Source organism: Triticum urartu, chromosome 2 (assembly GCF_003073215.2).
Source record: "Triticum urartu cultivar G1812 chromosome 2, Tu2.1, whole genome shotgun sequence".
In the NCBI taxonomy this organism is placed as follows: Eukaryota; Viridiplantae; Streptophyta; class Magnoliopsida; order Poales; family Poaceae; genus Triticum; species Triticum urartu.
Window position 1 is genome coordinate 634,618,275 of NC_053023.1, and position 72,089 is coordinate 634,690,363.

Below are 72,089 nucleotides of genomic sequence, written 5' to 3' on the forward strand. Positions count from 1 at the left end.
AAAAGTCTTCACGCTTCATATTCCTTGCATGAATATCAAGTCTTCACAGTCACACCAATTTCTTCACTTTCAAAGTCTTCAGAAAGCCAAAGTCTTAAGTTGAAGACATTCAATTTTAGGGTCGACTTTCTCTGTAAATATCAAACTCCTCATAGACTTATAGACCTGTGTACACTCACAAACACATTAGTCCCTTAACCTATAAGTCTTCAATACACCAAAATCACTAAGGGGCACTAGATGCACTTACAGGTATACCTTCTATCACACATCCAAAGGCAAGATCTTTGTTGCTAAGAATGGATCCTTTCTAGAGAAGGAGTTTCTCTCGAAAGAAGTGAGTGGGAGGAAAGTAGAACTTGATGATGTAGTTGTCAAATTGGAAAATGGTTCATCACGGAAATTAGTTCCAGTGATGCCTAGACCAATTAGTGAGGAAGTTAATGATGATGATCATGAAACTTCAGATCAAGTTACTACCGAACCTCGTAGGTCAACCAGAGTACGGTCGGCACCAGAGTGGTACGGTAATCCTGTTCTGGAAATGATTTTACTAGACCATGACGAATCTATGAACTACGAAGAAGCGATGATGAGCTCAGATTCCGTGAAATGGCTTGAGGCCATGAAATCTAAGACGGGATCCATGTATGAGAACAAAGTGTGGATTTTGGTTGACTTGCCCGATGATCGGCAAGCCATTGAGAATAAATGGATCTTCAAGAAGAAGACTGACGCTGATGGTAATGTTACTATCTACAAAGCTTGACTTGTTGCGGAAGTTTTTTGACAAGTTCAAGGAGTTGACTACAATGAGACCTTCTCACCTGTAGCGATGCTTAAGTCTGTCCAAATCATGTTAGCAATTGCCGCATTTTATGATTATGAAATTTGGCAAATGGATGTCAAAACCGCATTCCTTAATGGATTTCTTAAATAAGAGTTGTTATGATGCAACCAGAAGGTTTTTCGATCCTAAAGGTGCTAACAAAGTGTGCAAGCTCCAGCGATCCATTTATAGACTGGTGCAAGCCTCTCGGAGTTGGAATATATGCTTTGATAGTGTGATCAAAGCATATGGTTTTATACAGACTTTTGGAGAAGCCTGTATTTACAAGAAAGTGAGTGGGAGCACTACAACCTTTTTGATAAGTATATGTGAATGACATATTGTTGATCAGAAATGATGTAGAATTTTCTGGAAAGCATAAAGGAGTTTTTCAAAGAAATACCTCGGTGAAGCTACTTACATATTGAGCATCAAGATCTATAGAGATAGATCAACACGCCCGATAATACTTTTCAATGAGTACATACCTTGACAAGATTGTGAAGTAGTTCAAAATGAAACAGTCAAAGAAGGAGTTCTTGCCTGTGTTGCAAGGTGTGAAGTTGAGTAAGACTCAAAACCCGACCACGGCAGAAAACAGAAAGAGAATGAAAGTCATTCCCTATGCCTCAGTCATGGGTTCTATAAAGTATGCTATGCTGTGTACCAGACCTATTGTGTACCTCACCATGAGTTTGGCAAGAGGGTACAATAGTGATCCAGAAGTGGATCACTGATCAGCGGTCAAAATTATCCTTAGTGGAATAAGGATATGTTTCTCGGTTATGGAGGTGACAAAGATTTCATCATAAAGGGTTACGTCGATGCAAGCTTTGGCACTGATCCGGATGACTCTGAGTCTCAATCTGGATACATATTGAAAGTGGGAGCAAGTAGCTAGAGTAGCTCCGTACAGAGTATTGTAGACATAGAAATTTGCAAAATACATATGGATCTGAATGTGGCAGACACGTTGAGTAAACCTCTCTCACAAGAAAAACATGATCACACCTTAGTACTCTTTGAAGTGTTAATCACATGGCGACGTGAACTAGATTATTGACTCTAGTAAACCCTTTGGGTGTTGGTCACGTGGCGATGTGAACTATGGGTGTTATTCACATGGCGATGTGAACTATTGGTGTTAATCACATGGCGATGTGAACTAGATTATTGACTCTAGTGCAAGTGGGAGACTGAAGGAAATATGCCCTAGAGGCAATAATAAAGTTGTTATTTTATATTGGGCCAATTCCAGTTCTGCCCCTAACTCGAACCCACTACTCAGTTTTGCCCCTAATTTTCAGGTATGCTAAGTTTTGCCCCTCCGCCGTTAGTGTCACTTATAGAAATGCCCTTTTGCGCCGTTACCGTCCGGTCAAAGTACTTTGACCATCCAGAAAAAAATAGCAAAAAAAATCAAGAAAATATGAAATTTGGTGGGATCGAAGATAGTCATGTCCGCAAGGCGCGTGCACAATTTTGTGTTGGTTGGACACTCTGGGAGCTCGTGGCAAAGGAAAAAAATAATAATTTATGCCTATGAACAGTAAATTTGAAAAAAATAGCAAAAAAGTTCAAAAAAATTGAATTTATTTGGCGTCAAAGAGGCTTGAGTGCACAAGGTGCTTGCAAGTTTTGGTGATCAAATGACGTACGAGGCGCTCTAGAGAAAAAAACAAAATACTGCATTTTTCAAAGTTTTTTTGAGCTAAAATTTGTTTTTTTCTCCACGAGCTCCTACGATGTCCAAACACAACAAAAACGTGCACACATCTTGCGAACCTGAATATCTTCAGTCCCACGAACTTTCATATTTTTTTGACTTTTTTTCTATTTTTTTGAATTTACTGCTCGCATGCGTACAAAATTTATGTTTTCCTTTGACACAAGCTCCCGGAGTGTCCGAACGGCATGAAAATGTGCACGCGCCTTGCGGACATGACTATCTTCGATCCCACCAAATTTCATATTTTTTTGATTTTTTTTGCTATTTTTTCAGGACGGTCAAAGACCTTTGACCGGACGGTAACGGCAGAGAAGGGCATTTCTATAAGTGAAACTAACGGCGGAGGGGAAAAACTGAGCATACCTAAAAATTAGGGGCAAAACTGAGTAGTGGGTTCGAGTTAAGGGCATAGATGTAAATGTCTGTTTTATATTTCCTTATTCATGATAAATGTTTATTATTCATGCTAGAATTGTATTGACCGGAAACCTTAATACATGTGTGAATATATAGACAAAACACTGAGTCCCTAGTGAGACTCTACTTGACTAGGTCGTTGATCAAAGAAGGTTCATGTTTCCAAACCATGGACATGAATTGTCATTTGATAATGGGATCACATCATTAGGAGAATGATGTGATGGACAAGACCCATCTGTTAGCTTAGCATGTTGATCGTTCAGTTATATTGCTATTGCTTTCATGTATGTCAAATACATATTCCTTTGACTATGAGATCATGCAACTCCTGGATACCGGAGGAATGCCTTATGTGCTATCAAACGTCACAATGTAACTGGGTGATTATAAAGATGCTCTACAGGTATCTTCGAAGGTGTCTTGTTGGGTTGGCGTGAATCGAGATTAGGATTTGTCACTCCAAGTATCGGAGAGGTATCTCTGGGCCCTCTCGGTAATGCACATCATAATAAGCCTTGCAAGCAATGTGACTAATGAGTTAGTTACGGGATGATGTATTACGTAACGAGTAAAGAGACTTGCCGGTAACGATATTGAACTAGGTATGAAGATACCGACGATCGAATCTCGGGCAAGTAACATACCGATAAACAAAGGGAATTACGTATGTTGTCATAATGTTCGACCGATAAAGATCTTCCTAGAATATATAGGAGCCAATATGGGCATCCAGGTTCCGCTATTGGTTATTGATCAGAGAGGTGTCTCGATCATGTCTACATAGTTCTTGAACCCGTAGGGTCTGCACGCTTAACGTTCGTTGACGATATAGTACTATATGAGTTATGTATGTTGGTGACCGAATGTTGTTCGGAGTCCCGGATGAGATCACGGACATGGCAAGGAGCTGCCGAATGGTCCGAATGTAAAGATTGATATATAGGATGATATGGTTCGGCCAAGGGGTGAAACCCACGGGGCTTTAGGTCGGTGCAAAAGGAGTTTTGCGGAGGCCAGGGGGCCAAACGCTGGAGACCCTGGCGTCTGGCCGTGGACCAGACGCTGAGGCCCATGGCATCTGGGACAAATGCCAAGGACCGTGGCGTCTGGTCCTGGAAGTCCGAGATGGACTCTTCCTTGCGGGAAAAACCGACTTTAAGGAGGCTTTTACTCCAAGTTTCGACCCCAGGGCTCAACATATAAATAGAGGGGCAGGGCTATTACCTGGAACACATCAAGTATCACCGAGCCGTGTGCCGGCAACCCCATCCCCTCTAGTTTATCCTCCGTCATAGTTTCTGTAGTGCTTGGCGAAGCCCTGCGGAGATTGTTCTTCACCAACACCGTGTAACACCCACGATGCGACTATATCTCCCACGTGTCGGAGCACGACTTAGAGGCATAACCGCATAGTAGGCATGTCGCAAGAGAGGTAATCTTTACACATCCCATGTACTAAATAAAATAGAGATAAAGAGTTGGCTTACAATCGCCACTTCACACAATACATAAATATAACATTACATCATCCAGAATACAATCAAGGTCCGACTACGGAACCAAAATAAAGACAAACCCAAATGCGATAGATCCCTGATCGCCCCAACTGGGCTCCACTACTGATCGTCTGGAAAGGAAACATAGTAACGTCCTGAATCCTCGTCGAACTCCCACTTGAGTTCGGTCGCATCCCCTGTACTGGCATCATCGGCACCTGCATCTGGTTTTGGAAGTAATCTGTGAGTCACGGGGACTCAGCAATCTCACACCCTCGCGATCAAGACTATTTTAGCTTATGGGTAGGAAAAGGTAGTGAGGTGGAGCTGCAGCAAGCACTAGCATATATGGTGGCTACCATACGCAAATGAGAGCGAGAAGAGAAGCAAAGCACGGTCGAGAAGCTACAAAGATCAAGAAATGATCCTGAAACTACTTACGTTCAAGCATAACACGAGACCGTGTTCTCTTCCTGGACTCCGCCGAAAAGAGACCATCATGGCTACACACGTTGTTGATTCATTTTAATTAAGTTAAGTGTCAGGTTTTCTACAACCGAATATTAACAAATTCCCATCTGCCCATAACCACGGGCACGGCTTTCGAAAGTTCAAAACCCTGCATGGGTGTCCCAACTTAGCCCATCACAAGCTCTCACGGTCAACGAAGGATATTCCTTCTCCCAGGACGACCCGATCAGACTTGGAATCCCGGTTACAAGACATTTCGACAATGGTAAAACAAGACCAGCAAAGCCACCCGAATGTGCCGACAAATCCCGATAGGAGCTGCACATATCTTGTTCTCAGGGCACACCGGATGGGCAAGACGTCGGGTTGGCATAGACCCTGGTTGCCCAGGGGGCGCCGAACATCGCCCAGTTTGGACCAACACTTAGAGAAGCACTGGCCCGGGGGGGTTAAAATAAAGATGACCCTTGAGTCCGCGAAACCCAAGGGAAAAAGGCTTAGGTGGCAAATGGTAAAACCAAGGTTGGGCCTTGCTGGAGGAGTTTTATTCAAGGCAAACTGTCAAGGGGTTCCCATTATAACCCAACCACGTAAGGAACGAAAATCAAGGAACATAACACCGGTATGACGGAAACTAGGGCGGCAAGAGTGGAACAAAACACCAGGCATAAGGCCGAGCCTTCCACCCTTTACCAAGTATATAGGTGCATTAAAGTAAACAAGATATAATAATGATATCCCAACAATAATCATGTTCTAACAAGGAACAAACTCCATCTTCACCTGCAACTAGCAACGCTATAAGAGGGGCTAAGCAAAGCGGTAACATAGCCAAACAACGGTTTGCTAGGACAAGGTGGGTTAGAGGTTTGACATGGCAATATGGGAGGCATGATAAAGCATGTGGTAGGTATCGCGGCATAGCAAAAGAGCGAGCAACTAGCAAGCAAAGATAGAAGTGATTTCGAGGGTATGGTCATCTTGCCTGCAAAGTTCTCCGAGTTGACGTAAGCTTGATCCTCGTAAGCGTACTCAATGGGTTCCTCGATCACGAACTCGTCTTTCGGCTCTACCCAAGGCAAGAACACAAACAAAGGAAACCACAATCAATCACGGCGCAATGCGCAAGCAACATGATGCAAAACATGACATGATATGCGGGATGTGCTATGCAATGCATATGCATGCTCCGGAAGGAAAAGATTGATCAAGGCATCAACTTGGAAAACCAAGTGCGCCGCTGGAAAGATGAGTTGATTTCGGTCGAAAACGATATAAAGATCACCGGAATCGGATGCACGGTTTGCAAATGGCAAGCAAAACAATGACACTATTCTGCGATTAACAGCACGATGCCATCTAAAATGCAACAAGAAACTAAGCTACTGCACTCTAACATAGCAACAAAGCACATGGCAGTGATCTACTCAAGATGCTTGACAAAAGATGAACACTGAGCTATGGCTAAATCACACAATAACTGGTTCAAACAAGCATGGCAAAAGTGCAAAATATATCAGCTTCACAGTCTTAGTGAAAATACTAACATGTCAGGAATTAACATCAGGAAGCAATGTTTAGAGCAAGATATCAGCATGCTACAGGAACAGAACATAGCAAAAAAAGGCATGGCATGAATCCACTCAAAGCATATAACAAAAGTCCCTTACTGACCATAAGCCAAAAAGGATCAGAAGATATGATGGCACCCATGTAAACATAGCAAGTTTCGTTAACAGCAGACTTAGCAGAAAACTAGACATGGCAAAAACAGAATTACGAAGGCATCTTTGCGAGCTTGATGCACTCATCACAAGGCATTGCATGACAAGCTAAGCATACTACCAGCAAGAAGACATGTTCATGAAGCTAACCATGGCAAGAAAAATCTCATATCATGCATGAATCAACTACAACAACCTTGGCAAGATTGATTAACACGTAAACAATCTGCCAGGAACATTTTATAGCAAAAGTAGAGCAAGATTGAGTCATGCTAGGGCACTCAATAAATGCAAACAGGGACATGGATGGATATAGCACAACCATATGTCCAAATCATCCTTACTGAACATACTCAAAAGAAGCATGGATCTCTCTGTAGAAACATGAATACATGGCATAAAAATACCAACAGGGAAATGACTTGGTGAAATTCGATGTCCCTAAAATCAGCAATATCACGAGAGCTACTTTGCATGCATGTGCTAGTCACCACATTGATCACAAAAATACATGGCATACACCCCTGTAAAGATGGCATGGCATAGCCCAAAACACATGTAGAGCTTAATGCCCATATGCAGCACACAATAATCATGGCAAAAATGACAAATGCTCAAGATCTGTTAAGAAACAGGAACTAACATTTTATAGCACTCCTGCAACAACAATTTGGGCATCAAGATGGACTCAAACAAGCATGGTGCAATGGAAAAAAAATGAAGAGCACATCCATATGAACAATTTGATATATGGCACGCACAAAACACAGCTACAGATGCGGGGTTATGGCATGATGAATAGTGCTTGAAAATGCAAAAATAAAAGGACTTAGGAAAATTTTGGGTCAACCCTAATCTCCAGATCCAGATCTGGCGGCGTGGTTTACGAGGTTCGCCGGAGAAGGGGCTTCGCCGGAGAGGAGATGTGGAGGCGGCCGGAGCTTGACGGAGGGCACGGGGCTCGCCGGCGTTGGGGCGAGGTCAGAGAAGGGCGCGGCCGGCGACGGGCTCCGGCATGGGCGGCGCGAGGCCGCGCGAGGCACCGGCGAGGTGGCGCAGCGAAGGGGCGGCGCGAGGCCGGGCGGCGGGCGCGCTTGCCGGCGGCGGGGTGCCCGCGGGCGGCGGCGGCGGCGGAACGGGCCGCGGGGGCCGGATCTGGGCCCCACGGGCCGGCGGCGAAGTGGGGCTGCGCGGGACACGTGGCAAGGCGCGATTGGGAATGGTGGCGGTGGCGGACGCGTCCGACGTCGCCCGGACGTGTCCGGCGGCGCGGAGGGGAAAAAAGGCTACGCTTTGATCCACGAATTTCGGAGGGGGGGCCTATTTATAGATTCTGGGAGCTAGGAGAGTCCAAATGAGGTGCGGTTTTCGGCCACGCGATCGTGATCGAACGGCCGAGAGGAAGGAGGGGGTTTGGATGGGTTTTGGTCCACTTTGAAGGGGTGTTGGGCTGCAACACACACTAGGCCTTTATGGTTCCCCGGTTAACCGTTGGAGTATCAAACGGACTCCAAATGACATGAAACTTGACAGGCGGTCTACCGGTGGTGTACCAAGGCCGCTTGGCAAATCTCGGTCCATTCCGAGAACGTTTAACACCCGCTCACGAAAAGAGACAAAAGGAGGCGCCGGAGGACGTAGGGGCGCCGGATTGCAAAACGGACAACGGGGAAAAAGCTCGGATACCTGAGATGAACACGTATGCGAATGCGATGCACATGATGACATGATATGAAATGCATGACATGGAAAAAATGCAAAACGAAGACAAAACCCAACCACGAGGGAATATCATATCGTAGAGCCGAAAATGGCAAGAGTTGGAGTACAAATATGGTAGGTTACATCCGGGGCGTTACACACCGTCACCACACCGTCGTGCTGCCGGAACTCATCTACCACTTTCCCCGTCTTGCTGGATCAAGAAGGCGAGGACGTCGTCGAGCTGAACATTTGCTGAACGCGTAGGTGCCGTACGTTCGGTACTTGATCGGGACGGATCGTGAAGGTGTACGACTACATCAACCACGTTGATAAACACTTCCGCTTTGCGATCTTCAAGGGTATGAAGATGTTCTCCCCCTCTCGTTGCTATGCATCTCCTAGATAGATCTTGTGTGATCGTAGGAAAATTTGAATTACTACGTTCCCCAACAACATGGTGTGGTTTCCAGGTGTTGTGGCAACGCCTCCTTCATTTGCTAAAACGATGACGAGTGTTGTGTCCCAAGAAGGATTTAGTACTCCTAAACAAGTGCCTCGAAAACCATCGAGAAGGTTATGGTTAGGGGGTGTCTCCAGACCTTAGGGCGATGGTCGAGTGTGTCGGTGGACCGAACTGCTGTGGAGATACTTGGGATTCAAGATGAGTTGTGATAGGTCATGGCACCAGAGTGGCCAGCGGATAAGACATTCAGGGAGGTATTCTTGTGCTCGAATGTGGGTCAAAACAAGCAACATATAGGCAGAGAGTTATAGGTGCAAGGAAGGGATCTTTGGTGGCAATAGAAGGATGCCCCCTCACTTAACATGGACGAGGGGGGGGCTTGGTGGCCATAGAAGGATTCCCCCCTTGCTTGTGCCACTTCTCACATGAAGTATGGTGTGTGGATGTGAGCGGGTCGTTATATTTTTATATGTTTCGAAAATAGGTCTCTTTTTCCACTACCTAGCTTTTTTTGTACATCCTTTACAACATTTGGGTTAGTGTAACACATCGGCCTCCACTCATTCTCCGGGACCAAGTGATTATAAAGCACGAAATGCACAAGTCATGGGTACAGCCTCGTCGGCACGACGATCCCTATTTCACGCATAGGTTACTGGATAGCGACCTACCACGTACTCTCTCGCATGCCCCATCCGCTTTATGGGTCGGCCCTTTCCATTTTTTTATCAATTTGTTTCTTTGTTTTATATTCTGTTTTTCTTTTTTCTTTTTTCCTTTATGTTTTTCTCTTTTTTTAATCTGCAAACTTTTTAAAATTTCTGAACTTTCAAAATCCACAAATATTTTAATTCATGATTTTTTTATGAAAATCACACATTGTCTAAAAGTTGTGAACATTTTTTAAAATACGTGAAGATTTTTAAAATTCATAACCATTTTTTGAATTTTCAAACATTTTTAGAATTATGAATCTTTTCAAAATTACGAACATTTTTTAAATTTGTGGACATTTATTAAATTCATAATTTTTTTGGAAATTGCCAATATTTTTTGAATTCAGAAATATTTTCCTAATTCATGAACATTTTATGAAATCCCGAAAAAAAATCATATTTGTGAACAGATTTGTTAAACATTTTCTTTTCAAATTTGAGATTCATGAACAGTACTCAGAGTAAAAAAAACAAAAAAAAAATAGGTGTGCAGCCCGCAAAAGTGGCCCAAAATGCATGTTGGCGACTCAATGGGTTGCGCGATTGGTAGGTACTCAGTTTGATCAAGTTTGTGATGTGAAAATATATGCAATGATGAATCCAATGATATATATTTACTGGTGTATATCTTAATATATTTAGACAAACCTAATACGCGGAGTAAATAAAAACAGTGGGAGTATTTGCCAAGCTACGCGGCAAATGGGAGCTCTCAGTCGCAAGTGACCTCCTATTTGACGTTAGTTGCGTCAATCAGATGTGAAACACACATGGCGCATGCTTATGGGCCAGTCCACTCTCGTTATACTTTACTAAGGCTCAAACGAGTGGTTTTCTGCAGATGCACTATACTTCTCAAAACAAAAATGCTGATGCACTATAGTGACGCGCACCCTATCGACCCCCACCTCCCCCCTCCCAAACGATAAAAAACACCTTATCGACCCCCCTCCCCTCACGTATTCTTTTTCTTTTATTTGTGAACACGTGTTTCTGCCAGATTTTCTAAATATTTTATTTGTGAACACGTGTTCTTTTTAAGTCAATATTATTGGAATGCCATATTTTTTTTTCAAAAGTTTGGATTTTTTGTTTTGAGAAAATAATTGAAACACGAACAGTTAAAAAAAATATGAATGATATTTCAAATTCGTATTTGTTTATAAAATTTGAACAAAAAATAAAATTCTGAACTTTTCTAAGAAGTGAACAACTTTTGAAATTTGAAAACTGAAATAAAAATGCAAACATTTGTTGAGATACATGAACAAAATTTAAAATTTAAAACATTGTTTGAAAACACGAACACAATTTACAAAATGTGAAAAAATGCTGAAAATGTGAACATGGGTTGTAAAATGAGAATTTTTTGTGGATATCCAAACATTATTCTAAAATGGAAAAAAAGGCAAACAAGTGAAGAAAAGAAAAAAAACCAAATAAAACAGTGGAGAAATTGGGAGAGAAAAAAATGTAACGGGTTTAGAAACCTTATAGAATGTTCCCGAACCGGATCCTAGTACTGCGTTCTGTTTAACAAATGGGCCGCCCGGTCAGTCGGTCGCGTGTGCGTTCGTGCACCTATTTCACGCAAAGGGCGTGGAATAGGATTCACCAGTCGGCATGGCCCGAACGAAATGTCTTACCTTCTTCACAGTCACAGCCGGCCATGGAAGGCGCGGGCCGTCGAGAGGAGAGGACGAGAGATGGCACATCCGTAGTCGTCCATGTACGCAGGCACGTGACGGCGCATACATGGGACATGACTATGCGGGGCGCCTCCGCAGCATGGGCCTCAGTTTACAAGACGAACAACTCGCATGGCTAGGCATCAAATCAAACAAAACACAGCAACAAACCTTGGACGGCCCCCATTTCTATGGCGCGGCGGTGGTAGTAACATGGCTTAAGCAGTAAAAACCGGGCCCATCAGCAGTGCCAGAAGCAGGGCTGAGATCTGAATCCCAGCGCAGGCCCCATGGGACGCGCACACGCTCCATTCATCGTACGCACTGCACAACGCCCATGGCCCACCCGCACAGGGAGAGAAGCCCGTGGCCCATGGGCAGAGGAACTGGAAACCGGCCGGGCGCCCAGATCCGATTCCGAGAGGGCGCGCGCAGGCCCGCACCACAAGCGCCCGGCAGATGCAACGTTTCGGCCATGATCCCAACCCCGCCGTACCGCGGCCTGTCTCCCGCTGCCGCTACAGCGCCGAGACCATCTCCGCCCGCGAGCCCTTTCCCCGCAGACCATATCCCTCGCAGAATCTACCACAACCCTATTCTTTTTCCCGTAAAGCTTCCGCTAAAACAGCGGGAATCTAGAGGGAGGGATAAACAAATGGTGAATCTAGAAGGCCGCGGTCTCCACTTTTGATGCCACGATGCACAGCAAAGCGGAGCAGCACACACACTGCACCTGGCTTAGCTAGCTACGACGACGATGAAGAGGATAGTAATAACCAATGCGGTGCACCCAGCTCCAGCTCCACATGCACGGGGGACGGGCTTGCTTCTCCATTATGCTCCTGCTAAACCGGAATTAGCGGGCTGGCCGTAATCATATGCCACCTGCGGGCCAGTGAGGTCACGGAGTGCGTCGTCGAGGCCGCTCCCCGCGTTGAGCCTCCTCGAGTACAATACTAACGCAGATCGCGATCCGGCGAGAGACGAGTTGTTAAAGACATCCTACTACGCAATTATGCATGAGGGCTAATTAAACACAATCATTAGGCCGTGGTCGCAAGGGACAGGCTTGCACGGGAAGCACCAGCATCAGCAGGGATGATGAGTGCTGCTGCTGCTGCTGCTACTCGACCTTGTCTGCAACTGTTGCTGCTGCCACGCTGGTCATTTCTGAATCTGACTGATATTCTCGTCGTCACCCCTTTCAGAAAGCTCGTCACCCTGTCGCTGCCGAGTTTCTTCACCGCAGTGGGCAAACAGGGCTACTGCTGGTGTTCGTTCTTGGTTAGTCAATGGTGCCGGGTTTAAGCTAGGTAAAGCTAGCCAGCCAGCCTCTGTTGACCAGCAGCACGTCTTGGTCAGTTCCAACTTCCAAGTGAGTCCCAAACCTTCTAATAATGGACCGAATTGGTGTGCAACAGCAGAGACGATTGCTTAAACCAGCGCCTAATTGGACTCCAAATGCCTCTAGAAGCACTGCACGACCATTATTATATACAGTTTAATCTAACAGGGACGTGAAGCGTCGTTGAAACTATCGAATCTCCGTGGTCAAGATGCTCTCTCTGTTCTAGCTAGCTTGCCCAATACGTATGATATTCCTTCTTCTGGTCTGAATCTCCACAGCCTGTGCTGCGCTAAGCTGCTAACCAGCAACCACCCTGGATGGTGGTTGACGCGCAGCGATGCATTGCACGTCCGCCACCATTATCTGCGCATTATTCGGTCAACTTCACAATTCCTAATCACGTGAAGCCATGAGACGCCTGCTGCTCACATGAAAACAGGACACATACCGTCTGCCTCGGGTCGCAAAGCGGCGATGCTATGTGAAGCAGAAGCTGGGGGGTCTCGTGTGTTGGCTGTTGGGTCCATGAAAACATCAATTTACGAATCATTTTTGCAATTTTGCTGCCTAAAGTGAGCTGTCTGCAGTTGATGGATCGTGGGGTTCCAACCAAACCAACCAAGCCAACCAACAAGCCTCCGGGGCCGACAGACGGCAAGATCCCATCTCGCGCACGCACACGGACGGACGGACGGACGGAGGGAAGCCGGGAACCAAAGGACGAGCAGGATCAAGATGGCATCATTTTATCCTGTGCGTGCCGGGGCGTACGAGTGGTGCGGTGCGGTGGATCTCGCGGCGTACCAGCATGTCTCCCATCGCTGCTACAGCACAGGACACTTCCATATGGCGCGCCCACCGAGGATTCCGTCTCCGTGCGTAGGCCGCAGCAGCAGCAAGCATCTGTCTAGTCTGGTCTAATCTAATCCAATCTGACGAGAGCACGAGCCGCAAAGTTCAGATCCACAGCGAGCTCGTTGCGTTGCAGAACCGAGCAACAAGTACAGCTTGATAAGCGTCTTTCTATACGACGCAAGCACTCAACGCTCTGTGCTGTGAGTTCGTTCAACGGTTGTGACACCCGTGGCGCACCTCGAGCCTGTCACGCACGCACACGGGCGGTGCCGTGCCGTGCAGTGCCGATTAGCTTGTGCCAGTTAGCTTGCCACCGGGGACGAAAGGTGAGGCGAGTGAGGTCACGGCGTGCGTACGTAGCAGCAGACGCGCACCGTGGACGGCGACCAGTGGCGCTATAAAATGAAAAACTGCCGCCGATCCATCCGAGAAAAACAATGGCACGTAGGCGCTCCCTCCGTGGTACGTACTGCTGTATTAACCAAGTTGGTGCCGACCTGCAAAATGAGCTGGTTGAGTGCAGCGCAGATCAGCGCCCCAATCGTGGCGCGCAGCGCAATGATCCGGGCGTGGCCTGCCAGAATGTTCAGATTCGGACAGGGCAGAGAGTACCACCACGGCTCTGCAATCTGCAACTGCAACCGCAACCGCAAACGCAAGCCCGCGCTGCACGGCTCAACCAATAATTCAGGCCCTAGCAGCAGCAGTAAATTCCTTTCTACTGTTCCGCGGCGCCACCAGCGTCGCAATCCAAAGCCTGTGTGCGGCAGGCAGGTGAACCAAACAAAGAAAAAGACATTCAGAGGAGAGGAGGAGTGTCGCGGACGGGAGCAAACTTATTTGACTGTTTCAACGGGACTGCCACCACTAGTCAGTTCCAAGCAAAGGAAAGCAAAGCCTCTGTTGACTGCCGTAGTTCTACTTCTATATCCGTGTGTATGCCCCGATACCAATGATGGCGAGAACCAGTGTACAGTAACGCAGCCGCGTGCTTAAAATAGCCCAGACCCATCTGACAGGAGGTGCGCTTGTAATTGTCAGCAGTGCTGCCATGGCGGTCAAACCCTTCATGCTTTGTCGAGATTAACTATTTGTTAATTAGAGGTATAGTTGTGATGTGTTGCTCGTACGTGCGGCCGGGAGCGGAATGCACTGCCCGCACTGACGAGTCACGCCAGTTCACGCAGCGTTGTCGTTCTGTCAGAAGCATTACGGCCACTGTGCATTACTGGGTCGTCTCAACTCAACTCAACTCATCTCATCTCATCATGTGGAGCATGGATGCTTTGAGAGTAGCCTGCCGGGCACTTGTTACGGAAGCAGTGACCTAAGATAGATTGCTCGGCGTTATCTCACCGGGACCAGCACGAGAAAATTAGTATCACGCCCAATAACATACATACATAGCTGCGACTTGCATTGGTCTCCACATGTCAATCATCCAGACCTAGTAGTAACCTAATGGTTTGACAAACAGCCTCAACTAATCTGGGTTAGATTAGACACCACTGACTGACATATTTAGAGGCAAATCATGGGTTGTCTCGAGCCAAGTGAGGCTTATGAGTATTCAATTGCATGCTAAATGTTTTAGTGAGTTGAACCTGGAGAAGTCGTGGCGAATAGCATCGGAGCCACGTGTACCAGGGTGCCGGTCCGATATGATGCAGGGTGCCCTTTCAGCACCCGGGACTTGCACCTGCAGAAGATTGAAAAATCGTTCTCAGTTGGAATTGTTTTCCCGTTCGGCAAGAGCGGAAGCAAGGGGCACATGTTGATTGTCGGCGTCACGGGTTATGGCCACCAGAAGCACGCCTCGAACCTTGCCGGCCAGAAACGTCTCGTCAACAGAAAGAACTGGCTTACAGTGACGGTACACCTCTATGGGCGCCCCTAATACCTAGAACGTTTTCCTGAACACGGTGAATCTCGTGTCCCACCTCTCCGGGGTCTTGTTTGGGTATCCCTCCACCTCGTACACCTTTCCTGGATTGCAGGCTTTCGTCGCCTGAAGTTGTTTTGGGAGCACACCGTAGGACCATCTTTAGAGCCAGCTGCTTAGCCCTACATGCCTTTCCATAGTTCACATTATACTCAAATATCGTGCTTATGTAATCATGCAGCTGTGACACGGACTGTGTCAGTTGCTTGGCGATGGCATGTTTCAGGCGCTGGCCAATGACATGAAGCTAGACGAAAGCTGTCGGTGATGACCTTCTATGCGGCCGAGCCCGCAGTGGTGCGATCCTACGCAGCTAACGATCTTCCATCGATCGTCCAGGTTGCGTTTCCTGGCGCACACCTTCCAGGGACAACCCTACTCCCTATTCTCACACCGCACCACGAATCTCTTTGTTTTGTCTCACTTGCGGACCATGTAAGGCTGATAGTGTCGCACTGCATAGTCCTGCAGCCATATCTTCATATCTAACATTGAGCTAAACACCAGCCCTGGATATATTAAAGGATTGGACCTTGGATTTATCTTCTCTTCTTCCGTTGTCTGATGTCTTGGCACCACCAATGGCTCCATATCATACATATCTTCCTTCCCACAACTGCAAGGTCAGCGTCGCCCAAATCTCTATACTCATGTGTGCTCAGGTCTCTCTGATATACAGTGCGGAAGACTATCTTTTTCAACAAGCTGAAATGGAATTAATCAGCCGGACAATCGTCATTGGAGCTGTGTGCGTGTCTCATCGGGTATTCCTGCTCGGCATCTTCCTCCCGCTCTTCGTGAGAATAAGTTGCGTCATTAAGATTGTCTGATGCAAAAATTGTTTCCCGTGCGCGTTACTCAGTTGATATTTCTATGAGAGGAAGCTACGGGGCCATTTGAAAGGATCGATATAGTTGACTAGAGGGGGGTGAATAGGCAACTAACAATTTTTAGCTTTTCTTTACCAATTTAAACTTCACATCAAAGTAGGTTGTCTAGATATGCAACTAGGTGAGCAACCTATATGATGCACCAACAACAAGCACACAAGCAAGCAATGGATATAAACAAGTAAAGGCACGGGATAACCAAGAGTGGAGCCGGTGAAGACGAGGATGTGTTACCGAAGTTCCTTCCTTTTTAGGGGAAGTACGTCTCCGTTGGAGCGGTGTGGAGGCACAATGCTCCTCAAAAAGCCACTAAGGCCACCGTATTCTCCTCACGCCCTCACAGAATGCGAGATGCCGTGATTCCACTATTGGTGCCCTTGGAGGCGGCAACCGGACCTTTACAAACAAGGTTGGGGCTCTCTCCACAACTGAATTGGAGGCTCTCAACGAAACCACGGAGCTTCACCACAATGGAATGTGGCTCCAAGGTGACCTCAACCGTCTAGGATGCTCAAACACCCAAGAGTAACAAAATCCACACAAGAAGGTATGGGGGAATCAAATTTCCTTTGGCGGGAGTGTAGATCTAGGTCTCCTCCTTCAATCCCTAGCAAATCAACAAGTTTGAGTGGCTAGAGAGAGAGAGAGATCGGGCTAGAGAGCTTGAGTGGCATTGATGGTGGAGTGAGAGAGGTAAGAGGTAAATGTGGTAGGTGGAAGAACCACCCTTATATAGCAACCCTAAAAATCCAACCGTTACTGTGTTTTCTGTACTGCAGCAGTACAACCGACCCTTGCCCCGGTACAACCGGGACTCACGGTTTTACCTGCAGAACCCTACCAGACGGTACAACCGGGCGACCAGGCGGTAGTACCGGTTCATGAGAACAACCGGACCAACCGCCCAGTCACCGCTCAACCACCACATTGAAACAGTAGGGAGTCACCCCTGAGTGCGGTAGTCGAGTGGTACAGGACCGGTGCAACCGCTTGGCCTTGGGCGCTTGGGCGGCTAAGTCCTGAGCGGTAGAACCGCTCAGGGCACCGGTGGTACCGGTAAGCGTGGAACGACCGGACCAACCGGGCCACCACCGCCCGAGTACCGCATCAAAACAGAGGTTTGACCGGTAGTTGGGCGGTGCTCGGCCAAAACAACCGCCGCAGTCTTTGTTGAGCATGGTGGCGGTACCACCGCCCAGGAGCAGCGGTACAACCGCTCAATCAAGACTGGGTAAGCGCCAAGAGCCAGCAGTATAACCGCTCCAGCGAGTGGTAGAACCGCTGGGAAACCACATCAAGTAGTAAGATAAGAAGGGAGGCACTCTCTCTCAAAACCAAGGAAGGCAAGAGAGGGGTGAGGCAAGTGTACGTGAAAAGATTCCCCAACTCCTTCCAATGTGGAATCCCTCTTGATAGTACAGGTTTCCTACGACCAAAAGGATAAAAGCGTAGAAACCTCGTCTTCGATCTTTTCCTTCCGAAGAGAATGACTAACCGTTGTAAGTCTAATCATGGAGAACCTGAAGCACTTAGCACACGGTTAGATCAGCAAGGGGTTGTCATCATCATCCAAAACACAAAGTAGGGAAATGCCCTTACAATCTCCCCCTTTTTGGTGGATGATGACAACAACACGATTTGCAGGAGAGAAGTCTAGAAAATATAGACGGGACTCTCCCTAGATGTGTGCCCCAATGAGATGACTATTCACAAGTCAAGGGCGAGACTCCCCCTAGATTTTATAGACTCGCTACTCCTGCTAGACAAGAAGATATTCGAAGATAAGCAATACACACAAAATCTGAAGTTAAGGACTACAACGAGTAAGACAACAATATCACCGATAATAAAGATAGATAGATAGATAAGTGCATGTCTTACACCATGCAAGTTGAGATAAGCAACAAGGTTCACAAACTAAAGTTCCACACGACAAGACACAGACACACAAACCCAAACACAACAAAGCAAATCAAAACCCATGCAAATCCCGAGACCTAATAGAACTCTCTCCCCCTTTGGCATCAAGACACCAAAAAGGAAAAGAGCGAAGCTAGCGCCCCAGAGCTCAGTCGTCCTTCTCTGACTCCTCGGTAGCATATGGATCCTCATCATCATCAGACTCGTCATCTTCGTCCCGACCTTCGTCCTCCACGATGTCATCATCAGCAGAAAAGGAGGTGGAGGGCTGGAGAGGAGCCTCATCATCAGACCATGTGCTGTGTGTAGAGATCCATCACTCCTCCGGTGTGATGCTCTTCTCAGAACCACTTTGAACAGGCATGTTGAGGTGCTTCATCATCGCAAACCGACGACGCCGGGCATGCTTCTCATTGATATGGTCCTCATACATCCTCTTCTGAATGTCAGTTTGGAGGCAGAATGTCTTCTTGACCTTGGCCCTGAGCTTGGTCACCCAAGAGGACTTAGCCCCTGGCTCCATCTCAAAGTCCTCATCGTCAGAAGTGGCGTAGACATCCTCAGGAGCATTAGCAGGAAAGCGAGGCTCGTCATGCTTATTTTTCTTGAGTAGCTTGACCTCATGAACAGTGAGATTATCTGGAGAAGTGAGAAGCTCTCCAGGATGGCGAACAGCCCAAACTGAGTTCAGAAAGCGCATGACAAACGGAGCATAAATAGGGACCTTCCTGTAGATGACCATGTTGCACATCTCGTGCCACAGCCAGTTGGACACATCAAACGTTTCATCAGAGCCCACCTTGGTGTTCATTGCAACCATCAAGTCAATAAGATAGCCATGAATTCATCTTGATTCCCCACCTTGGGCAGAAGCAGATTGCGAAATACTCGATGCATGATGTCATAGACCTTCACCAAGTCCTTGGATTCTTCAATAATACCATGGCCCCGAATGTACACAGGGGCAAGCTTCTCCTTAGGCATGGACTCAGGATGGTCGTGAGGACGAATGCCACCTCTCCCTTCCAGACCGGTATCGTCATACCCAATAGCATTGCAAAAGGCCCTCCAGGGAACTTGAAAGAGTTCATCACGACACATGAATGTGAGAGTGCGCTCGTCATCTTCTCCAAAATGAACTGTGGCATAGAACTGATGGACGAGTTGAACATCAAAGTCACCGTTGACCGACATGAGCTTGACCAAATCAAATTCCTCACAGAGAGCGAAAGCCTCACCGAAATACTCCAAGTTGTTCCTCCAATGGTCAAGATCAATGGTCCACTGCTTGGTGTACATGTTCTTGTTGTGCTCAAAGAGTTCATGAACAATCCGCACTTGCATCTCATTCCGAAACTAAACAATGGTCCACCGAGGTGCAATGGGAACCTCATAAGGATTGTTTGAGCGGAAGGCTTCCCAATCCCTGGCTCTCCAACAGTGCAAGGGCAAAACCACACGTTGCTTGGCAGCGGCAGACTTCTCACGGCGAGTGGGCTTGGTGGGAACCACAACCTCTTCATCAAACTCAACAGGGCACGGGCATCTCCTAGCCCGCTTCTTGGTCTTAAGAGGAGCAGAGCGAGAACTAGATCCACCTGCACCAACACACAAGGAGAACACAAGAAACCTAGCAAAGATGAGAGGATTGCACACACGAGCAGAGGAATAGATAGATTGCACAAACATAGAAGACAGAACAGGGCTACGTGGTGCAGATATCTCAGTTGTACCGGGTCTCCTACCGGTAGTACCGCTCCAGTGGTTGTACCGCCCGTGGAGGCGGTAGAACCGCTGAACAGTGACACTATTAGTAGGAAATAGATCTAACCGCGGAATATGAATCACACTAGCCATATTCTAACCTCTAAGAAATGCAATCTAAGAAGGAGGCAAATATAGATCTCTTCCACCCAATAGTTTAAACAATAAACGCGGAATGTCAAGTAATGCCCTAGGAGTAGGTAAAGAACCCTAGAACGAAGAACAAAGGACATGGGGCATTACCGGCATCCATGGGAAGAGATCGAGAAGGAGGAGGCTTCCTTGGAGAGGATCCACGGAGATCCCATGGATCCGAAGCGCGAGAAGCACTCCGGGGCAGGGGCAATGGCGACCGGCGGCTAGGGCACAAGTTGGGGGATGCGGGGAAAAAGAAACACCCTTCAGCCCCGTCGGCTATATATAGGCCCATAGACGCGCGGCGGTTGTACCGCTCAAGGGAGCGGTTGTACCGCTACCTGGTACGAGCCGGTGGTTGCGGGCGGTACTTTCGTCGCCAAGAAGGCAGCGGTAGTACCGCTTGTAACCATCCAGTAGTACCGGCTAGACGGGCACCCTAGTGGTTGAGCGGTGGAACCACTCAAGCACCGCTGGGAGATCTCCTTGGGCGGGATAACCGAGTGTACCAGCGGTAGAACCGCTTGTAACACCGGTTGTACCGCCCGGTCACCATCACCCGAACCACGATCAAATGTGTGCAATTGGATTAGATGGTTTAAAGGGGTTGGATATAGGCTTGGGATAGAGCACGAAACTGGAATAGGGTGAGAGGAACTCCAAGAGATCAAAAGAGACCAACGAGAAGAAAAAAACTTGGAGACCACAACACCTAAGGCCTAGAGCACGACTAAGGCAAAAACAACAAGGACAAAACGTGAAACACAACCTCTCCCAAGAGAGGGCGGTGGCCGGAGCCACCTATGTTTGAGTCAATTGGTATGGCACCGTGAAGAATTATCCTTGGGCCCATGACCAAAACTCGTCTTTGAAGCACAGGTACCATCAAAATGGTTAATGTGAAAGAATGGATCAATTTATGCATAATGGGGGGAGGAAGAGTTCATCGAGAGAACAACACTCCCCCTATGTCCATGCCTACACCTAAACAAGATAACAAGTTGAGTATGGTGAGATGTGCAAGTGTTCAAGCAACATTTCTTGAGTCAATGATATTTAGCTCATGCCTTAACTCGCGAAATCTTGCTTCATCCAAAGGCTTCGTGAAGATATCTGCAAGGTTATCATGGGTGTTGACATAGTTGAGCTCGATCTCCCCTCGCCTAATATGATCCCGGATGAAGTGATACCGGATCTCAATATGCTCCGTCTTGAAGTGTTGCCCCGGGTTGAGAGAAATCTGGATTGCACTTTCATTGTCAGACCAAAGAGGCACTTTGTCACAAATGACACCGTAATCCTTTAAAGTTTGCCTCATCCAAAGAAGTTGTGCACAACAACTGCCGGCAGCCACATACTCCGCTTCCGTGGACGAGAGAGACATACAACTTTGCTTCTTGGAAGACCAACTCACCAAAGAGCAACCAAGAAATTGGCACCCTCCGGACATGGACTTCCTATCCACTTTGTCTCCCGCCCAATCGGAGTCCGAAAAGCCCACAAGGTTGATGTTAGATCCTCTTGGATACCATAAGCCAAAGTTTGGGGTATGAGCCAAATATCGAAAGATTCGCTTGACCGCCACATAGTGACTTTCCTTAGGTGCGGCTTGAAACCGTGCACAAATTCCCACACTCAACATGATATCCGGTCTAGATGCACAAAAGTAAAGCAAGGAGCCAATCATGGAGCGATATACCTTTTGATCCACCGCTTTACCATTGGGATCTATGTCAAGTTGGCATTTGACGGGTATTGGAGTGGAAGCCGGCTTGACATCATTTAGCTTGAATCTCTTGAGCATGTCTTGAGTGTATTTGGCTTGGTTGATGAAGGTTCCTTCTCTTCGTTGCTTGACTTCGAACCCGAGAAAGAACTTCAACTCTCCCATCATGGACATCTTGAACTTGGAGGTCATGAGTGCGGCAAATTCCTAATTGAAAGCTTTGTTAGGGGAACCAAAGATAATATCATCAACATATAGTTGGCACACAAACAACTCCCCTTTGACCTTCTTGGTAAAAAGAGTGGGGTAGATTTTCCCAATTTCAAAACCGCGATCTTGCAACAACTCGGTAAGGTGGTCATACCACACACGTGGGGCTTGCTTAAGGCCATAGAGTTCCTTATCAAGTTGGTACACATGATTGGGAAAATAGGGATCCTCAAACCCTGGGGGTTGCTTGACATAAACCAACTCATTAATGGGACCATTAAGAAAAGCACCCTTCACATCCATTTGTTGTAACTTAAAGTTATGATTAGAAGCATAAGCAATCAACATGCGAATGGATTCAAGGCGAGCAACGGGAGCAAATGTTTCACCGTAGTCGATACCCTCGACTTGGGAGTAGCCTTGTGCTACCAAACGAGCCTTGTTGCGAATAATAATTCCATGAGCATCTTGCTTGTTCTTCAATATCCACTTGGTTCCAATGACATTATGGTTCCCCGTTGGCCTTGGCACCAATCTCCACACCTTGTTGTGCTCGAAGTTGTTGAGTTCTTCATGCATGGCATTAAGCCAATCCGGATCCTCGAGTGCCTCATAAACCTTTTGGGGTTCAACACAAGAGACAAACGCGTGATGTTCACAATAGTTTGCTAATTGTCTACGAGTGCTTACCCCCTTTCTTAGGCTTCCAAGCACATTTGTCATGAGATGATCTTTGGTGGATAGCTTGGATGCGATCTTGGCGGCAAGATGCTCTAATTCCTCCTCCGGAGTGAGTTGAGGAGCAGTCACTTGATCATCTTGAGCGTCGTCTTGATCTTGTTCTTGACCTTGAGCTTGCTCTTGATATTGAACTTGCTCGGATGAGATAACATGACCTTGGGCATCACTTGGTGATCCAGCACCATCTTGAGGTAGATCTTGCCATTGATCTTGTTCATGAGGTTGAGGGCCTTCACTTTGTTCTTTGGAAGCGTGTGGGCCTTGGGTTGGTGATGGCTCCACATGAGTGGAGCATTGTCCTTATCCTTCGGCCACAAGGGGTTCCTCAATGGGTAGGATAAAACCAACTCCCATTCTTCTTATGGCTTGGGGAGGAATTTCATCACCTACATCACAAGTACCAATTTGCTCCACTTGGGAGCCGTTATTCTCATCAAACTCCACGCTACATGTCTCCTCAATAAGTCCCGTGGACTTATTGAGGACACGGTAAGCATGGGAGTTTGTAGCATAACCAACAAATATGCCCTCTTGAGCTCTAGTCTCAAATACCGGAAGTACTTGAGGTTGGGCTTGTTACCGGTGAGTATTTCATATGGAGTCTTGTTCAAACCCTTGTGGAGGTAGAGCCGATTGGATGCATGAAAAGCGGTGTTGATGGCTTCGGCCCAAAAGTTGTACGGAGACTTGAACTCCGCCATCATGGTCCTCGCTGCATCCATCAACGTCCGGTTCTTCCTCCCCGCTACACCATTTTGTTGAGGGGTGCAGAATATTGATGCTTGATCCCCTCATCACTAAGAAACTCATCCAAGGTGTAGTTCTTGAACTCAGTGCCGTTGTCACTTCTTATTGTCAAGATCTTTGCATTGTGTTGACGTTGGGCCTCATTTGCAAAGTTAATGCCGGTTTGTTGGGTCTCGCTCTTCCTCTTGAAGAAGTATACCCAAGTGTACCTTTAATAATCATCCACAATCACCAAGCAATACTTTCTACCCCCAAGACTATCAAAGGATGGAGGCCCAAAGAGATCCAAGTGAAGGAGCTCCAAAGGCCTCTTCGAGTAGATGATAGTCGTGGGAGGGTGAGCCTTTTCATGTAGCTTTCCTTTGATACAAGCACTGCAAGCACGATCTTTAGCAAAACTAACATTTGTTAGTCCATGGACATGGTCCCCCTTGAGAAGACTTTGCAAAGATATCATATTGACATGGGCTAAATGACGATGCCAAAGCCATCCCACATCAACTTTAGCCATTAGGCATGTCATGGTCTTAGTGAGTCGCTCCGAAAAGTTAATCACATAGAGACCGTTTTTGACGTGCCCAACAAAGGATACTTTAAGAGTCTTGCTCCACAAGAGGGCCATGGTATCAACATCAAAGAAAGTGGCAAAGCCCATGAGTGCAAGTTGACGAACGGAAAGTAAATTGTATGCAAGGGACTCAACAAGCATGACCTTCTCGATCGTGAGATCATGAGAAATGACAACCTTACCAAGTCCCAATACCTTAGAGGATGAGGCGTCACCCCACTCGATGTTGGTGGGCATAGATGGAATCTTTTGCACGTCCACCACCAAGTCCTTGCTTCTGGTCATATGATTAGTAGCTCCACTATTGAGCAACCATGATCCCCCACCGGAAGCAAACACCTACAAGAGATCAATGCTTGGTTTTAGGTACCCATTTTGTAATGGGTCCTTTGAAGTTAGTGACAAGGGTCTTAGGAACCCAAATAGACCATTCAATGTACTCATAAGAATAACCAACAAATTTAGCATAAACATTTCCATCACTAGCACGACATAACACATAAGAAGGGTTAAAGTCGCTGGTATTGTTGGACGGGGTCGCATTGCCCTTCTTGACACCGCCACCCTTCACATTGTTCTTCTTCTTCTTAGAGGCACCCTCTCCCTCTTTGACAATTGCATGAGAGGAGGAGGTCGTTTGGTCTTGTCATTCTTCTTCTTGTTCTTGGACTTAGGTGCAAACCCAATCCCTTCCTTGGCCACAACTTCCTTTTGATTGCTCAAAAGATCGTTGAGGTTCTTCTCACCTTGTATGCACGACACGAGGCCTTCCTCAAGTTGCTCCTTCAACTTTGCATTCTCCTCAACAAGATGCACATGCTCACAACAAGGGTTAGTAGCATTTGCATTATCAACTAAAACCATATGAGGAAAAGTGGCTTTCTCCTTGGTTAGCCTCACTTGGAGTTGATCATGAGACTCTTTAGGCTTCGTTTGGCACAAAGGGATTTGGGAGGACTTGGGAGACGTGGATTTGGGAGGATTTGGTGAATCCCTCCCTTCCACCCAATCCCATCAATTCCCCAATTCCCCTCCATCCCTAAACCCCTTTGTACAAAAAAACTCATTTGGTTGACAGGGTTTGCAATATAGAGATGAAATGGCACACAATTCATAAGTTAAGAAACACCATGGTAAGAAAAACTTGCTACAGAACATTTTGTTTGTAGGCATCTAGCTATCAAACTGAAATTAGAGCAGAATGGGAGTATCACATATTCAAATGCCCACCTCTCCTTGACTTATCCAGGTGATTAATAACTAGTACAAATTCACTATTGTATCATTACAAATGGTCAGTCCCATGGCATAGTTTGGTTCAGAAGAGCAGGAAAACAAATAGTCAGATCATCACTCATCCAACAACACCATTCACAGTTCTGTTCTTTCAACCAATGTGCCAACAAAGCATTGGCAGCAATTTAGTAAATCAGTCATATCATCTAAATCTGCTCCAAACTAAAGAATTGATGCATCTAGTAGTCACCGGCCCTTCAAAATGGAGCTAAATAAGAACAACGGACCATGGGCTGGACAAGTTCTTCACTCCATGGGAGGAGGAAGAAGGCGTGTCCTGGGCCATGGCCCTAGGTTTGCAGGGGAGGGGATAGAGAAGTGGAGGACATGGGAGGATTCATCTCAGGAAGAACCGACGGAGGAGGACATCGACGATCCGGCGGCGGCGCGGCTCCTCCTCTCGGTGGCGGTGGGATGACGCTCTATCTCTCCATCTCGTTCCCTGCGGGTGCCCTCGAGGCTTAGAAGACGTGTGGATAGGAGGGGATCAAAGGGGGTTCGAGGGGGTTGGGCTGTGCAAACCACGTGAAACTAATGGGCTGACGAGGATTAGCGAGGTTTCTGGACCCTGCGGGGTTAATCCTCTAGAAACCTTGTCGATCCGCTTGTAACAAACGAGGCCTTAAGATTAGTGTGAGTACTCTTCAAGGCCTTGTGAGACTTTTCAAGGATATCAAACTCCTCCTTGAGTCTAGCAAGATCAACACCAAGTTTGGCCTTCTTGGAATTTAGCACACGGGACACAACAAGAGCATGATCAAGATCTTTCTTTAGTTTAGCATGGTCATCGTTGTGTGACTCCTCAAGAGCCAAGTGATGACCACACTCTTCCTCAAGAGCATTAGAGAGATCCGATATCTCATCGGCATAGTCACGACTATGCCCCTCCATCTTAGAGATGGTGTCTTCGTGAGCCTCGATCATGTCATTGGCTTCACCAAGTTGTTCCAAGAGAGCAACGAAGTGCTTCTTGGATTTACCCTTAAGCTTACTCATAAAAGACTCAAACTCATTTTCCTCCACATTAGGCCCCTCATGTTCATCAATGCAATCCGTCAAAGAAGGATTATTAATGATGGTAGTTTTGATGTTGGGGGTTACCTTGTTGGTGGCTTTAGCCATGAGCACTTGGCGGTGATGTTCTCATTGGGTGAGTCGAAGAGAGACACCCCTGGAGTTGTCGCAATGGCAACGGAGGCCATGGCAACTGGCTCACCATCTTCATCATCATCATCATCATCCTCATTGTACTCTTCTTGTGCCACCAACCCCTTGGGAGGAGTCTTCTTGGTGAAGTTGCTCGTGTTGGGGAAAGACTTGGCCTTGTCCTTTCGGATGAGCTTGCCACCATTGTCTTCCCTCTTCTCATAAGGACATTCCGCAACAAAGTGACTCACATTGCCACAATTATAGTACGTCCTCACTCGTTGCTTGACCTTCGCGCCACTTGAGTTGTTTTTGTTGAAGTTGGGCCTTGTGTTCTTCTTACTGCCAAATTTCCTTGAAGCAAGTGCCATGTGTTCATGATAGGCATACTTTGTATCTTCGGGGTTGCTCTCTGAGGGAGTCCTGGATTAGGGGGTCTCCGGACAGCCGGACTATATCCTTTGGCCGGACTGTTGGACTATGAAGATACAAGATTGAAGACTTCGTCCCGTGTCCAGATGGGACTCTCCTTGGCGTGGAAGGCAAGCTTGGCAATACGGATATGTAGATCTTCTTCCTTGTAACCGACTCTGTGTAACCCTAGCCCCCTCCGGTGTCTATATAAACCGGAGGGTTTAGTCCGTAGGACAACAGACAATCATACCATAGGCTAGCTTCTAGGGTTTAGCCTCTACGATCTCGTGGTAGATCAACTCTTGTAATACTCATATCATCAAGATCAATCAAGCAGGACGTAGGGTATTACCTCCATCAAGAGGGCCCAAACCTGGGTAAACATCATGTCCCCTGCCTCCGGTTACCATCCGCCTTAGACACACAGTTCGGGACCCCCTACCCGAGATCCGCCGGTTTTGACACCGGCATTGGTGCTTTCATTGAGAGTTCCACTTTGCCGTCACCGTAAGGCTTGATGGCTCCTTCGATCATCGGTAACGATGTGGTCCAGGGTGAGGTTTTCCTCCCCGGACAGATCTTCGTATTCGGCGGCTTCGCACTGCGGGCCAACTCGCTTGGCCATCTGGAGCAGATCGAGAGCTACGCCCCTGGCCATCAGGTCAGGTTCGGAAACTTAAACTACACTGCCGACTTCCGCGAAGATTTGATCTTCGACGGATTCGAGCCCATGTCAGGTGCGCCGCACGATCACGACAAGCACGATCTAGCTCCGCCGTCAGACAGTGTTCGGGAGATCGCATCTGCAACTACTCCAGCCCTCAATCCGGAGCAAAGTGCGCCATCCGAGGATGGGTGGATAGACCCCACCATGGAGGCCGCACTCTCAGTGGCGATAGAGCCGAATACTGACTTCACCCCTTGCGAGAGCCGTGTTGCCGAACCATTGGATTCGTCCCCGGCCATAGGCTCCGAACCACCTGCGTCTGTGCCTATCGAATCCGATTGGGCACCGATCATGGAGTTTACCTCCGCGGATATCTTTCAGCACTCGCCTTTCGGTGACGTGCTAAATTCATTAAGGTCACTCTCCTTGTCAGGAGAACCTTGGCCGAACTATGTACGGCTAGAAGGGGATGCGGTAGACGAAGAAATTCGCTGCCCACCCACCACCCACTTAGTATCCACTGTCGATGATTTAATCGACATGCTTGAATTCGACTCTGAAGACACCGACGACATGGACGACGATGCAGGAGAGGAACAGGAACCAGCACCCACAGAGCGCTGGACAGCCACTTCATCACATGACATACACATGGTGGATAAACCTAAAGAAGGCAATGGCGACAAGACAGCAGAGGATGACCCCTCCAAGAAGCAAACAAAGCGTCGGCGTAGGCGCCGCCCCAAATCCCGCCTTGGCAAAAACAGTGATAACAGTGCAAGAGAAAATAACACTTCAGTTGACTCCAGAGGAAACGACGACCACATTGACCCGGCGGTAGAGCATGATGAAACTCCAAACGGCGAACATAGCACGGATCCGATGTCCGAACACGGCGACGCCATGGATAAGCCTCATCAACCCCCCTCTGGGAAGGAAAACAGTCCGGACGAAGATGCATACATCATCCCGGAAACGCACTTGGAACAAGAGAACCTCCGCAGCAGGCTTATTGCCAGAGCGAGGAGTCTGAAGAAGTAGAAGCAAAGGCTTAAGGCCGCAGAAAATACGCTCAACAACAGGTGGAACAAAGTGCTCGACAATGAAGAAAAGTATGGTGGCAGTTACCACACAAAGAGCTATCCAAAGCGCAAGCTATTACCTGAATTCGACGATGAGGCCTTAGATCCCACACAGCCAAAAAATAAAATGGCCAACCGGCCGGATCAACCACCTTGTGGCCACGATAGAGCGGCTAACATGGCCGCACATAAGTCCACACACGATCTACGTGAGGATTTGCGCCAAAAATCTAGTATGACCAGATCCATTTATGGATCTAGGAAGCGCGCTTCGGCACAAAATCAAAACCGAATACTACAACCGTCCGAACGCCATGATACATCCAAATACAGGGGTGCCGCACACCCCCTATGTTTTACCGATGAGGTGCTGGACCACGAATTTCCAGAAGGGCTCAAACCAGTGAACATAGAGGCATACGACAGGACAACAGACCCTGGGGTATGGATTGAGGACTTTATCCTCCATATCCATATGGCTCGCAGAGACGATCTCCACGCCATCAAGTACCTGCCCCTCAATCTTAAAGGACCAGCTCGGCACTGGCTGAAAAGCCTTCCCGAAAACTCAATTGGAAGTTGAGAGGAGCTCGAGGATGCTTTTCGGGCTAATTTTCAAGGGACCTATGTCCGACCTCCGGATGCAGACGACTTAAGTCATATAATTCAACAGTCCGGAAAGTCAGCCCGAAATCTTTGGAACTGGTTTCTCACTAAGAAGAACCAAATCGTCGATTGTCCGGACGCCGAAGCCTTAGCAGCTTTCAAGCATAGCGTCCGAGACGAATGGCTCGCCAGACACCTCGGCCAAGAAAAACCGAGAACAATGGCAGCCTTGACAAGCCTCTTGACCCGCTTTTGTGCGGGTGAAGATAGCTGGTTAGCCCGCAGTAGCACCAGTGACCCAAGCACATCCGAAGTCAGGGATGGCAATGGAAAACCACGACACAGTAAAAGCAAGCATCAAAATAAAGAAGACAGCCCAGATAATATGGCGGTTAACACCGGATTCAGGGGCTCTCGGCCAGGTCGGTGGAAAAAGCCTTTCAAAGGCAGCAAAGATGGACCGTCCAACCTAAATAAGATTCTAGACAAACTATGTCAGATTTATGGCACCCCCGATAAACCCACAAATCAAACCCATAGAGAATGCTGGGTCTTCAAGCAGGCCGGTAAGCTCAACGCCGAACACAAGGGGAGGGAGACACCAAGTGAAGATGAGGACGAGCCTCGCCAGCAAAGCACTAGAGAACAGAAAAAATTCCCACCAGAGGTTAAAACAGTAAACACGATCCACGTGACGAAGAGGAGAAGCAAACTTGCACTCCGAGACATACGCGCCGTAGAGCCCGTCACCCCTAAGTTTAACCCCTGGTTGGGCTGCCCGATCACTTTTGATCGCAGGGATCACCCGACAAGCATCCGGCATGAAGGATTGGCCGCCTTGGTGTTAGACCCAATAATAAATGAATACCATCTCACACTAGTCCTTATGGACGGCGGCAATGGTCTAAATCTGATATATCAGGACACAGTCCGCAAAATGGGGATAGACCCGACGAAAATCAGCAACAGTAATACTACCTCCAAGGGAGTAATACTAGGCCTAGAGGCCCGCTCCACAGGCTCTCTAATACTAGAGGTTGTATTCGGTTCATCCGACAACTACCGAAGTGAGAAGTTAGACTTCGACATTGCTCCATTCCGAAGCGGCTATCAAGCACTACTCGGAAGAACAGCTTTCGCTCGTTTTAATGTGGTGCCACATTATGCTTCTCTTAAGCTTAAAATGCCTGGTCCACGGGGCACCATCACAGTTAGTGGAAATATTGAGCGTTCTCTACGCGCGGAAGAACGTGTGGCGGCTTTAACAGCCGAGCACTAGACGGCCTCACCAACCAGAATAAATGACAGGTCGTCAAGACCGCGGACACGGTTAGACGAGTCCGGCGCATCAGTAGGTATACCTGAGATTGGTTTGATGGGTCAACCCACATAAACGATACCAGGGGCTTCCCGCGTGTAATCAGGGCTAGTTCGGCTCAACTTGACTTATCTTGAATTTTAATGGTTTAACCAATTTTTTGACACGACAAGTTTCACCTAAGTTCTTCTCTTTTACAGATGACAAATGTGCTACACCCGTCTAGGACATGGCACAACGGAGACACAGGCGCAGACGTGCAGCAGGGACCCTCTCAAAGGTTTCTTTTTAGATTAAGACCCTGCGTAAACCTTTCTTACTGTCTCTTGTTGTTCACATCCTCCGGATACTCAATGCAACCGAGAAGGATGCTGACGTTATTGGCGTTTCGCCACGTCAGAATATTGCACGTACCTGGACACTCGGGGTTTATTATTAAGGGCATTGTTCAGCCCAGCATATGTTATAAAGATTGAATACCTTAGGGAGTGTTCGGCGTCACGAGTTTGGCCTTATATGCATCAGCTCCGAATCATGTCTTTGGTCAAATGTTGGGTTTGCCCGGCTCCCGTGTTTTGCTACCTTACTTTCCGCTCTATCGGCTAAGGCGGCACCGGGAGAACTACTGCGATTGTGCCCTGGTTCATCCGGATGAGCACCTCGGTAGAGAAAGCCGAAAACTGACTGTCATGATAAAGCACGAGACTGGCCAACCACTCGATGACTTAGCGGAATCTTCGGGATTCCTCCGCATTAACGAAGGGCCGTTTCCCGGTCATGTACGTATGCGCACCGTATTCGAACGAGCGCGGAGGTACCAGGGGCTATCTAGTAGTCCCGCAGTCAAACTCCTATGGCTAAGTGAAAGTGTTATAGCAATATAGTCCGATTGCCTCGTTCGCTGCGCTACCACCTCCTTAATGGACCAAGACATTGGATCAAGTGTGAATACACGTTTTTTGCGAACACCCCCGCATTATATGCGTGGGGGCTGAAGCCGACGACTGCAAACTTTCAGGTTATATACATATATACATAAACGGCCGGACAGGAGGCATCATCATACTTATAGGCAAAAGTATAAACACAGCCTTCATAATTCAATAAAACATTGTTTTTACAATGGGAATAGATGTCGCTAGAACATTATATTCTTTGAGGACTGAGCCTCTATTGAACGAGCGCCTTTAAGTACTTCTTCAAAGTAGTGCTCGGCAGATACTCGGCCTACGACCGGACTCTGGGTTGCAATAGTGGTGGCCTCCATCTCTGCCCAGTATGTCTTGACACGGGCAAGTGCCATACGCGCACCCTCTATGCACGCCGACCTCTTCATAGCGTCGATGTGCGGCACAACACCAAGGAACTGTTGCACTAAACTAAAATAACTATTCGGCCTTGGCCCTTCCAGCCACAGATGATCCACAACAGACCTCATGGCAAGCCCGGACAACCTATGGAGCTCGGCCCATTTGGCCATTCGCTCATTCAACAGCAGCGGACGCACTGGAACATGGAACTATGACCAGAACAACTCTTCCACTTCACGATCTTTTTGATCCTTGAAGTACTCGGCCGCATCAGCAACACTTGCCGCCAAACCCACGTATGCGTCTGCAGAACTCCATAGTTGATCAAGAGGGGCATACTTCGGATCTCCGAACTTCGTCCGCAACAAAAAAGGCTTCCCAGCCGCGATATCTCCAGCTTGACGCGGCTCCTCCTTCGCCGCTCTGATTTTGGAGCGGGCTTCCTTGGCTGCTACCATGGCCTTCTCCTAGTCCATAGCCTTCGCCCGGCTTTCTTTTTCAAGAAGCCGGTAACGGTCGGTGACATCTTTCAACTCAACAGCCATTTTGGATATTTTTTCCTTGCTTTGGCAATGCGTAGCCTGTTCGGCCCTCAACTCTTTGACCGCCTTTAGAGCGGCCGCATCACTATTCCTGGCTTGTTCCTTGGCTCGGGCAAGTTCCACCCGAAGGGTCTCCACGGCGCCAGCTCCATCTGCAGTCACAACATATTAAGATACTGGCATCATGCTCCTCTTACTATGTGTTGATCACCGGAGAAATCACATACCCTGTGCCTCATCGAGCCGCTTGTTGACAAGCACGATGTCAACATCTGCCGCATCAAATTGCCGCTTCAGCTCGGCAAACTCATCAGTCCGGCTAGCCACCGGACCTTCAGCCACCTGCACACGAAGGCGGCCAGATTATTACCTGGGACCATGATCCACTGTTTGCCGTCGTTCTCGATGGCAACCAGAGTCTCAGGGGCTACTATCTGCATAGGGCACACCTAACATGTGCGGTACTATCAAAAACATACACTATTTCACGTACCTCAAAGCCTTTCAGCAGACTCATAAAAGCTTCATACAACCCGCGTTCGGCGGATGAAATCCTCTCAATCACCATACCCATTAGCGTACGATGTGCTTCTGAGATGGCCGCTTGCTCCAGAAGATCCTTCAGTGCGTCCGATCGCACACCGGACGGTTCCAGACTCCTTCTGTTCATCTCTTTAGGAGCTGAATACTGAGGACTTTGGGTGGCCGAAGGATTACCCTCCAGCGTTGGCGGATCAGGAGAAACCCTCCGCGATGACACTTCAGGGTCGCCCGCCTCATGAGGCGGGGTGGCAGGGGGAGGTGTTTCGCTCTCCATCATCTCCGGAAGAAGATCCCCTGAAGACGAACTCTGTCAAGAAGGGCTACGATCCGAACTACAAGATATAAGCTTCGGTTATTGTCTTCAGAAGTAAGGTAGGATATTTTCACTATTAAGTACTTTTTGTTTACTTACAGCTCGGTCGAGGGCTGATCCTCTTGTGGGCACTGTGCGGCAAGAGTACCCTCTGAGGCAGGACCCTCTGGCGAAGATTTCTTCCCCCGTTTGGAAACCTTTGTTTCCGGGTCTTCAGAGGTGGTCCTCTTCCTTCCTTGGGGAGAGGGAATTTTAGATTCTTCTCCCTGGTTATCCTCCTTTGCGGAGACGCTAATTCCCCCGGTTTGGATGAATAATGAGTGAGGCCTGCTTTCAGCCTCTTTATTCCCCCCTTTATTTTCCCCTGAGGGCGCCTGATAAGGCGCCGGCTCGAGCATTCTGGCTAGTACTGGATTGGTCGAGCCTTCAGGAAGGGGGGCCGAACACTTGATCATCTTCGCCTTTGTTACCCAAACCTAGTCAAAGAGCGACTTTTCAGAATGATGTTATGATAAATAAAAAGACATCGTGTTCGGCCATGGGATTACTTACTTGGGTATCTGGGCGATTACAGCTCACACCCGCATCCTCGGTGGTGTCCGAGCACTTTATTTGGTGTCCGAAGAACAATTTGTACATCTCTTCGAGCGTCATGCCGAGGAAGTGTTGAATAGTTCGCGGTCCTTCCAGGTTGAATTCCCACATACGGAGGGGTCGACGTTTGCAGGGCGGGACTCGACGAACTAGCATGACTTGCATTACCGGGACCAGGCTGGCATCTCTCCCAAGGAGATCTCGGATGCGACTCTGCAATATCGGCACATCATTTACTGGCCCCCAGTTCAGCCCCTTGTTGATCCATGACGTCAGTTGTGGTGGGGGGCCCGAGCGAAAGGCAAGGACGGCTACCCACTTGGTACTCCGGGGAGCTGTGATATAAAACCACTCCTGCTACCACAAACTGGACACCTCTGGGAAGGAACCCTCTGGCCATGGAGCATCGACGCTTTTGCTTATTACGGCACCTCCGCACTCTGCGTACCGCCCCTCGATCATCTTCGGCTTCACATTGAAGGTCTTGAGCCATAGGCCGAAGTGTGGGGTAATGCGGAGGAAGGCCTCACACACGATGATGAATGACGAGGGAATCCGGGGCCAAGTCATGGAAATCCAGCCCATAACCCTAACAAAGGGATCCAGAGTGAGGCCTAGCCCTCGGAGGAAGTGAGAGATGAATACAACACTCTCGTTGGGTTCGGGAGTGGGGAGGACCTGCCCTCGGGCAGGCAGCCTGTGCGAGATTTCGGCGGTCAGATACCTGGCCTCTCTTAGCTTCTTGATGTCTTCCTCTGTGACAGAGGAGGGCATCCACCGACCTTGAAGTTTGGATCCGGACATGGTTGAAGGTCTAAAGCGCCTGACCCGAGCCTTGGGTGTTGGAACTCGAGGTGGGGGAAGGATTCGATTGAGAACGAGAGGCAAAAAGGACAGGCCTTTGCTTCTTTATAAAGAGGGTGAATATCAAGCGTCCTCCTCGTGGCCGTTTGGGACTTGCTTAAAATCGAGGAGTCATACCAACAGGCACGATTGGGTTACCCACGTCCGTATTGATGAGAATCCCGTAATAAGGGGGACACGATCCCTGCTTCGACAAGATGTGTCAAGAAAACCGCCTCGCGATATGTGCAGTGCTGGTTGAGAAAAACGGTTCGAATAATGACTGGGCCATGGCATGATGTCATGTTGCGAAACGTGTCAGCTGATTAGATTTGTGGAAATATTATTCTCTCTACGGTGGTATGTGGAACTTGTTTTGCAGAGCCGGACACTATCCTTGTGTTCAAAATCTTCTATGGAGTATTCAGAGGAAGAACCCGCCTTGCAATGCCGAAGACAAATCTACGCGCCGGACTCATCGTCATTGAAGCCTGGTTCAGGGGCTACTGAGGGAGTCCTAGATTAGGGGGTCTCCGGACAGCCGGACTATATCCTTTGGCCGGACTGTTGGACTATGAAGATACAAGATTGAAGACTTCGTCCCGTGTCCGAATGAGACTCTCCTTGGCGTGGAAGGCAAGCTGGGCAATACGGAAATGTAGATCTTCTTCCTTGTAACCGACTCTGTGTAACCCTAGCCCCCTCCGTGTCTATATAAACTAGAGGGTTTAGTCCGTAGGACAACAGATAATCATACCATAGGCTAGCTTCTAGGGTTTGGCCTCTACGATCTCGTGGTAGATCAACTCTTGTAATACTCATATCATCAAGATCAATCAAGCAGGACGTAGGGTATTACCTCCATCAAGAGGGCCCGAACCTGGGTAAACATCGTGTCCCCTGCCTCCTGTTACCATCCGCCTTAGACGCACAATTCGGGACCCCCTACCCAAGATCCGCCGGATTTGATACTGACACTCTCCTCTTCTACCTCTTCATTCACTTCCTCCACACTAACCTTGGCCTTCAATGCAAGGTTGGGCTTCTTTGCTCTTTGAGAACGTAACACTGCATTGTCGACGGTCTTGTCCAAGATGCTCATAGCCACAAACTCATCCAACACTTCACTTAAGGACAAGGTGTGGAAGTCTGGCCTTTGACGAATGAAAGAGGACATTGCTGCTACCTCTTGAGCACTGTGTTGGTTTTCTCTTGAAGAGGAAAGGGTGATGCAGCAAAGTAGTGTAAGTATTTCCCTCAGTTTTTGAGAACCAAGGTATCAATCTAGTAGGAGGCCACACGTAAGTCCCTCGTACCTACACAAACAAATAAGAACCTCGCAACCAACGCAATAAAGGGGTTGTCAATCCCTTCACGGTCACTTATGAGAGTGAGATCTGATAGAGATAACAAGATAATATTTTTGGTATTTTTATGATAAAGATTAAAAGTAAAGATTGCAAAATAAAAGGTAATAGAAATAGCTTGTTGACGGAAGATTAATATAATGGAGAATAGACCCGGGGGGCATAGGTTTCACTAGTGGCTTCTCTCAAGATAGCATAAGTATTACGGTGGGTGAACAAATTACTGTCGAGCAATTGATAGAAAAGTGAATAATTATGAGAATATCTAGGCATGATCATGTCTATAGGCATCACGTCCGTGATAAGTAGACCGACTCCTGCCTGCATCTACTAGACTACTACTATTACTGCACACATCGACCGCTATCCAGCATGCATATAGAGTGTTAAGTTCATAAGAACAGAGTAATGCATTAGGTAAGATGACATGATGTAGAGGGATAAACTCAAGCAATATGATATAAACCCCATCTTTTTATCCTCGATGGCAACAATACAATACGTGTTGTTTCCCTTTCTGTCACTGGGATCGAGCACCGCAAGATTGAACCCAAAGCTAAGCACTTCTCCCATTGCAAGAAAGATCAATCTAGTAGGCCAAACCAAACTGATAATTTGAAGAGACTTGCAAAGATAACCAATCATACATAAAAGATTTCAGAGAAGAATCAAATATTGTTCATAGATAGACTTGATCATAAACCCACAATTCATTGGATCTCGACAAACACACCGCAAAAAGAGTTACATCGAATAGATCTCCAAGAAGATCGAGGAGAACATTGTATTGAGATCCAAAGAGAGAGAAGAAGCCATATAGCTAATAGCTATGGGCCCGAAGGTCTGAAGTAAACTACTTACACATCATCGGTGAGGCCATGGAGTTGATGTAGAGGCCCACCGTGATTGATGCCCCCTCTGGCGGAGCTCCGGAAAAGGCCCCAAGATGGGATCTCTTGGGTACAGAAGGTTGCAACGGTGGAAATAGGGTTTCGCGGTGCTCCTGGATGTTTTCATGGTATATGAGTATATATAGGAGGAAGAAGTAGGTCGACTGAGCCACGAGGGGCCCACTAGGGGGGAGGGCGCGCCTAGGGGGTAGGCGTGCCCCCTGCCTCGTGGCCTCCTCGGTTGTTTCTTGACGTCCACTCCAAGTCCTCTGGATCACGTTTCTTCCAAAAATCAAGTTCCCGAAGGTTTCATTCTGTTTGGACTCTGTTTGATATTCTTTTTCTGCAAAACACTGAAATAGGAAAAAAAAACAGCAATTTGCACTGGGCCTTGGGTTAATAGGTTAGTCCCAAAAATAATATAAAAGTGTATAATAAAGCCCATTAAACATCCAAAACAGAATGTATAATAGCATGGAACAATAAAAAATTATAGATACGTTGGAAACGTATCAAGCATCCCCAAGCTTAATTCCTGCTCGTCCTCGAGTAGGTAAATGATAAAAACAGAATTTTTGATGTGGAATGCTTTCTAGCATATTCTTCAATGTAATGTTCTTTATTGTGGCATGAATGTTCATATTCAAGATAAAAGTTTAATGTTGACATAAAAATAATAATACTCCAAGTATGCTAACCAAGAAATTATGTCTTATGAAAATAACATAGCCAAAGAAAGTTTATCCCTACAAAATCATATAGTTTGGCCATGCTTCATTTTCGTCACACAAAATGCTCTCATCATGCACAACCCCGATGACAAGCCAAGCAATTGTTTCATACTTAGCCTTTTCAAACTCTTTCAACTTTTACGCAATATATGAGCGCGAGCCATGGACATAACACTATGGGTGGAATAGAATATATTGATTGAGGTTGTGTGAGAAGACAAAAAGGGAGAAAGTCTCACATTGATGCGGCTAATCAATGGGCTATGGAGATGCCCACCGATTGATGTCAATGCAAGGAGTAGGGATTTCCATGCAACAGATGCACTAGAGCTATAAATATATGAAAGCTCATCAAAGAAACTAAGTGGGTGTGCATCTAACTTGCTTGCTCACGAAGACCTAGGGCATTTGAGGAATCCCATCTTTGGAATATACAAGCCAAGTTCCATAATGAAAATTTTCCACTAGTATATGAAAGTGACAAAATAAGAGACTCTCCATCATGAAGATCACGGTGCTACTTTGAAGCACAAATGTGGAAAAATGATAGTAACATTGTCCCTTCTCTCTTTTTCTCTCATTTTTTTGTTTGGCCTTTTTTATGGCCTCTTTTTTTCGTCCGGAGTCTCATCCCGACTTGTGGGGGAATCATAGTCTCCATCATCCTTTCCTCACATGGGACAATGCTCTAATGATGATCATCACACTTTTATTTACTTACAACTCAAGAATTACAACTTGATACTTAGAACAAAATATGACTCTATGTGAATGCCTCCGGCGGTGTACCGGGATTATGATGAATCAAGAGTGACATGTATGAAAAATTAAGCATGGTGGCTTTGCCACAAATACGATGTCAACTACATGATCATGCAAGGCAATATGACAATGATGATGCGTGTCATAATAAATGGAATGGTGGAAAGTTGCATGGCAATATATCTCGGAATGACTATGGAAATGCCATAATAGGTAGGTATGGTGGCTGTTTTGAGGAAGATATAAGGAGGCTTAGGTGTGATAGAGCGTATCATATCACAGGGTTTGCATGCACCGGCGAAGTTTGCACCAACTCTCAAGGTGAGAAAGGGCAATGCACGGTACCGAAGAGGCTAGCAATGATGGAAGGGTGAGAGTGCGTATAATCCATGGACTTAACATTAGTCATAAAGAACTCACATACTTATTGCAAAAATCTACAAGTCATCAAAACCAAGCACTACATGCATGCTCATAAGGAAAAGACCATCGCTCGTCCCCGACCGCCACTCATAAGGAAAGCAATCAAAGAACACCTCATGCTTCAAATTTGTCACACAACGGTTACCATACGTGCATGCTACAGGACTTGCAAACTTCAACAAAAGTACTTCTCAATTTCACAATTACTCAACTAGCACACCTCTAATATTACCACCTTTATATCTCAAAACAACTATCAAGCATCCAACTTCTCTTAGTATTTAAAATTTATAACCAAAGCAAATTACCATGCTGTCTAAAGGACTCTCAAAATAATATAAGTGAAGCATGAGAGATAAATTATTTCTATAAAATAGAACCAGCGCCGTCCTCTAAAAGATATAAGCGAAGCCCTAGAGCAAAATTATCTAGCTCAAAAGATATAAGTGAAGCACATAGAGTATTCTAATAAGTTCCCATTCATGTGTGTCTCTCCCAAAAGGTGTGTACAGCAAGGATGATTGTGGTAAACTAAAAAGCAAAGACTCAAATCATACAAGACGCTCCAAGCAAAACACATATCATGTGGTGAATAAAAATATAGCTCCAAGTAAAGTTACCGATGGACGAAGACAAAAGAGGGGATGCCTTCCGGGGCATCCCCAAGCTTAGGCTTTTGGTTGTCCTTGGATTTTACCTTGGGGTGCCTTGGGCATCCCCAATCTTAGGCTCTTGCCTCTCCTTGTTCCATAATCCATCAAATCTTTACCCAAAACTTCACAACACAAAGCTTAAACAGAAAATCTCATGAGCTCCGTTAGTAAAAGAAAATAAACCACCACTTCAAGGTACTGTAATGAACTCATTATTTATTTATATTGGTGTTAAACCTACTGTATTCCAACTTTTCTATGGTTCATAAACTTTATTACTAGCCATAGATTCATCAAAATAAGCAAACAACACACGAAAAACAGAATCTGTCAAAAACAGAACAGTCTGTAGTAATCTGTAGGTTTCGAATACTTCTGAAACCCCAAAAATTCTAAAATAAATTTATGGACGTGAGGAATTTATATATTAATCATCTTCAAAAATAATTAACTACATAGCACTCTCTAGTAAAAAATGGCAGCAAATCTCGTGAGCGCTAAAGTTTCTGTTTTTTACAGCAAGATCGCAAAGACTTTCCCCAAGTCTTCCCAAAGGTTCTACTTGGCACAAACACTAATTAAAAGCATAAAACCACATCTAAACAGAGGCTAGATGAATTATTTATTACTAAACGGAAACAAAAATCAAGAAACAAAAATAAAATTGGGTTGCCTCCTGATACGTCTCCAACGTATATATATTTTTTGATTGCTCCATGCTATATTATCTACTGTTTTGGACATTATTGGGCTTTATTATCCACTTTTATATTATTTTTGGGACTAACCTATTAACCGGATGCCTGGCCCAGAATTGCTGTTTTTTTTGCCTATTTCAGGGTTTCAAAGAAAAGGAATATCAAACGGAGTCCAAATGGAATGAAACCTTCGGGAACGTGATTTTCTCACCAAACATGATCCAGGAGACTTGGACCCTACGTCAAGACACAAAAGAGGAGGCCAAGAGGTAGGGGGCGCGCCTACCCCCCAGGCGCGCCCTCCACCCTCGTGGGCCCCCTGTTGCTCCACCGACGTACTCCTTCCTCCTATATATACCCACGTACCCCCAAACGATCAAATACGGAGCCAAAACCCTAATTCCACCACCGCAACTTTCTGTATCCATGAGATCCCATCTTGGGGCCTATTCCGGAGCTCCACCGGAGGGGGCATCGATGACGGAGGGCTTCTACATCATCACCATAGCCCCTCTGATAAAGTGTGAGTAGTTTACCTCAAACCTACGGGTCCACAGTTATTAGCTAGATGGCTTCTTCTCTCTTTTTGGATGTCAATACAATGTTCTCCCCCTCTCTTGTGGAGAACTATTCGATGTAATCTTCTTTTTGCGGTGTGTTTGTTGAGACCGATGAATTGTGGGTTTATGATCAAGTCTATCTATGAACAATATTTGAATCTTCTCTGAATTCTTTTATGTATGATTGGTTATCTTTGCAAGTCTCTTCGAATTATCAGTTTGGTTTGTCCTACTAGATTGATCTTTTTTGCAATGGGAGAAGTGCTTAGCTTTGGGTTCAATCTTGCGGTGTCTTTTCCCAATGACAGTAGGGGCAGCAAGGCACGTATTGTATTCTTGCCATCGAGGATAACAAGATGGGGTTTTCATCATATTGCATGAGTTTATCCCTCTACATCATGTCATCTTGCTTAAGGCGTTACTCTGTTTTTATTAACTTAATACTCTACATGCATGCTGGATAGCGGTCGATGAGTGGAGTAATAGTAGTAGATGCAGGCAGGAGTCAGTTTACTTGTCTCGGACGTGATGCCTATATACATGATCATTCCTAGATATTCTCATAACTATGCTCAATTCTGTCAATTGCTCAACAGTAATTTGTTCACCCACCGTAGAATACTTATGCTCTTGAGAGAAGCTACTAGTGAAACCTATGGCCCCCGGGTCTATCTTCATCATATTAATCTTCCAATACTTAGTTATTTCCATTGCTTTTTAATTTGCTTTTATTTTACTTTGCATATTTATCATAAAAATACCAAAAATATTATCTTGTCATATCTATCATATCTCAGTCTCGTAAGTGGTCGTGTAGGTATTGACAACCCCTTATCGCGTTGGTTGCGAGGATTTATTTGTTTTGTGCAGCTACGAGGGACTCACGCGTAGCCTCCTACTGGATTGATACCTTGGTTCTCAAAACTGAGGGAAATACTTACTCTACTCTGCTGAGATCATCCCTTCCTCTTCGGGAAAAACCAACGCAATGCTCAAGAGGTAGCACCTCCCAACAAGCGCTATCGTTTAACGCCCCTAGCTAGGCATAAAAGCAAGGATAGATCTAGGTATTACCATATTTGGTATTTACCTTTTTAATGGAGTTATGCTCGGATTCGGGAGGTTCCTTACGTTTCCCTTCATACTCGGAGACTTTTAGATCTATACCATCCAACCGCTTATTGCAAAGTGAAATCAACGTATTCATGCGATGAAGGTTCCCTCCAACATTTTTAAGAGGTTCAATAGACTTTTGCAATTCGCATAATTTCTCTAAGATTTGGGTTCCCTCTTGAGTAGGAGATGGTCCCTTTTGTGGGGGAAGTACTCCTACTATCCCCTCTATAATTTCATATGCAACACTGTGATCAATATCAATAAAATTCCCTTTGGCGGCAAAATCAAGGAGTTGCCTATGGGACATGGTGAGCCCAATATAAAAATTGCGAAGTAAAATCTTGGAGTCTCCCTCTATAGTGCAACCATGGAAAGATTTTATCATCCTATACCAAGCATCTTTTAAGTTTTCTCCTTGTCTTTGTTTGAAGTGGAGGACTTCAAAATCGGGAGACAAAGGAGTAGATAAAGGACTAGCCATAACGACGAAGCAAGCGAAAGAAAAAGCGAACAGAAAAAGAGAGCGAATAGAACGTCAAGGGTGAAGTGGGGGAGAGGAAAATGAGAGGCAAATGGAAAATAATGTAATGCGAGGGATAAGAGTTTGTTATGGGTACTTGGTATGTCTTGACTTGTGCGTAGACACCCCGACAACGGCGCCAGAAATCCTTCTTGCTACCTCTTGAGCACTGCGTTGGTTTTCCCTTGAAGAGGAAAGGGTGATGCAGCAAAGTAGCATAAGTATTTCCCTCAGTTTTTGAGAACCAAGGTATCAATCCAGTAGGAGGCCACACGTAAGTCCCTCGTACCTACACAAACAAATAAGAACCTCGCAACCAACGCGATAAAGGGGTTGTCAATCTCTTCACGGTCACTTACGAGAGTGAGATATGATAGAGATAATAAGATAATATTTTTGGTATTTTTATGATAAAGATTAAAAGTAAAGATTGCAAAATAAAAGGTAATAGAAATAGCTTGTTGACGGAAGATTAATATAATGGAGAATAGACCCGGGGGCCATAGGTTTCACTAGTGGCTTCTTTCAAGATAGCGTAAGTATTACGGTGGATGAACAAATTACTGTCAAGAAATTGATAGAAAAGCGAATAATTATGAGAATATCTAGGCATGATCATGTATATAGGCATCACGTCCGTGACAAGTAGACCGACTCCTGCCTGCATCTACTACTATTACTCCACACATCGACCGCTATCTAGCATGCATCTAGAGTATTAAGTTCATAAGAACAGAGTAACGCATTAGGTAAGATGACATGATGTAGAGGGATAAACTCAAGCAATATGATATAAACCCCATCTTTTTATCCTCGATGGCAACAATACAATACGTGTCGTTTCCCTTTCTATCACTGGGATCGAGCACCGCAAGATTGAACCCAAAGCTAAGCACTTCTCCCATTGCAAGAAAGATCAATCTAGTAGGCCAAACCAAACTGATAATCCGAAGAGACTTGCAAAGATAACCAATCATACATAAAAGATTTCAGAGAAGAATCAAATATTGTTCATAGATAGACTTGATCATAAACCCACAATTCATCGGATCTCGACAAACACACCACAAAAAGAGTTACATCGAATAGATCTCCAAGAAGATCGAGGAGAACATTGTATTGAGATCCAAAGAGAGAGAAGAAGCCATCTAGCTAATAGATATGGACCCGAAGGTCTGAAGTAAACTACTCACACATCATCGGAGAGGCCATGGAGTTGATGTAGAGGCCCTCCGTGATCGATTCCCCCTTCGGCGGAGCTTCGGAAAAGGCCCCAAGATGGGATCTCTTGGGTACAGAAGGTTGCGCGGTGGAAATAGGGTTTTGTGGTGCTCCTGGATGTTTTTAGGGTATATGAGTATATATAGGAGGAAGAAGTAGGTTGGTTGAGCCACGAGGGTCCCACAAGGGGGAGGGCGCGCCTAGGGTGGTAGGCGCGCCCCTGCCTTGTGGCCTCCTCGGTTGTTTCTTGATGTCCACTCCAAGTCCTCTGGATCACGTTTTTTCCAAAAATCACGTTCTCGAAGGTTTCATTCCGTTTGGACTCCGTTTGATATTCCTTTTCTGTGAAACACTAAAATAGGCAAAAAAAACATCAATTTGCACTGGGCCTTGGGTTAATAGGTTAGTCTAAAAAATAATATAAAAGTGTATAATAAAGCCCATTAAACATCCAAAATAGAATATATAATAGCATGGAACAATCAAAAATTATAGATACGTTGGAGGCATATCAATTTCCTTGTGATAAGGCATCATGGCCTTGAGGAATTTGCGCTTGATCCAATTGTCATCCGTAACCTTGCTCCCATGATCTCGGAGTGAGACCGCGAGTTTGGTTAATCTCCGATAAAGCTCACGAGGTTCTTCATCTTCTTTCATTGCAAACTCATCGGCTTCATCTTCCACCACTTCATAGTTGGAGCACTGAATGCTTGCGCTTCCCCTGTAGAGGGAAATAACATGGTGCCATGCATCCTTGGCCATGGCGAAGGGCCGGAGATGAGCAAGATCTTCGGGTGGAATTGCATCTTGGATGATGAAGAGAGCTTTCTCATTGAATTGATTATCCGTGGCTTCTCTAGGGGTGAAGTTGTTTCGGTCATGCGGATAGAAACCTTCTTCAATGATTCTCCGAAGATTAGTATTCACATGATTTAAATGACACATAAAGCGATAAACCCAAGAATCAAAGTCCTCGTTTACAATCTTAGGGGGAGGACCAGCATGATTCAAATGAGTGGAGGGAGCCGGTCCATGATGACTCACAAGTGTAGGGGATCTACCATAGCCTTTTCGATAAGTAAGAGTGTCGAGCCCAACGAGGAGCAGAAGGAAATGATAAGCGGTTTTCAGCAAGGTATTTTCTGCAAGCACTGAAAGTATCGGTAACAGATAGTTTTATGATAAGGTAATTTGTAACGAGTAGCAAGTAATAAAAGTAAATAAGGTGCAGCAAGATGGCCCAATCCTTTTTGTAGCAAAGGACAAGCCTGGACAAACTCTTATATGAAGTAAAGCGCTCCCGAGGACACATGGGAATTATTGTCAAGATAGTTTTCATCATGTTCATATGATTCGCGTTTGGTACTTTGATAATTTGATATGTGGGTGGACCGGTGCTTGGGTACTGCCCTTACTTGGATAAGAATCCCACTTATGGTTAACTCCTATTGCAAGCATCCGCAACTACAACAGAAGTATTAAGGTAAACCTAACCATAGCATGAAACATATGGATCCAAATCAGCCCCTTATGAAGCAACAGATAAACTAGGGTTTAAGCTTCTGTCACTCTAGCAACCCATCATCTACCTATTACTTCCCAATGCCTCCCTCTAGGCCCAAACAATGGTGAATTGTCATGTAGTCGACGTTCGCATGACACCACTAGAGGGATGACAACATACATCTCATCAAAATATCGAATGAATACCAAATTCACATGACTACTTATAGCAAGACTTCTCCCATGTCCTCAGGAACAAACATAACTACTCACAAAGCATATTCATGTTCATAACCAGAGGGGTATTAATATGCATAATGGATCTGAACATATGATCTTCCACCAAGTAAACCAACTAGCATCAACTACAAGGAGTAATCAACACTACTAGCAACCCACAGGTACCAATCTGAGGTTTGGATACAAAGATTGGATACAAGAGATGAACTAGGGTTTGAGATGAGATGGTGCTAGTGAAGATGTTGATGGAGATTGACCCCCTCCCGATGAGAGGATCGTTGGTGATGATGATGGTGATGATTTCCCCCTCCCGGAGGGAAGTATCCCGACAGAATAGCTCCGCCGGAGCCCTAGATTGGTTCCGCCAAGGTTCCGCCTCGTGGCGGCAGAGTTTCGTCCCGGGAGCTTGCTTATGATTTTTTCCTCGACAAAAGATTCCATATAGCCAAAGATGGGCATCGGAGGGCCACCAGGGGGGCCACGAGGCAGGGGGCGCGCCCCCCACCCTCGTGGACGGTGGGTGGCCCCCCTCTGGTACTTATTTCGCCCAATATTTTTTATATATTTTGAAAAGAATTCCTGTGGAGTTTCAGGACTTTTGGAGATTTGTAGAATAGGTCTCTAATATTTGCTACTTTTCCAGCCCAGAATTCCACCTGCCGGCATTCCCCCTCTTCATGTAAACCTTGTAAAATAAGAGAGAATAGGCATAAGTATTGTGACATAATGTGTAATAACAACCCATAATGCAATAAATATCGATATAAAAGCATGATGCAAAATGGATGTATCAGTCCACCACAAGTAAGCGGGGTTCCACATGGGCAAAGATGCCATTGCCAATTTTACCACTAGAAGGAGGAGCCTTTTCACTAGTAGCTTCCCCCTTGTCGGAGTTAGCATCCGTCACCTTGTTAGTGGGATCACCCACTTTCATCAGTGCGGTGGATAATTTAAGCCCTTCTATGAATTTGTTAAACATGCTTTCAACCTCGGTCATCATGGAGGTTTTCAATGTGTCCAAAGCCACATTGAATTCCTCATGAGAGACCGCGGTTTCCCCATCGGTCATAGACGAGATTGGATTCACACCGGAGTGTTCCTCCGCACCGTCTACGGTGTCAACCATATTCTTCGGACGGCAAAGTCCTTAATAAAGAGACGAGGCTCTGATACCAATTGAAAGGATCGATATAGTTGACTAGAGGGGGGTGAATAGGCAACTAACAATTTTTAGCTTTTCTTTACCAATTTAAACTTCGAATCAAAGTAGGTTGTCTAGATATGTAACTAGGTGAGCAACCTATATGATGCACCAACAACAAGCACACAAGCAAGCAATGGATATAACACAAATAAGCTTGCACAAGTAAAGGCACGAGATAACCAAGAGTGGAGCCGGTGAAGACGAGGATGTGTTACCGGAGTTCCTTCCTTTTGAGGGTAAGTACGTCTCCGTTGGAGCGGTGTGGAGGCACAATGCTCCCCCAAAAGCCACTAGGGACACCGTATTCTCCTCACGCCCTCACACAATGCGAGATGTCGTGATTCCACTATTGGTGCCCTTGGAGGCGGCAACCGGACCTTTACAAACAAGGTTGGGGCTCTCTCCACAACTGAATTGGAGGCTCCCAACGAAACCACGGAGCTTCACCACAATGGAATGTGGCTCCGAGGTGACCTCAACCATCTAGGGTGCTCAAACACCCAAGAGTAACAAAATCCACACAAGAAGGTATGGGGGAATCAAATTTCCTTTGGTGGGTGTCGGTGTCAAAACCGGCGGATCTCGGGTAGGGGGGTCCCGAACTGTGCGTCTATGGCGGATGGTAACAGGAGGCAGGGGACACGATGTTTTACCCAGGTTCGGGCCCTCTTGATGGAGGTAAAACCCTACGTCCTGCTTGATTTATTCTTGATGATATGAGTATTACAAGAGTTGATCTACCACGAGATCGGAGAGGCTAAACCCTAGAAGCTAGCCTATGGTATGATTGTATCTTGTCCTACGGACTAAACCCTCTGGTTTATATAGACACCGGAGAGGGTTAGTGTCGGTGTCAAAACCGGCGGATCTCGGGTAGGGGGTCCCGAACTATGCGTCTAGGCCGGATGGTAACAGGAGGCAAGGGACACAAAGTTTTACCCAGGTTCGGGCCCTCTTGATGGAGGTAAAACCCTACGTCCTGCTTGATTAATATTGATGATATGGGTAGTACAAGAGTAGATCTACCACGAGATCGGAGAGGCTAAACCCTAGACGCTAGCCAATGGTATGATTGTTGTTCTGTATGTTGTCATACGGACTAAAAACCTCCGGTTTATATAGACACCGGAGAGGGTTAGGGTTACACAAAGTCGGTTACAATGGTAGGAGATCTACATATCCGTATCGCCAAGCTTGCCTTCCACACCAAGGAAAGTCCCTTCCGGACACGGGACGAAGTCTTCAATCTTGTATCTTCATAGTCCAGGAGTCCGGCTGAAGGTATAGTCCGGCCATCCGGACACCCCCTAATCCAGGACTCCCTCAGTAGCCCCTGAACCAGGCTTCAATGACGACGAGTCCGGCGCGCAGATTGTCTTCGGCATTGCAAGGCGGGTTCCTCCTCCAAGTACTTCATAGAAGATTTTGAACACAAAGATAGTGTCCGGCTCTGCAAAATAAGTTTCCACATATTGCCATAGAGAGAATGATATTTACACAAATCTAATCTGCTGACGTATTCCGTAGTGTGATGCACCACAGCCAAGCCTTTATTCGGATCGTTTTATTGTCCCACCTCAGTGTGTCATGCGAGGCGGTTTCCTTGGCACGTGTTGTTAAAGCAAAGATCGTGTCCCCTTATTCCGGGATTCTCATCAATACGGGCGTGGGTAACCCAACCGCTTCTAGGACTCCTAGACTATAGGCAAGTCCAAACGGCCACGGAGAGGACGCTTGATATTCACCCTCTTTATAAAGGGACAAGGCTTTTACTTTTTCCCTCCCATGCTCAATAGAATCCTTCCCCCACCTCAAGATCAAACACCCAAAGTTCAGGTCAAGTGCTCCGAACCTTCAATCATGTCCGGATCTAGCCTTCAAGGCCGATGGGTGCCTTCCTCCGTCACGGAAGAAGACATCAAAAAGTTGAGGGAGGCCAGATATCTGACCGCCGAGGTTTTGCATCGGCTTCCTGCCCGAGGGCAGGCCGTCCCCTCCCCCGAACCCAACGAGAACGTCGTGTTCGTCTCCCACTTCCTCCGAGGTCTAGGCCTTGCTCTGGATCCTTTCGTCAGGGGTTTGCTATTTTATTACGGGCTAGATTTCCATGATCTAGCTCCGGACTCCTTTCTTCATATCACGACATTTATTGTCATGTGTGAGGCCTTCCTCCGGGTTACCCCTCACTTTGGCCTGTGGCTCAAGACCTTTGAAGTAAAGCCGAAGATGATCGAGGGGCAACATGCAGCGTGTGGAGGTGCCTCAATATGCAAGATGACGGGAGCTCTATGGCCCAAAGGTTCCATTCCAGAGGTGGCTGAATTGTGGCAACAGGAGTGGTTCTACATCACGGCTCCTAGAAGTGCCAAGTGGGTGGCCGCCCCTATTTTCCGCTCGGGCCCTCCACCACAGCTGATGTCATGGATCAGCAGAGGTCTGAGATGGGGTCCAGCCAAGGACGTGCCTATACTACAAAGCCGCATTCGAGATCTCTTCAATGGAGATTTTAGTTTGGTTGCGGTAATACAAGTTATGCTGGTTCGTCAAGTCCAGCCTTGCAAACGCCGGCCCCTTCGCTTGTGGGAGTTCAATCCCGAGGGACCGCGTGTCATTCAAAATTTCATCGGCCTGACGCACGAGGAGATGTACAAGTCATTCTTCGGACCTCAGGCAGAGTGTCCGAAAATCACCGAGGACGTGGGCCTGAGCAGTAACTATGCCGCCGAACAGGTAAGGAATCTTCCGGCCGAACATACTATCTCTCATTTGTTACGGAGTTATTTCTGAGAGTTCGCTTTTTGACCAGGACTGGCTAACAAAGGCGAAGTTGATTCGGTGTTCGGTCCCCCTCCCTGAGGGTTTGGACAATCCGGTATTGGAAAAGATGCTCCAGGTCGCACCTTGCCCGGAGCCCTTGAAGGAAGATACTGGGGAGGATAATACGGGCTGACGCGGGCCCCCAACGCTGCCCATTCTAACTGAGGGAGCGAGCGTCTCCATGAAGGAAGACGACCGGAGGAGGAAAAGGACTGCGCCCGGGGATTCGGAAGCCGAAGCTTCCAAACGGGAGAAGAAGTCTCCCACAGAGGGTCCTACCTTGGGGGGTGCTTTTGCCGCACAAAGTCCGCGGGGGGATCAATTCTCCAGCGAGTCGTAAGTGACCCGAAATACTTTAATACTACAGGTATGCCATCTTTTTCTTCTGAGAAAATAACCACCGCATATATCTTTGCAGTTCGGGCCTTAGCCCCTCTAAAATGAGCTTGTCTTCGGGGGATCTTCTTCCATAGATGATGGAGAGCGAAACGCCTCCTCCGGACTCCTCCGCTCCGGAAGCGGGCGACCCCGAAGTTTCATCGCGGAGGGCCTCTCCGAGTCCGGTGAGGCCAGAAGATAATCCCATTGACCCCTGAAGCTCCCAGTGTCCGGCTCCCGAAGAGAGCGGACAAAAGAGTCCGGCACCGTCTGGTGTGCGATCGGATGTTCTGAGGGAGTTGGTGGGGCGAGCGGCCATCTCGGATGAACACCATGTGCTGATGAATATGGTGATGGAGAGAATCTCGTCCGTGAAAGCGGATTGCATGAAGCTTTTATGAGTCTACTGGCAGGCTTTGAGGTACGTAAAATAATGTATGATAGTCCTGCACATGCTAGGTGTGCCCTGTGTAGATAGTAGCCCCTGAGACTTTGGTTGTCGTCGGAAACGACGACGAACAGAGGATCATATTCCCAGGTAATAACCATACTGCCTCTATGCGCAGGTGATGGAAGCTTCGGTGGCTGGCCGGACTAGCGAGTTTGCCCATTTAAAACGGCAGTTGGATGCGGCAGACGCCGACATCGAGCTTGTTAACAAAAGGCTTGACGAGGCACAGGGTAACTGTCATTATCTGGTAAACGCCACATAGTAAGAGCAGCATGATGCCAGTATCTTTAATATGTTGTGACTGCAGATGGAGGTGCCACTGTTGAAGCCTTGCGGGCAGAACTTGCCCGAGCCAAGGAACAAGCGAGGTTTGGTAATGTGGCTGCTTTGAAGGCGGCCGAAGAGTTGAAAGCCGAGAGGCCGCGCATGGCGAGAGCCGAGATAAGATGGCCAAGATTGCCATAGAATTAAAAGCCGCCGCCGACCGTTGCCGGGTTCTTGAAAAGGAAAACCTAGCGAAGGCATCGGACCTTGAGAAGGCAGCTGCGACAAGAAAAGACATCCGCTCTGCTATGAGGGCGAAGAAGGAGAGCAGCGGGAAGCCGGGGATATTGTAGCTGGGAAATCCTTTATGTTGCGGAGGAAGTTCGGAGATCCACGGTATGCCTCTCTGGATCGGCTGTGGAGTTCGGAGGATGTGTATATGGATTTGGCGGTGAGCGCTGCCGATGCAGCCAAGTACTTCCAGGGTCAGACGGACCGTGAAGTGGACCAGCTGTTTTGGACACAATTCCATTCTCCCGAGCGTCCACTTTCATTGACTGACCAATTAGCCGAATGGGCCGAACTGAATAGGTTGTCCGGACTCGCCATGAGGTCTGTTGTGGATCAGCTATGGCCGGAAAGGCTAAAACCGAACAGCTATTTCAGCTTGGTGCAGCAGTTCCTTGACATGGTGCCACGCATTAATGCGATGAAGAGGTCGGCGTGCATAGAGGGCTCACGGATGGCCTTTGCCCGTGTTAAAGCATACTGGGCGGAGATGGATGCTACCACTGTTGCAGCGCGGAATTCGGCCATAGGTCGAATGGCTGCTGAGCACTACTTTGAAGAAGTTCTTGAGGGTGCTCGTTTGATAGAGACCCAGTGCTCAAAAATATTATGTTTGAGTGACATGTAATCTCATTGTAAGCGAAATGCTTTTATAAATTTTTATAAGGCTATTTTTATACTTTTGCCTGAAAGTAATATGATGCCTCCTGGGCGGCCCTTTATGTATACATGTGTATAACCTGAAAGATTGCAGCCGTTGGCTTCAACCCCCACACATATAATGCGGAGGTGCTTGCAAAAAACACGTGTTCACACTTAACCCAACGTCTTGGTCCTATTAAGGAGGTGATAGCGGAGCGAGCGAGGCAACCGGACTATAATGCTTTAGCACTTTCACTTAGCCATAGGAGTTTGACAGTGGGGCTACTAGATAGCCCCTGGTGGCTCCACACTCTCCCGATCCCGGGGTGCGTACATGCCTGGCCAGAAAAAGGCCCTTCGTTAAGGCGGAGGAATTCTAACATTCCAACAGGTCATCGAGTGGTTGACCAGTCTCACGCTATATCATGACAGTCAGTTTTCGGCTTTCTCTACTGAGGTGCTCGTCCGGATGAACCAGGGCACAATCGCAGTAGTTCTCCTGGTGCTACCTTAGCCGGTAAAGCGGAACGTAAGGCACCAAAACACAGGAGCCGGGCAAACCCAACATTTGACCAAAGACAATGGTTCGGAGCTGATGCATATAGGGCCAAACTCGCGACGCCGAACACTCCCTAAGGTATTCGGTCTTTGTGGTATAAACCGGGCCTAAATAATGGCCTTTGTAAGAAGCCCCTTGTGTCCAGGTACGTGCATTGTTCTGGCATGGCCACATGCCAAGATGCCAGCATCCTTCTCAACGGTGGATATGTATCAACAAGAGACAGTAAAAAAGGTTTACGCAGGGTCTTAATCTAAAAAGAATCCTTGGAGCGGGTCCCTGCTGCACGTCTGTGCCTGTGTCTCCGTTGTGCCATATCCTAGACGGGTGTAGCACGATGATCGTCTGTAAAAGAGAGGAATTTAGGTGAAACCATATATAATTCAAGATGAGAAGAAATTGCCACTTGTCTGCGCGCGTTGAGCCCCTTGTATTGACAAATAGGGGTGTGACCATTTATTCGGTATAAATAGTGGTGCCTGACTTGATTAGTTGTGTCTGAGGTCTTGACAACCTATTGGATGCTTTCGTTGGTCCGGGTGCCTTTAGTGTGCGGCTGCCAAGGCAGCCGCACTCTCTTCGGCGTGCAGAGATCGCTTGATATTTCCGTTCACTGAAATGATGCCACGTGGACCGGGCATCTTGAGTGTGAGGGAGGCGTAGTGTGGTATTGCATTAAAGCGAGCGAAAGCTTCGCGTCCGAGCAGTGCTTGATAGCCACTTTGGAACGGAGTGATGTGGAAGGTTAAATGCTCGCGAAGGAAGTTACCGGGGGAGCCGAATATAACTTGTAGTAGGAGGGATCCCGTACAACGAGCCCCTGGGCCTGGCATTACTCCTTTAAAGGTAGTATTGCTATGGCGAATTTTTGTTGGGTCTAACCCCATCCCGCGGATTGTATCATGATATATTAGGTTTAGATTGCTGCCACCGTCCATCAAGACTCGTGTGAAGTGATATCCGCCAATTAGTGGGTCTAATACCAGGGCAGCCCATCCTGCGCGTCGGATACTTGCTGAGTACTCGCGATGGTAGAAAGTGATCGGTTGAGACGACCAATGGCAGGACTTCGCGGTGACAGGCACTTGGGTATATTTTCCTGGGAGTGCCACGTTGTTTTTTTCCTTGATCACGTGTAACACGTTTACTGTTTTGACTTCTGGTGGAAATTTCTTTTGTTCCCCAGTGTCTTGCTTGGGAGGCTCGTCCTCGTCTTCACTTGGTGTATCCTCCCCCTTGTGTACGGCGTTGAGCTTGCCGGACTGCTTGAAGACCCAACATTCTCGGTGGGTATGATTAGCAGGTTTACCAGGGGTACTATGGATCTGACATACTTGGTCTAGAATTTTGTTGAGGCTGGACAGTTCATCCCTGGTGCCTTTAGAGGGCGGCTTTTGACCTGGCTGGGAGCTTTTGAATTCGGCGTTTACTGCCGTGCCCTTCGTGCTTTCTTCTTTATTCCGGCGTTTGTTATTGCTGTTGCACCGTGATTTCCCGTTTCCATCTCTAACTTCAGATGTACTGGGGTCGCTGGTGCTGCATCTGGCTAGCCAGCTGTCCTCACCCGCGCAAAAGCGGGTCATGAGGCTTGTTAATGCGGCCATCGTTCTCGGCTTATTTTGGCCGAGGTGTCTGGCGAGCCATTCGTCACGGACGCTATGCTTAAAAGCTGCCAAGGCTTCAGCGTCCGGATAGTCGACAATCTGGTTCTTTTTAGTAAGAAACCTGTTCCAAAGCTTTCGGGCTGACTCTCCGGGCTGTTGAGTTATATGACTCAAATCGTCCGCATCCAGTGGTCAGACATAAGTCCCTTGAAAATTTGCCCGAAAGGCGTCTTCGAGCTCTTCCCAACTTCCAATGGAGCTTTCGGGGAGGCCTTTAAGCCAGTGACGAGCTGGCCCTTTGAGCTTGAGGGGTAAGTACTTGATGGCGTGGAGATCATCTCCTCGAGCCATATGGATATGAAGGATGTAGTCCTCAATCCAGACCCCAGGGTCTGTTGTTCCGTCGTATGTCTCTACGTTTACGGGTTTGAATCCCTCTAGAAATTCATGGTCCAGCACCTCATCGGTGAAACATAGGGGGTGGGCGGCACCCCTGTAGCTGGGTGTACCGCGTTGTTCGGATGTTTGTTGTGTTGCATTGTATGTTGGGGCGCGCTTGCGTGGTCCATAGATGGATCTTGTTGCGCCGTCCTTTGGGTGCGAGCCCTCGCATTGGTCGCGTGTTGTATTGTGAGTGGCGTTGTATGCCGCTCTGTGTTGGTAGAGGGGTCGTCTATCCGGCCAGGTGGCTGCTTTGATATTTGGTTGTGGGGGGTCTGAGGTCTCCTCATCGAATTCAGGTAGCAGCTTCCGCTTTGGGTAGCTCTTGGAGGGGTGATTGTCGTCGTACCTCGCTGCTGTGTTGAGTATTTTACTCCATCTGATTTGGAGTGTGTCTTGCGCAGCCTTGAGCCTTTGCTTCTGCTTTTTAAGACTCCTCGCGATGGCAACAAGCCTTTTACGGGCATTCTTCTGCTCCGGGTGCCTGTCCTGCGTTATGTCGTCCGGACCATTATCCTTGATAGAATTTGTTTGTTCGGTTTGATTATCCGGATTGCCGTTGTCCGGCAGAGGTTCGCCCTGCTCCAGCGCTGGGTCTATGTGATCGTTATTTCTGTCGAGGCAGGATTTGGGGCGGCGCTTGCGTCGCCGCTTTGACTGCTTCTCGAGGGAACAAGCCTTCGGTGCGTCCTTCCGCTCCTCGTTGTCATCTTTTGGTGCGTCCACCATGTATACGTCATATGACGAGGTGGCTTTCCAGGGCCCAATAGGCGCTGGTTCTTCATCGTCTCTTTCATCGGCGTCCATACCGTCGATGTCTTCGGAATTGAAGTCGAGCATATCGGTTAAATCGTCGACAGTGGCTACAAAGTGGGTGGTGGGTGGGCTTTGAATTTCTTCATCGTCCGTATCCCAACCTTGCTGACCGTAGTCTGGCCAGGGCTCTCCTGATAAAGAGAGAGACTTTAGTGTCTTCAGAATATCGCCGAAAGGCGAGTGCAGAAAGATGTCCGCGGCAGTAAACTCCATGATCGGCGCCCAATCGGATTCGATCGGCAGGGGCGCGGAGGGTTCGGAGTCCGGAGAGGAGTCCGGATCCTTGGAGTCACGAGTCTCGTGGTGTGCGGGGCTGGTGTTCGGCTCGATCGCCATTGGGATTGCATCCGCCGAGGCGGCGCCCAACCACCCATCCTCGATCAGCGCAGTTGGCTCCGAATTAAGGGTCGAAGCCGATCCGGGTGTGGCCTCCAGGGCACTGTTCGGCGGCAGAGCTAGATCATGCTCGTTGTGACAGTGCGGCGCGCTCGGCGGTGGCTCGAATCCGTCAAAGATCAAGTCCCCGCGGATGTCAGCCATGTAGTTTAAACTTCCAAATCTGACCTGACGGCCAGGGGCATAGCTTTCGATCTGTTCCAGATGGCCAAGTGAATTGGCCCGCAGTGTGAAGCCGCCGAAGACGAAGATCTGTCCGGGGAGGAAGGTCTCACCCTGGACTGCATCGCTATTGATGATCGTAGGAGCCATCAAGCCTAACAGTGACGACACAGAGGAACTCTCAATGAAAGCACCAATGTCGGTGTCAAAACCGGCGGATCTCGGGTAGGGGGTCCCGAACTGTGAGTCTAGGCCGGATGGTAACAGGAGGCAAGGGACACGAAGTTTTACCCAGGTTCGGGCCCTCTTGATGGAGGTAAAACCCTATGTCATGCTTGATTAATATTGATGATATGGGTAGTACAAGAGTAGATCTACCACGAGATCGAAGAGGCTAAACCCTAGAAGCTAGCCTATGGTATGATTGTTGTTCTGTATGTTGTCCTACGGACTAAAACCCTCCGGTTTATATAGACACTGGAGAGGGTTAGGGTTACACAAAGTCGGTTACAATGGTAGGAGATCTACATATCCGTATCGCCAAGCTTGCCTTCCACGCCAAGGAAAGTCCCTTCCGGACACGGGACGAAGTCTTCAATCTTGTATCTTCATAGTCCAGGAGTCCGGCTGAAGGTATAGTCCAGCCATCCGGACACCCCCTAATCCAGGACTCCCTCAGTTAGGGTTACACAAGGTCGGTTACAAAGGAGGAAATATCCATATCCATATTGACTAGCTTGCCTTCCACGCCAAGTAGAGTCCCATCCTGACACGAGACAAAGTCTTCAATTTAGTATCTTCATAGTCCAATAGTCCGACAGAAGGATGGAGTCCGGCTGTCCGGAGACCCCCTAATCCCGGACTCCCTCAGTAGCCCCTGAACCAGGCTCCAATGACGATGAGTCCGGCGCACAGTATTGTCCTCGGCATTGCAAGGCGGGTTCCTCCTCCGAATACATCACGGAACAATTTGAATAGAAGGATAGTGTCCGACCCTGCAAAATAATTTCCACATACCACCCTAGATAGAATAATATTTCCACAAATCTAATCTGCCAACACGTTTTGGCAACATAACATTATGCCATAGCCCAGTGATTATTTGAACCATTTCCTTTGACTAGCCCCGCTCATAACGCGAGGCAGTTTCTTGACACGTCTTGTCAAAGCAGAGATCGTGTTCCCCTTATTACGGGTTTTTCATCAATACGGGCGTGGGTAACCCAACAACGCCATCGATTACGGCGCTTGGGGGGTAAGCGAGTTTTACTAGGCTAGTGGGGGCGCATAGTTTTGGCCGCCCTTATAAAGGGATAAGGTTTAGCCTTTCTCTACCCACGCCTTCTTCCTCCTTGCCCATCCATTCTTGCGCACTCGAGCCCTAACGCCCAAGTCCACATCTTTCTCCTCAAGCTCCTCCAAACATGTCCGGAGCGGGAGGCAAGTGGATGGCTTCCTCCGTTACGAAGGAACACATCAAAAAGCTGCGCGGAGTCGGATACTTAGCTGCGAATATCGCGCATCGGCTGCCCGCTGCGGGGCAGATCGTCCCTACCCCGGAACCCCATGAGAGGGTAGTTTTCCTCCACCACTTCCTCCGCGGACTGGGGTTTCCCCTTAATCCATTCGTCTGCGGTCTCATGTTCTACTACGGGCTGGACTTCCATGATCTGGCCCCGAACTTCATCCTCAACATTTCGGCGTTCATCATCGTCTGTGAGGCTTTCCTCCGCATCCGCCCCCACTTCGGCCTATGGCTAAAGACCTTCAATATCAAGCCGAAGGTGGTGGGCGGCCAACAAGCAGAATGCGGCGGAGCCATGGTGGGCAAGATGCCCAACGTTATATGGCTTGAAGGCTCCTTCGTGGAGACCATAAAGGGGTGGCAATTGGCGTGGTTCTACATCACCGAGCCGCGCGACACCAAATGGGTGGCTGCCCCCAAGTTTTGATCCGGATTCCCTACATGGCTCACTTCCTGGAAAGAGAAGGGCTTGTCGTGGGGTTCATCGGTGGACCTGGACGGACTCCAGAAATGTATCCTGAACATGACAAGCAAGAAGCTCAAGCTTGTCAACATAGTCCAGGTCATGCTCATCCGCCAGATCCTCCCGTGCCAACAACGGGATTTCAACTTGTGGGAGTTCGACCCGGCCCAGCACCAGACTCTGAGCGAGCTCTTCGACACGATGCACAAGGACGTCTGGAAGGTGCTGTTCAAGGGCGCCGAGGTCCCTCCCTCTTTTACCGAGGACCGCGGGCTAAGCGCGAAGCGCTGAGCGCGTTCGGTGAGTTCTATACATCCGGTAGGATATTTATTTCCCCTAGCTTAACCATGTGAGGGGTCTGATCTCCATGCCTTTGACAAGACTGGGTGGAGACGTCGGGGCAGATTAACTGTCCGGCCCCTCTGCCCGAAGACACTGCGGACGCTCTCCTGACGGAGATGCTGACTCCGGCTCCATACAAGGTGCCGGAGAAGACCAAGTAGGCCAAGGGAACCCAAAAGAGCTCCCGGCGCCAGGTGTTATCGGACTCATAGTCCGATAACTCCGCGACGCACTCCTCCCGCGAAGACGAGGAGGAAGATGAAGATGTTCCCCCTCCAGTCGGGGGAGACAAGAAAAGGAAGGCCGCCCGTACTGGGGGAGCCGAAGGGTCCATGAAGGGAAGGACTCTCCTTCCGGACTACTCCACCACCGTCGCCGAAGGTGAAGATGAGTGGCTGCTCAGGGCCAAGCCCCCGGCGAAGTCGTAAGTATTCGGATACCAGAGTAACTCATAGCATTCCTTTGTCGCACTGCTTCTCCTAACGCCGAATTATGATTGTGCACACCGCCCCAAACCCGTATCGATGTATCCTCGTCGGGAGGCTCCCTGGGCTCGTCGGATATGGATAGCGATCCACTTCCGACCGCCACCTCCCCTTGCCCTACGGACAACGCCGAGGTGTTATCTCAAGAGGCACTGGGTCGAGGGGAGACAGTCCCGGAGGCACCTCAAAGCGACCTTCCGAACTCTGGGAGCAGGGGGAGCAAAGCCCGTGAGGGCTCCGAGTTCGGCCCTCAGCCGAACACCGCGCCGGAACCTCCAGTGGTTCCGGACTCGGGCAGGCAGCCTCCTTCCAAGAGGGGCAAGATGCCTGTGCCGGTGACCTCTGCCCATCCAGAGGCACCGGACAATCTGCTGGGAGCGCTTCGCAGCGCTTCCATTGACGAAGAGCACAACACTATTATGAGTGCGGTGGTCCAGAAGGTTCAGTCCACGAAGAGCGGACTGACTGAAGCCCGTGCCAGCCTTCTAACAGGCTTTGAGGTAAGTTTTTGAAATATAGGAGAAATATTACCGCATAGACAGTAGCCCCTGATGCTCTGTTCGGTGTTCACAAACAAAAGCCGAACAGAGGATCAAACAATATCGTGGGAGTCTAATATAAGTATGTCTATATGCGTATGCAGGCTTCGCTGCTGGCCTCTGCCGCACTGACTGCGGAGGTCGCCGCACTGAAGCAGGACCTTAAAGGTTCCAAGGAAGATCTCGGCCTTGCCAAGAGGCAGCTCGAGGAGAACAAAGGTAAGTAGTACCTAGTCTATGGATCTATATAAAAGGAAAGCGATTACAAAATGACAGGATTATCGTAAATTTGCCAGGGCCATGACCGAGGTGGCGACCCTGAAGCAAGCGCTATCCGAGGCCGAAAACAAAGCGGCCAAGGAGCACACCGAGCGGGAGAGGCATGAGGCATGGGTGGGCGAGGTGCAGCAAGAGCTCCACGCTCTCGTGACAAAGCACGAGGCATTGGAGCTTGACTTGAAGACGCGAGATTCCGAGCTTGCCGCAGCCCTCGAGAGCGCAAAGAATGCCAAGGACGAAGCCCAAAAGGCCCTCCAGGAGATTGATGCGATGAAGAAGATAGCGGCGGGTAAGGCATTCTATATGCAAAGCAAGCATGTGAAAGTAAATTACTTGTTACTTACCCGAATCTGGAGCTCTCCAGGAGCATTCGTAGATTTGCCCCGCAGCGTGTCGGATGCCGCAACGTTTTACCAGGCCGAGGAGGGAAGCTCAACGGAGAAGTTGTTCTGGGCCCAATATACTGGGACCGAACACCCGGTGCCTATGAGCGACCAGCTAAAGCAGTTGGTCGAGCTACACAAGGCGGCCGAACAGGCCATGAAGGGCTTTATAGTCTGGCTGTGGCCTGGCGACGCCCTTCCAAACAGCTACTTCGGCTTGGTGATGCGGCTTGTGGATGCCTGCCCACGGCTGGAAGTCGTCAAGCGGTCCGTCTACATCGAAGGTGCACGCCGGGCTTTTGCCCGTGTGAAGGTGCAATGGGCCAAGCTAGACACCGTGAAGCTGGTCAAGGAAGGGCCGGCGGAGGGCAAGGAGCATCGCCACCCCGAGATGTACTATGAGGGTGTCCTGAAGGGTGCCCATCTCGTAGTGGACGAGTGTACCAAAGATACAATATTTGAGTAAACCCGCTCGTGTAATCCTGTATACATGAAAACTTGTTCATATGCGCTATGCAACGCTTGTTTGAATTTAAAATATTACCTTCTGTTCGGCTGTTTATCAAATCTGAGAGATGGCTAGTTGTCGGCTTCTGCCCCCATGCCACGAGTGCGGGGGTGTTCGGGATAAACCTAAGCACTCTTGTTCCCATTTTTGGGTCCTTCGAGGGAGGTGCTCAACACAACGAACAAGGCAATCGGACTATAATGCGTTATCACTCTCACTTAGCCATAGAATTCTATAATTTTAAATTTCGGTGAAGCCCCTAGTGTTCGGAAGGCCGAACTCGGGGCGCGATACACGCCTTAAGCCGGACATGGCCGACTCCTCGCTCTAAGCGGCATAAGTCTAAGGACTTGAAAACCTCTCGAACAGCGACCAGTCTCTCGCCTTATCATGACAGTCAATTTTAGCTTTCTCTACCGAGGTGCTTAGCCTAGCAGAACCGGGGCACAATCGCAGTAGTTCTCCTAGTGCTACCTTAGCCAATATAGTGGAATGTAAGGTACCAAAACATGGGAGCCGGGCAAACCCAACTATTGACCCAAGACATGATTCGGAGCTGATGCATATAATGCTATAAGTTCGGGGTGCCACACTGTTGAAAGTGTCCGGACTTCTCACGCCGTATTGTGGGGTATGCTTAAGCCCCTAGCGTATTAGCCGTACCAGAGTGTACGGGTGCTGGATGTCATTAATGAACATATATATATAAAGGAATGAATGGAGAATGCAATAATAGACTGAAGCTAAGCATTGTTTATTCGAAAAAGGTGCATTAAAGCAAAACGATACAAACAGTGCGATAAGCAAGAGGTGGGACTATTTGACATGTCCCCTCCAGGGGCGAGCTGCGGGATAGTATTTAAGACAGGTATTTGCTCGTTATAGAGACCACCTGGGATTTCCGCAGTGTGATGTAGCTTTCTGCCTTCATGGTAGTTGTATCGTGTGTGCGGAAGTTGTACTGCCGTACAGGTCTTCCGAAGAGTAAAGTCCTGAAAGTAAGAAAAAATGGTAAAATCGGCAGCCCCTAGTGCGGTTGAGCCGTGTTTTTGGGGCATGCCGTGGTCGTGCCCCTCCCCCTGTGCCCATGGTATTTTCAGAGCGTAATTATGTACACGTAGCACGGATTTCATCGTTTCACGAGGGCTGGGGTTGGGGGCGTATTGCTACGCTCGCTCGGAACGTGCCAGGCGGTCTTGTTGTAGGTTACTCCGGGCGCGTTTGACGGTGTCCGGACGTTTTATTGCCGGACTGGAGAATTGCCTTGAGAGGCTGCTTTGGACTTCCGCTGCGAGGGCCGCCGTGTGCTCCTCCGTTCGGAGAGAGCGCTCGGTGTTTCCATTGACTGTAATGACTCCCCGAGGTCCTGGCATCTTGAGCTTGACGTATGCGTAGTGCGGTACTGCATTGAATTTTGCAAATGTAGTTCGTCCGAGCAGTGCATGGTAGCCACTACGGAACGGGACTATATCGAAGATTAACTCCTCGCTTCAGAAATTATCCGGGGATCCGAAGACCACTTCAAGTGTGACTGAGCCTGTGCAAAGGGCCTCTACACCTGGTATGACGCCCTTAAAGGTCGTTTTTGTGGGTTTAATCCTTGAGGGATCTATGCCCATTTTGCGCATTGTGTCCTGATAAAGCAGGTTCAGGCTACTACTGCCGTCCATAAGGACTCGAGTGAGGTGAAATCCGTCAATGATTGGGTCTAGAACCAATGCGGCAAATCCGCCATGACGGATACTAGTGGGGTGGTCCCTACGATTGAAAGTGATCGGGCAGGAGGACCATGGGTTGAACGTTGGGGCGACTGGCTCCAACGCGTATACGTCCTTTAACGCAAGCTTCCACTCCCTCTTGGGGATGTGGGTTGCGTATATCATGTTCACCGTCCGCACTTGTGGGGGGAAACCCTTCTGTCCTCTGTTGTTCGGCGGCCGGGGCTCCTCCTCATCGTCGCTCTGTAGCCCCTTGTCCTTGTTTTCGGCATTTAATTTGCTGGCCTGCTTGAACACCCAACAATCCCTGTTGGTGTGGTTGGCTGGCTTGTCAGGGGTGCCATGTATCTGACATGAGCGATCGAGTATACGGTCCAAACTGGATAGGCCTGGAGTGCTTCTTTTGAATGGCTTCTTCCGCTGACCGGGCTTAGAGCCTCTGAATTCGGCATTAACTGCCGTGTCCTCCGTATTGTCGCTGTTAATGCGGCGCTTGACCTTGTTGCGACGTGACCTGTCCTTGGTATCCAAATTACCAGGGCTCTTTGACATGTTATTGCTGCGAGCCAGCCAGCTGTCTTCTCCCGCGCAAAAGCGGGTCATGAGTGTCGTGAGGGCTGCCATGGATTTCGGCTTTTCCTGTCCAAGGTGCCGGGCGAGCCACTCGTCGTGGATGTTATGCTTGAAAGCCGCTAGGGCCTCTGCATCCGGACAGTCGACGATTTGATTTTTCTTGATTAGGAACCGTGTCCAGAATTGTCTTGCCGATTCCTCTGGCTGCTGAATTATGTGGCTCGGGTCATCGGCGTCTGGTGGTCGCACATAGGTGCCCTGGAAGTTGTCGAGGAATGCGGCTTCCAGGTCTTCCCAACACCCAACGGATTCTGCTGGCAAGCTGCTGAGCCAATGCCGAGCTGGTCCTTTAAGCTTGAGTGGGAGGTATTTGATGGCGTGTAGATCATCGCCATGGGCCATGTGGATATGAAGGAGATAGTCCTCAATCCATACCATAGGATCTGTCGTACCATCGTATGATTCAATATTCACAGGTTTGAAACCCTCTGGGATTTGATGATCCATTACTTCATCTGTGAAGCATAGCGGGTGTGCAGCGCCTCTGTACTGGGCTATAACACGACGCAGCTCGAATGAGTTTTGTCTATTGTGTTTGGCCCGGCCGGATTTACTTTTGTTGTATCCGGCGTGACGATTATCGTCTCGCATAGTGGCACGCCCTCGTGATCCGTAGATCGATCTTGCATGTTTTGCTTTGTCCTCCAATACGTCTCGCAGGTCTGGCATATTTCCCCATGCCTTTTTATTTGAATGGCGTCGGGGTGCAGGCTGAGCTTTTGGCTGGAATGCCTCTCTGTCGCGGCCACGGGGTGGCCGATCAGCCGCATCATACGCTTCTTCCTCCAGTCGGGGTAGCAACCCGCATTTTGGGTAACTCTTGGAGGGGCGTTCGAGTTTATATTCCTCGGCCGCCAGGACTTCAGTCCATCTGTCAGCTAGCAGATCTTGATCAGCTTGAAGCTGCTGCCGCTTCTTCTTAAGGCTATTTGCTGTGGCTATAAGCCGGCGCTTGAAGCGCTCTTGTTCGACGGGATCCTCTGGCACGACGAATTCGTCATCATCGAGGCTTGCCTCGTCTTCGAAGGGAGGCATGTAATTGTCATCCTCCTCCTTTTCATCTGCCGCTCTCTCAGGAGGGATGGCCTCTCCATCCTCCTGCCCTATATCGTGCTGGAGGGGATTGTTGCCGTCTTCGGCACTATCCGGAGTGCTATTATCTCCTGTGCCGGTATCACCACTTTTGTTTTGGCGGGACTTAGAGCGGCGCCGCTGACGTCGGCACTTGGGTTGCTTCTTGGAGGGGTCATCCTCCGCTGTTCCGTCGCCATTGCCTTCTTTGGGTGTGTCCACCATATATATGTCATACGATGAGGTGGCTTTCCAGTGCCCTATAGGCGTTGGTTCCTGTTCGTCTCCTACATCATCGTCCATACCGTCGATGTCTTCGGAGTCGAAGTCGAGCATGTCGGTCAAGTCATCGACAGTGGCTATGAAGTGGGTGGTGGGTGGGCGTTGAATTTCTTCGTCGTCCGCATCCCAATCCTGCCGGTCATAATCCGGCCAGGACTCTCCTAACAAAGAGCGAGACCTTAGTGAATTCAGTATGTCGCCGAAGGGCGAGTGCTGAAAGATATCCGCGACAGTGAACTCCATTATCGGCGCCCAATCGGATAAGATTGGCAGGGGCGCGGATGGTACAGAGTCCGGAGGAGAGTCCGGCGATGGGGAGTCACGGGCCTCGCGAAGGATAAGGTTGGTGTTCGGTTCGATCTCTGTTGAGGCTGCTGCCTCCGCAGTGGGGTCAATCCACCCGCCCTCGGATGGCGCAGTTGGCTCCGAATTAAAGGTCGGAGCGGCTGCAGGTGCGGTCTCCAGGACACTGTTCGGTGGCAGAGCAAATCATGCCCATCGTGACAGCGCAGCACACTCAGCAGGGGCTCAAATCCGTCAAAGATCAAGTCCCCGTGGATATTGGCCGTGTAGTTTAGGCTTCCAAACCTGACCTGATGGCCAGGGGCATAGCTTTCAATCTGCTCCAGATGGCCAAGCAAATTGGCCCGCAGTGTAAAGCCGCTGAATACAAAAATCTGTCCTGGGAGAAAAGTCTCACCCTGGACTGCATCGCTAACGATGATCGAAGGAGCCATCAAGCCTGATGATGACAACACAGAGGAACTCTCAATGAAAGCACCAATGTCAGTGTGAAAACCGGCGGATCTCGGGTAGGGGGTCCCGAACTATGCGTCAGGCGGATGGTAACAGGAGGCAGGGGACATGATGTTTTACCCAGGTTCGGGCCCTCTTGATGGAGGTAAAACCCTACGTCCTGCTTGATTTATTCTTGATGATATGAGTATTACAAGAGTTGATCTACCACGAGATCGGAGAGGCTAAACCCTAGAAGCTAGCCTATGGTATGATTGTATCTCGTCCTACGGACTAAACCCTCCGGTTTATATAGACACCAGAGAGGGTTAGGGTTACACAAGGTCGGTTACAAAGGAGGAAATATCCATATCCGTATTGCCTAGCTTGCCTTCCACGCCAAGTAGAGTTCCATCCGGACACGAGACGAAGTCTTCAATTTAGTATCTTCATAGTCCAATAGTCCGGCCGAAGGATAGAGTCCGTCTGTCCGAAGACCCCCTAATCCCGGACTCCCTTAGTGGGAGTGTAGATCTAGGTCTCTGTCGGTGTCAAAACCAGCGGATCTCGGGTAGGGGGTCCCGAACTGTGCGTCTATGGCGGATGGTAACAGGAGGCAGGGGACACGATGTTTACCCAGGTTCGGGCCCTCTTGATGGAGGTAATACCCTACGTCCTGCTTGATTGTTCTTGATGATATGAGTATTACAAGAGTTGATCTACCACGAGATCGTAGAGGCTAACCCTAGAAGCTAGCCTATGGTATGATTGTATATTGTCCTACGGACTAAACCCTCTGGTTTATATAGACACCGGAGGGGCTAGGGTTACACAGAGTCGGTTACAAGGGAGGGGATATACATATCCATATTGCCTAGCTTGCCTTCCACGCCAAGTAGAGTCCCAGCCGGACACGGGATGAAGTCTTCAATCTTGTATCTTCATAGTCCAACAGTCCGGCCAAAGGATATAGTCCGGCTGTCCGGAGACCCCCAAATCCAGGATTCCCTCAGTAGCCCCTGAACCAGGCTTCAATGACGATGAGTCCGACGCGCAGTATTGTCTTCGGCATTGCAAGGCGGGTTCCTCCTCCGAATACTCCATAGAAGATTTTGAACACCAGAATAGTGTCCGACTCTACAAAACAAGTTCCACATACTACCGCAGAGAGAATAATATTTGCACAAATCTAATCTGCTGACGCGTTCTGACAGCACAACGCTATGTCATGGCTCGGTCATTATTCGAACCATTTTTCTCAACCAGTGTTGTGCATATTGCGAGGCAGTTTTCTGTCATGTCTTGTCAAAGCAGAGATCGTGTCCCCCTTATTACGGGATTCTCATTAATACGGATGTGGGTAACCCAACCGCGCCATCAATTATGGTGCTTGGGGAATAAGCGATTTTACCAGGCAAGTGGGGAGGCGCATCGCTTCCTCCGCTCTTTATAAAGGGACGAAGATTCACTCTTTTCACCCACGCCTTCTTCCTCCTTGCTTGCCCATTCCCGCACACTCGAGCTCTAGCGCCCAAGCTCGCGTTCTTCTTCTCAAACCACTCCAAGCATGTCCGGAGCAGGAGGCAAGTGGATGGTCTCCTCCTTCACGGAGGAGAACATCAAAAAGTTATGGGAAGCCGGATATCTGGCCACGCATATCGCGCACCAGCTGCCAGATGCGGGGCAGATCATCCCAACTCCCAAACCCCATGAGAGGGTAGTTTTTCTTACCCACTTTGTCCACGGACTAGGATTTCCCCTCCACCCGTTTGTCCGTGGGCTCATGTTCTACTATGGGCTGGATTTTCATGATCTGGCCCCCAATTTCATCCTCAACATCTCGGTGTTTATCGTCGTGTGCGAGGCCTTCCTTCGCATCAAGCCCCATTTCAGCCTATAGCTGAAGACCTTCAATGTCAAACAGAAGGTGGTGGTCGGCCAGCAAGCGGAGTGCGGAGGTGCCATGGTGGGAAAGATGCCTAATGTCACCTGGCTCGAAGGCTCCTATGTTGAGACCATAAAGGGGTGGCAATCGGGATGGTTCTACATCACTGAGCCACGCGACACCAACTGGGCGGCGGCCCCCAAATTTCGATCCGGAATCCCCACGCGGCTCACTTCCTGGAAAGAGAAGGGCCTGTCCTGGGGTTCTTTGGTAGAGCTGACCGGTCTCCAGACCTGCATCAGGAACATGATGAGCAAGAAAATCAAGCTCGTCAACGTGGTCCAGGTCATGCTCTTTCGCCGGATTCTCCCGTGCCAACGACGGGCATTCAATTTGTGGGAGTTCCACCCGGCCCAGCACCAAACACTGCGAGAGCTCTTCGACACGATGCACGAGGACGTCTGGAGGGCACTGTTCAAAGGCGCCGAGGTGCCTCCTTCCCTCTCCGAGGACCGCGGACTCAGCCCGAAGCGCCGCGCTAATCTGGTAAGTTTTCATACCTCGCAGGGTATTTATTTGCCCTGGTTAAATGATGTGTGGGATCTAAGCTCTCTTGCCATTAACAGGACTGGATAAAGACAGTGGAGCAACTTGATTGCCCAGCCTCTCTGCCTGAAGATCCCGCGGATGCTCTCCTGGCGGAGATGCTGACTCCGGCACCTTACGAGGTGCCGGCGAAGAAGACCAAGAAGAAGGACACGGGGACCCGAAAGGGTCTCCAGCGCAAGGTTGTATCGGACTCATCCGACGATGACTCCGACGCGCCCTCCTCCCATAAAAACGAGGAGGAGGAGGAAAGTTCTCTTCCCCGGACGGGGGAGACAAGAAAAGGAAGGCCGACCCAACCGGGGAGGCCGAAGGGTCCAAGAAGGGAAGGACCCGTGCTCCGGACTGTTCCACGACGGCCGCCGACAGCGGCGACGAGTGGCTACCTAGGGTCAAGCCCCTGGCAAAGTCGTAAGTGTCCGGACACCATAGTACTTCATGGTATGTTTTATTGCACTGCTTCTTCCTCATGTCGAACATGATTATACAGTCCATCCCGAGCTCATCTCGACGTATCCTCATCGAGCGGCTCATTGGACTTGTCAGATATGAACAGTGGTTCTCTTCTGACCGCTTCCACCCCTCACCCTACGGACAACGCTGAGGTTTTGTCTCAAAAGGCACCGAGCCAAGGGGAGGTGGTCCTGGAGGCGTCTCGAGGCGACCTCCCAGACCCTGGGCACAAAGGGAGCCGGACTCCCGTGGGCTCCAGGTTCGCCCCCCAGCCGAACACTGCACTAGAATCTTTGACGATTCCGGACTCCGGCAGGCGGTCCCCCGTTAAGGGGGGCCAACCACCCGTGCCGGTGTCCTCTGTCCATCCAGAGGCACCGGACAACATGCTGGAAGCGCTTCGCAGCGCTACCATTGATGAAGAGCACCGCACGATCATGAGTGCGGTGATCGAGAAAGTTCAGTCCGCCAAAAACGGACTGACTGAAGGTTGCACCAACCTCCTAACAGGCTTTGAGGTAAGCAATCAAAATATAAGAAAATGTTACAACATAGATAGTAGCCCCTGATGCTCTGTTCGGCGTTCGAGTAGAAAGGCCGGATAGAGGATCAAATGATGATTCAGGAGTCTAATCAGAATATATCTATGTGTATGTGCGGGCTTCACTGTTGGCCGCTGCCGCACGTACCGCGGAGGTCTCTGCGCTGAAGCAGGACCTGGAGCGGTCCGAGAGCGAGCTTGACCTTACCAAGAGGCTGCTCGAGGAGAGCAAAGGTAAGGAATACCTTGTCTATATGAAACAAAAGAAGTTCGGGTGTAAAGTAATAGGATCATCATGAATTTCCCAGGGGCCACGACCAAAGTGGCAACCCTAAAGAAGGCGCTGTCCGAGGCCGAAGGCAAAGCGGCCGAGGAGCGAATTGAGCAGGAGAAACAAGAAGCCTGAGTGGGCAAGGTGCAGCGCGACCTCGAGGCTCTCGCCAAGAAACACGAGTCCTTGGATCTTGACTCTAAGACGCGAGAGTCTGAGCTTGAGAAGGCGCTCGAAAGCGCCCGGAGCGCCAAGGCTGAAGCCCAAAAGGCCCTCCAGGAGATTGATGCGGTGAAGAAGATAGCCGCGGGTAAGGCATTCATTATGCAAAGCAAGCATGTGAATGAAACTTTCCTTTTTCTTACCTGAGTTTAGAGCTCTCCAGGAGCATTTGCAGGTCTTCCCCGCGGTGTACTGGATGCCACGGAGTTTTACCAAGCTGAGGAGGGGAGCTCGACGGAGAAGTTTTTCTAGTCTTAGTATACTGGGACCGAACACCCCGTGCCTTTGAGCGACCAGCTGAAGCAGTTGGTCGAGCTTCACAAGGCGGCCGAACAAGCCATGAAGGGCCTTAAAGTCCGGATGTGGCCTGGCGAGCCCCTGTCCGGCAGCTACTTCGGTCTGGTGAGGCGGCTCGTCGGCGCCTGCCCACAGCTTGAAGTCATAAAGCGGTCCGTCTGCATCGAGGGTGCGCGCAGGGCTTTTGCCCGGGCGAAAGTGCACTGGGCGAAGCTGGACGCCGTGAAGCTGGTGAAGGAGGGGCCGCCAGAGGGCAAGGAGCATCGCTGCCCCAAGATGTACTATGAGAGTGTCCTGAAGGGTTCCCGCCTTGTGGCGGATGAGTGTGCCAAGGATGTAATTTTTGAATGAACATGCTCATGTGATCCTGTAATATGAAACAAGTTCATTTGCGCCATGCGACGCTTTTTTAATTTAAAATATTACCTTCTGTGCGGCCGTTTATAAAATCTGAGAGTTGCCAGTCGTCGGCTTTTGCCCCCATGTAGCTAGTACTGGGGTGTTCGGGATAAACCTGAGCAATCTTTACCCCAATTTTGGGTCCTTCAAGGGAGGTGTTCAGCGCAACGAACCAGGCAATTGGACTATAATGCTTTATGACTCTCACTTAGCCATAGAAGTCTACAATTTTAAATTTTGACGAAGCCCCTGGTATTTGGAAGGCCGAATTTGGGGCACTATACACGCCTAAGCCAGACAAGGCCGACTCCTCGCCTGAAGAGGAAAAAGTCTTTAAAGACTTGATACCTCTCGAACAGCGACCAGTCTCTCACCTTATCATGACAGTCAGTTTTCGGCTTTCTCTACTAAGGTGCTCGTCCGGAAGAACCGGGACACAATCGCAGTAGTTCTCCCACCGCTACCTTAGCCGATATAGCGGAACGTAAGGTACCAAAGCATGGGAGCCGGGCAAACCCAACATTTGACCAAAGACATGATTTGGAGCTGATGCATATAATGCTATAAGTTCGGGGTGCCGCACTGTCGAAAGTGTTCGGACTTCTTACGTCGTATTATGGGGTAAACTAAAGCCCCTGGCGTACTGACCACCAGAATGGACATAAAGGAAAAAAAAGAATGAATAATGCATTAATAGACTGACGCTATGCATTGTTATTTAAATAATACGTCGAAGCATACTGGTACAGGTAGTCCAATAAGCAGAAAGTAGGACTATTTGAAATGTCCTAGTCGAGGGCAAGCTGCGTATGGATAGTAGAAAGCGGGTATTATTATTAGAGACCACCTGGGGGTTCCCATGTACATCTTAGCTTCTTGCCACCTTGGTTGTTCCTTCCGGTGATGTGTCCGGCAATCATACTCCCGGAAAAGGCTTCCAGAGAGTTAGGCCCTGAAAGAGAAAAGAACTGATAAAGATATATAGCCCCTAGGGTGGTAAAGCCGCATTGCGGGGCGTGCCCTGATCGTGCCCCCGCCTATGTCCATGGTATTTTCAGTGCATAATTATGTAGGCGCGGCACGGATTTCGTCGCTTGACTGGGGCTGGGACCGGGGCCAAATTGCTATGCGAGCTCTGAACGTGCCAGGCGATCCTGTTGCAGTTTACTCCGGACACGCTTGAAGGTGTTCGGGGGTTGTATCGCCGAATTAGTGGTTTGCCTTGAAAGGCTACTTTGTGCTTCTACTGCAAGGGCCGCAGTGTGCTCTTCCATGCGGAGCGAGCGTTCTGTATTTCCATTCACTGTTATGACCCCCGAGGTCCTGGCATCTTGAGCTTGAGGTATGTGTAATGCAGTACTGCATTGAATTTTGCAAATGCAGTTCGTCCGAGCAGTGCATGATAGCCACTACAAAACGGGATGATGTCGAAGATTAACTCCTCGCTTCGGAAGTTTTCCGGTGATCCGAAGACCACTTCCAGTGTGATTGAGCTCGTGCAATGGGCCTCTGCACCTGGGATGACGCCGTTAAAGGTGGTCTTGGTGGGTTTGATCCTCAAGGGATCGATGCCCATTTTTCGCACTGTATCCTGATAGAGCAGGTTCAGGCTGCTGCCGCCGTCCATAAGGACTCGAGTGAGGTGAAATTCGTCGATGATGGGGTCTAGGATCAGTGCGGCGGATCCGCCATGAAGGATACTAGTGGGGTGGTCCCTGCGATCAAAGGTGATCGGGCAAGCAGACCATGGGTTGAACTTTGGGGCGACAGGCTCCATCGCATAGACGTCCCTTAGTGCACGCTTCCGCTCCCTCTTGGGAATGTGGTTTGCGTATATCATGTTCACCATTTTCACTTGTGGAGGGAAACCCTTCTGTCCTCCCATGTTCGGCGGCCGGGGCTCCTCCTCGTCATCACTATGCAGCCCCTTGTCCTTGTTTTTGGCATTTAATTTACCGGCCTGCTTGAACACCCAGCATTCTCTGTTGGTGTGATTGGCTGGCTTGTCGGGGGTGCCGTGGATTTGACACGACCGATCCAGTATGCGATCCAAACTGGATGGAGCTGGAGTACTTCTTTTAAATGGCTTTTTCCGCTGACCGGATCTAGAGCCTCTGAATCCGGCATTGACTGTTGTATCCTCAGTGTTATCGCCGTTATTGCGGCGCTTTGGTCTGTTATGACGCTGTCTGCCATTGGCATCTTTGGTATCTAAAGTACCCGGATTCCTCGCTATGTTATTGCTGTGAGCCAGCCAGCTATCCTCGCCCGCGCAAAAGCGGGTCATGAGTGTCGTGAGGGCTGCCATAGACTTCGGTTCTCCTGGCCAAGGTGGCGAGCAAGCCACTCGTCACGGATGTTGTGCTTGAATGCTGCTAGGGCCTCTGCCTCCGGACAGTCGACAATTTGGTTTTTCTTAGTCAAGAACCGAGTCCAGAATTGTCTGGCTGATTCCCGTGGCTACTGAGTTATATGGCTCAAGTCATCAGCATCCGGTGGTTGCACATAAGTGCCCTGGAAGTTAGTTGTCAAGGAATGCGTCTTCCATATCCTCCCAACTTCCGACGGAGTCTACTGGCAAGCTATTCAGCCAATGCCGAGCTGGTCCTTTGAGTTTTAGTGGGAGGTACTTGATGGCATGTAGATCATCACCGCGAGCCATGTGGATGTGAAGGAGGAAATCCTCAATCCATACAGCGGGATCTGTTGTACCATCATATGATTCGATATTTACGGGTTTGAAACCCTCCGGGAATTCGTGATCCATAACTTCATCAGTGAAGCATAGGGGGTGTGCGGCGCCTCTGTGTCGGGCTATATCCCGACGCAGTTCATATGAGTCTTGTATGTTGTATTCGGCCCGACCGGATTTGCTTTTGGCGTATCCGGTGCGACGATCATCGTTCCGTGTTGGCGCGCGTGCCCGTGACCCGTATATTGACCTTGCAAGCTTTGCCTTACTGTCCAATACGTCTCGCAG